The sequence below is a fragment of the Sminthopsis crassicaudata genome, chromosome 1 (assembly GCF_048593235.1).
Source record: "Sminthopsis crassicaudata isolate SCR6 chromosome 1, ASM4859323v1, whole genome shotgun sequence".
Taxonomy (NCBI): domain Eukaryota; kingdom Metazoa; phylum Chordata; class Mammalia; order Dasyuromorphia; family Dasyuridae; genus Sminthopsis; species Sminthopsis crassicaudata.
In genome coordinates this window covers 320,142,359-320,214,447 of record NC_133617.1, presented here as the reverse complement: position 1 = coordinate 320,214,447, position 72,089 = coordinate 320,142,359, and positions in this window count along the sequence as shown.

The following is a 72,089-nucleotide window of genomic DNA, read 5'->3' as shown; positions in this document are numbered from 1 at the left end:
ATTTTAATATTAAAATCTTATAATGTTATGTGATAGTTTCTGGGATAATACCAGGGATGAATTGTGTTTCTTAAAATAAGAGATCAGAGTGTTTGATTTAAAATAGCCACTTATTATTCATCTCAATTGTAAAAATGAACATTTTACACTACATTAAAAGTGATCAGATCTCTTTGAAATTTACTTTCTCCTTCAGTATTATTGACCAAAAATATAGGCATATATAAAGATATGAGATTATGAAAATGAGACTAAAGTAAATTGAGAATTTCTCTAATTCTTTATTTTTGTCTTTTGAGAAAAAAAATGAGAAATTAAATTGTACTGGCAATGAACAGGATAATACACTTTTAAGATAAATTATATGAAGTTAACATGTTTAATATATGAGTTAAAATGTTATCTTAAAGACCAGAGTAGAAGCAATTTTTACTGTTTTTTAGTCTCTATCCTTCTTGACATTTTCTAAATGATTTGGCATGAAATTATATGGATTTGATATTTTCCCTTCTAGTCTCATAAATTTTATTTTTATTTTTAATTTATATTTTATATTATTATTTATATTATTATTTAATTAATAAATAATTTTATTATTGTTTATATTTATATTATTATAAATTTTATTACTCATTTAAAGTCTATTTTGCTGAATTTTTAGGCATGTCTTACCACTAAATTTGGGTGTTCTATAAAGTTTTATATTGGAATCTTTTCTCTTTTTACACCTTTTGTTTTGAAATTCTCATGGAATCCCATTGCTTCAGCTCTTAACTCTTGAGGATCCTCACATTTTAAAGGAAAAGTGAAAGCCAAAGCTGAATCAGGTCTTTTGCTAGACAGTGATTTTTCTGGCTACATAACCACAGTTTGGTATAGAATGTTCAGGCATGCTCTATTATCTTTTTCAATATTTTTTTCTAATTTAATTTTTATGTTACTCTTTTTCCCCCTAAAACATATAATTAGTTCTTAGAAAGCACATTTCTAGAGAATTTTGTGAGAAGACATTTCATCAACAAAACAAACTGACAAGGTAGGGGTATTTGTCAGATTCCAATTACCTATCAAATTCATATTTCCTATGACGTATTTCTACGTGAGCAGCATTAACATGTTGAATGTACAGTGCTTTTATTCAAAGTGTCCAAATGAAGAAGTTAAGAAAAATGAAACAAATTATGGAGTTACTAATTGCAACTGATGTATTCTATCTACACTGTACATTATTCTTCAGGCAATTATAACAAAATATATGTTCTATGTTTCCCCCCCCCCCCACCTGAGGCTGGGGTTAAGTGATTTGCCCAGGGTCACACAGCTAGAAAGTGTTAAGTGTCTGAGACCAGATTTGAACTCAGGTACTCCTGAATTCAGGGCTGGTGCTCTATCCACTGTGCCACCTAGCTGCCCATCTGTTCTTCTCTACCACAATGATTTTCATTGTTTTAGTTTTATTTTGCTAGTAATATGTTTTATATATTTGCTTATTTTTTTATAGATAGTGAGTAAGAATTGATTATGTCTAACCTTTAGACCTCTCATTTCTTACTCTATTGCTGTCTGTGTTCCAATTACCTCCAATTCATACAAAAAATAATGAAAAAAAATGTCTTTCAAACTTTACACAAATCCTTTGGGATTAGCCCCAGAAGGAACATATTAAAAAGACATCTAGGATTTCATATCTATTGTGAAGCTCAGCAAACTTCTGCACACATCCACATGTGATCACACTACATTGCTTGTGTCATAGTCCTGAAGACCTGCATTAACTATGAGATTTGATAAGATCCCATGTGTGTTAAGAAAATCTGGGATAAAAATTTTAATTGATTTTTCCTAATGGTGTCTCTTTTGAAAATTGAAATGATTTCATTTCAATTAAAAGAACAACTTCAAACCTATCCACTCGAACCTTTCCTTCCTCAATACTGTAAAAGTATTTTGAGGTCAAAATGGTATTAAAAAACTGTTATTCTATTATATAAGTACTTTAAAATATATCCAAATATCAACTTAATTATTTAAATTACCTTTTTAAGGCCATAATTATAATAATCTTAAACAACATTCATCTCAATATCTTGTACATGCATTTTTTTCTACATTTAGAATTTCCCATTTTGTTCTATATTTATTTGTGTATGTCTTATCTATACCACACTAGAATTGAGGTTGACATTTTTTTTTAACATACTCAACATTCAAATAGATCTGCAACCATATTGGTTTGTCTTTTCCTTCTAACAGTATATGTTACCATCCTTCTTTACTTGCTTATTTTATATATTTCTTGTTTATGTGTTTTTTTTTCATAATTATGCTACAGATAATTCGACTCTGTGTCGAGAGTATTATCTTTTTTCATTTTATTTGGAGGATTGTAGTAGCATTCTCTGGTATTTTCCCCTATCATTCTGAGCTATTTTTACAACCCATTTAGTCTGGCCTATTTATTTTTTGGGCAATTTCAAGATGGATGATGCCAAATAACTTATATCTCATGAAATATTTTGTATTTCTCTCCTTGGTATACAGCTTGACAAAATACCTAGTTGGTAAAGGTGTGGGATTTGGAATAAGAGCAAGGAAAGAAACTTATTTCCTCAAAAAAATGACAATTCTCATTAAAAGTGTATTTTTCAAACATTTTTATTTGAGGATTTCTTAAAAATAACAACACCCCTCACCCAAGTGAATAGAAAATCAGTTTATTTTCTGTCCCCTTCCTTAATCAACTTGTACAGCTGATTGAACTAAATGAGAAGTGTGTATCCTTCTTATAATCACTGGAGAGGAAAAAAAATGAGTTACCTGAACAAAGAATCTAGGGTATGATTATTACTAGTGGATCTAGAAAAAACAAATCTTTATCTTTAATCACATAGAAATGTCCTTTTTGAGCAAAAAGATCAAAATATAAATAATTATAAAATGATATTTATAAAATAGTTTTACAAGTTTACTTGAATTTAATAAATAATAATTTTACAATTTTATTTTAACAACACTTTTTCTCTGTTAATAAAAATTGATACATAAACATTCCTATAGTTATCTCTAGGAAAATAAACTTGAACAACTTAATTACCTCTTTAGACTTCAATTTACCCATGTAGCAATTAGAATGGCTAAATTAAACTATTGTTAATATGTCTTCAATCTCTCAAAATTCACTCTTTTTTTTCCAAGATAAACTGTTAATATGACAAAAATATTTAATCCTTTTTTAGAAAGAGAAGAATTGAAATGAGGATAATATGGTAATTTAAGCTTCATTACAACTCTCCATAAAGATAAATAAGAATTTAATAGGGGTGTCTGAAAATCATAGTGGATTGACACCTAAGCCTTTTTTTGCTCTAAGTTATATTTCTGGCCTAGATTTAAAATCATAATAGGTATGTCTGTTCCAATAAGCAAAATCATAAAGAGTGGTTTTAATGCATCTACAATGTCAATTCCTTAGGAAAGAATTGACTTTTAAAAATCACTTTTAATGTTGTAAAAAGTAGCTATTGAAAATGTAGAAGAGTAGAAGAATGGGTAGTAACAAATTTTAGATGTAATATAATTTTTAAATATATTTAGATGACATAGTACATAATCTATATGTTCCTTTATACCTTTATAGGAAATAATTTCATATACTTTCTATATTATTATTGCTATATTACTTTTTTTTAAATTTTGATTTCCCATATTCTTAACTTTGCTCAGTTATCCATGGAGATTTTTGTACATTTAATGATTTGATGGCAAAGGAAAATTCTCTGTCTCTTTGTTTCTCTGTCTCTCTGTCTCTGTCTCTGTCTCTGTCTCTCTCTCTCTCTCTCTCTCTCTCTCTCTCTCTCTCTCTCTCTCTCTCTCTCTCGTTCTCTCTTTCTCTCTCTTCCTTTCCCTCAACCTTAGGCTTAGCATTTAGTCACAATTTCACTCATTGATATTCTTTTTATCACTTTCCATTGTCCATCTTGTTGTAAATCCAAATTATATTTGATGTACAGGTTGGGAATTTACCAACCTATTTATCACAAATTAGATTAGTACTTATTAGGTAAATATCTAGTACTAAGCCAAGTGCAATGAAGAAAAAAAGACAGTATGACTGCTTTGGTTTTTCATGGAATAGAGTATGTGATCTCAAGTAAAGGAGTCTAATTTTCCTGAAGTTAAATTTGGTATCAGATCTGTTTGTCTCAGTTTCTCATTTTCATCAGAAAAGCTGCTTTATGGAATTAACATAATAATGTTTAAGAATTATTGAATATTTTCTTTTATAAAAAGGAAATCTATGCACCCTCAGAAACTGGATTCATAATCTCATAGATATTTAGGTATTCCAGATATTCTTATTTGTGAGAATCATTGTACTGATTCTATTAATTCTTAGAAGTATTTTATAGCCTCCTAAAAGTGTACAAGAACAATGCAAAATATTTAATGCATAAAAATGTGCATATGCTTAAAATGATGGAGTATCTTAATTATTAAGATTTCAATATGCAAATTTGTAAATGGTTATGAAGCTAATTTATCAATTATTATATACTGAAGACATAATACAGCTGGACATGGATTGTGTACAAAATGGAATCTTCAGAAATGAATAGGTTGCACTGAATTTTGAAAATTTTGCTATACTTTCATTAGCTATAAGATATTCCCCAAATCATGGAATCAAAGATTTGAGAATTAAAAGAAAATTTAGCATGTGAGATCAATTAATATCCAAAATGGATCCCCACAATAACATACACATACGTTTTGGGGAATATGAATGTTTTTATAGTTCTTTGAACATATTCCAAATTGCTCTACAAAATTGCTATATATCAATTTAACTCAATTCTCTAGATGTTTCAAAAATGAAGTTTTTATCAGAGAAACTTGCTTCAAATTTTTTACACAATTACTCTTGTTAATGTATTCCCTCAATTAATCCTATTCTCTCTTTCTTTTTACTGTATTTCTCCTCAAATTTATTCTACTTCTGACTAACCCCTCTACCAATCAGCATTTTTTTCTATCAACCCTGCATCTTTTTTCCCTCTTACTTTCTTATAGAATATATTGAGTGTATATGTTATGCCCTCTTTGAACCAGTTCTAATTAGAGTAGGGTTCATTCATTCCTTTTACTTCCCCCCCCCACTTCCTTTCTATTGTAAAAGGTATTTCTTGCCTTTTTTTATGTGTGATAATTTATAGCATTCTACTTTTCCATTTCCCTTTTTCATTAGAACATTGCTCTCTCAGCCCTTAATTTTTTAAATAGCATTTTTTCACATTCAGCTGACACCTGTTCCATCCATCCATCTATCTATGTCTCTAGCTCTCATCTCTCTATCTATCAACTATCTTTGCCTTCTGGAATATCCCATTCCAAGGCCTCATTATCTTGAAGGTAGAAATGTAAATTTTGTATTATCAATATTCTTGCTCTGCAATACTTGTATTGCTTATTTACAACTCCTTGAAATATTTTGTCCTTGACCTGTGCCATTTTTGCTCCTAGTTCAATAGTTTCCAATGCCTGTTTCTAGTTTAGTCAACTTGGGATTGTACTGGTGCACCCTGTCCCTGTCTACACTTTGCTCTAATATTGGTGGGGGCAGGCCTTTCATACTAACTCCCCAAGCTGTCCTGATGGAGTCAGATTCATTCAATTTTCCACCTTTGTTCTGGCTGGAGACATTTGGAGGAAGAGAGGCTTAAACTGGCAGAGGCAAAGGACTAGAAGCAAGAGCTCTCGAAACCAAGGAGGGAGATAGGACTCTAAGAAAGCTAACTGGGATATTTTGATGGAGACAATGAAAGATTTGGACTTTAACTCTTGGGTGAATTTGAAGTGATTATTGTACTGAACTGAAACTATGGCTGCTCCCAGAAGCCCCCAAAGAAACCTGCTCCCAGAGAACTCTATACTTTAGAGAAGAACATTACATATATTGACTGCAAAAGCATGAAATAATGTGAAGATAGCAAGGATATCTGACAACTAAACTATAGGTATTGTTTTTTTGCTTTGTTGTTCTTTTTCTTCTTTTTTTTGGTTTTGTTTCATAAAGTCATATTGAAGAAATGAAAAGGATCAAAGAAGGCACAAGGACAAGGGGTTGCTTATCTCTTATCTGCCTTCTAATATTCTAAAGAGTTTTAGAGTCATTATTTTAAAATATTTGGAAGGGTTTGGGAGAAAGCATGAATGAGTCCCTTCATTTACTCAGCTATCTTGGCTATGCCTCTGTTTTTTTCTAAAAAATGAAAAAGTAAATTCCCAGATTTTGCAAAATATATTATTTTTTTTTCCTGAGGTTGTAGGTAGTTAAAAAAAAAATCAGTATCTGATAAAAAATTCACTGAGTCAGTATGCCTTTTAAATTTAGGTTCCATTGTATCATATATCAAAGAACATCATAAAAACCTACATAAACATGAAACCATGCCACCATTTCTCCTGTTTCTGTCCTCTAAGGCCATATGGGAGAAGTTTAATGTCTTTCCCAATATAGCATGCAAATATTTGAAGAAAACAAATAAATTTCCTTCAAGATTTTTGTTTATCAGGGGGAAAAAAAAGATTCCCAGTTACTTCAACTTACTTCATATGATGTTAACTGAAGGAGGACCTGGTTGCCCTTTTTTGGGATTCCGTGCAGCTTATCATTGCACTTAACCCATGGAATTGAGAATGAAATGGTCTTCTTCAGATGATGTCTTGGGAAGTTAAAATATAGCAAGACTATCACCTGACTATTCCTGTGAACTATTTTACTCTTATCCTATGCAAAATTACATTATCTGTTTTTGACATTCACATCACACTGTTGATTCATAAAGAACATGCAGTTTGCTAAAATACTAGTCACTTTTTGAACAACTCTTTATTTATAAAGATGACCTTCTGAAGTCATCTAGTATAAGTCATGTCTAAACAAGAAGACCCTCCTTCACAGAATTTGTATTTCCAACATTTTTACTTTCTTCCATGAATTCTCTAAAATTTCAGGTCAGATACTTTTTTATACTAAAGCTTTTTTTCAATATTTTTAATTCTAGTGCTTTCATACTGGTGATTGTCTTTGATTTATATCTGGCGCATACTTCATTGTTTGCATCTTATACCCTTTAGATAGATACCCTTTAGAAAGCAGAGACTGTCTTTTGCCTTCCTTTGCATCCCCTATGCTTAGCTCAGTGCATGGCAAATTGTAAGCCTTCACAAATCGTTCTTGACAGAGCACTTGAAATCAAGAATTGGCAATCTATATTTGTTATGATTCTTACAAGGTACTAAAACAATGGGATTGATAGAGACAATAATTATCTAATTTATCATGGTTCAGTATGATTGATCCAATCCTACAAGGAAATGTTATGGGCCAGAACTTGAAACAAGGTACTGAGTGGAATTGAGGAGACAATGGTTAAAATCTAATTTAACATTGATTTAATCCTACAACAAATAATGGTTTCCTAGTAATGCAATGATTAGAGTATACACAATGCACAGCATATAAGCAAGAAGCTCTCAGGGCCAGACACAGAAGCCCCCAAGCCCACTCTCAGAGACGGAGTCAGATTCGTTCCAATTTCTCACCTTTGTACTGGCTGGAGACATTCAGAGGAAGAGAGACTGAAGCTGGCAGAAGCAAAAGTCTAGAAGCAAGAGCTCTCAAAACCAAGGAGGGAGATAGGACTCTAAGAAAGCTAACTGGGATATTTTGAAGAAGACAATAAAGGATTTGGATTTAACTCTTGGCTGAATTTGAGGAGATTATTGAACTGAACTGAAACTAAGGCTGTTCCCAGAAGCCGCCCCCCCCCCCAAGAAACCTGCTCCCAGAGAACTTTACACTTTAGAGAAGAACATTTCATATATTGACTGCAAAAGCATGAAATAATGTGAAGATAGCAAGAATATCTGAAAATTAAACTATAGGTATTGTTTTTGTGCTTTGTTGTCCTTTTTCTTCTTTTTTTATTGTTTTGTTTTATAAAGTTATATTGAGGAAATGAGAAGGATCAAAGAAGGCAGAAGGCTGCTATTTATGGTGCCTCAAATTAAAACCTGAAAAGAGCTAATGAACTGTGTTTTTTATCATTTTCTTTGTCTTTGCTCTCTTTCATTTATTTTGATTCTTTCCTCTTCATACTATATTTTCTTTGTACAAAATTGTTTTTCATGTTCTTACCCCCATTATAATATGAGCTTCTTTTTCTTTTCTTTGTGTCTCTAGCTCTTACCATAGTGATTGACACAAAGCAGATTCTGTCTCATGGTATTAGTTTCCTGATTTTCTGCTTTTCCATTTTTATACCTTGCTATTTTTCATACACTATAATTTGAAATATAATATAATGTATATTACTTAAAGTTTTAATTCAGAATGAAAATGTAACTGGCTTATAAGACAAAACTTAAGTGTTTACAATTTCTATAAAATAAAACTATTTGATAAGTAATTGTTAAAATAAGTAATTAACATGGATTAAAATTATAGAGCAACTTTTTTTGTAGTCTATTACAAAGTGTTATAAACCATTGTTAATTTTAGACAAGTGCTCATTAATAATATTTAAATACTTTATATTTTTAATTTTGTTTTAATTTTTATTACAATATTACAATATCTAGGATATGATTTCATTTCTTCTTCATGGAAATAATTAATGTGACAATTTATTGAAAAGGTAAGTAGAAATTATCCAACTTTAGTATTCAGTAAATTATTTGCATTCAGAATTCAGTTTTACAATTAGTGATTTAGAAAAAGTAAGAATGGATGATATGATGGTATACTTAGAGAAGCCCAGAGATTGTAATAAATAGTTATTAGAAATAATTCATAACTTTAGCAAAGTTGCTGGATACAAAATAAATCCACATAAATTCTCAATATTTTTATACATCACCAACAAAATGCAACAGCAAGAGATACAAAGAGAAATTCCATTCAAAACAAATGTTGAGAGTATAAAATATTTGGGAATCCATCTACCAAAGAAAAGTCAGGAATTATATGAGCAAAATTACAAAACACTTGCCACGAAAATAAAGTCAGATTTAAATAATTGGAAAGACATTCAGTGCTGTTGGATAGGCCGAGCGAATATAATAAAGATGACAATACTCCCCAAACTAATCTTATTTATTTAGTGCTATATCAATCAGATTCCCAAGAAACTATTTTAATGACATAGAAAAAATAACAACAAAATTAATATGGAAGAATAAAAGGTCAAGAATTTCAAGAGAATTAATGAAAAAAAAAATTCAGATGAAGGTGGTCTAGCTTACCTGATCTAAAGCTATATTATAAAGCAGCAGTCACCAAAATCATTTGGTATTGGCTAAGCAATAGACTAGTCAATCAGTGGAACAGATGAGGTACACAGGACAAAACAGGGTACAACTAAAGCAATCTAGTGTTTGACAAACCCAAAGATCCCAAATTTTGGGATAAGAATTCATTATTTGAAAAAAATTGTTGGGAAAACTGGAAATTAGTATGGCAGAAATTAGATATGGACCCGCACTTAATACCTTATACCAAGATAAGATCAAAATGGGTCCATGATTTAGGCATAAAGAATGAGATTATAAATAGATTAGAGGAACAGAGGATAGTCTACCTCTCAGACCTGTGGAGAAGGAAGGAATTTATGACCAAAGGAGAACAAGAGATCACAAAATACAAGATTTTGATTACATCAAATCAAAAAGCTTTTGTACAAACAAAACTAAAGCTAACAAGATTAGAAGGGAAGTAACAAATTGGGAAAATATTTTTACAGTTAAATGTTCTGATAAAGGTCTCATTTCCAAAATATATAAAGAACTGACCCTAATTTAAAAGAAATCAAACCATTCTCCAATTGATAAATGGTCAAAGGATATGAAAAGACAATTTTCAGATGATGAAACTGAAACTATTTACACTTATATGAAAGAGAGTTCCAAATCACTATTGATCATAGAAAGGCAAATTAAGACAACTCTGAGATACCACTACACACCTGTTAGATTGGCCAAGATGACAGGAACAAATAATGATGAATGTTGGGGGGGATGTGGGAAAACTGGGACACTAATGCATTTTTGGTGGAGTTGTGAAAGAATCCAGCCATTCTGGAGAGCAATTTGGAACTACGCAGAAAAAGTTATCAAACTGTGCATACCCTTTGATCCAGCAGTGGGCTTATATCGCAAGGAAATACTAAAGATGAGAAAGGGGCCTGCATGTACCAAAATGTTTGTGTCAGCTCTTTTCATAGTGGCTAGAAACTGGAAAATGAATAGATGTCCATCAATTGGGTAATGGTTGGGTAAATTATGGTATATAGAGGTTATGGAATATTATTTTTCTGTAATAAAAAGACCAGCAGGATGAATTCAGAAAGATTTGGAGAGACTTACTTCAACTGATGCTGAGTGAAATGAGCAGAACCAGAAGATCACTATACACTATAAGAGCAATACTGTATGAAGATATATTTTGATGGAAGTGGGTATCTTCAACATAAAGAAGATCCAACTCACTTCCAGTTGATCAATGATGGACAGAAACAGCTATACCCAGAGAAGGAACACTGAGAATTGAATGTAAACTGTTAGTACTATTGTATTTCTACCCAGGTTACTTATATCTTGGAATCCAATTCTTAACGTGAAACAAGAAAATTGTATTTACACACATATAATGTATCTAAGTTATACTATAACATATTTAATATGTATAGGATTGCCGGTCATCTAGGAGAGGGAGTAGAGAGAGGGAGGGGAAAATTTGGAAAAATGAATACAAGGGATAATATTATAAAAATAATCACTCATGCATATGTACTGTCAAAAAATTTTATAAATATAATATTAATAAAAAAAGGAAAAAATAAGAATGGAAAAAGAGGTAAAATTATAATCAAAATGCAATACAGGTTTCATTTGTGTCCTCTCCTCCATCTTGCCACTGCTCCTCATGCTGGAAAAATAATAATAATAATAATAAAAAAAACACCAATATATCACAACATATTGTTTTCCAAATGGTGCTATACCGCTCTACCAATCAATTTTACAGAGTTTTGTTTTTTGTCATGTTTAAAAAAATAATAAATAGATCATATTTTAATATTTCATCTAGTGCTCAATAAACAAAGATTAAAATCAAGTCAAATGCAAAAATATAATGCAATTAAAGATTACTGAAAATATTAAAGATTAAAGATTACTAAAGCCTTTGGGATCTAGTTTCAGTTCATACTATGTAAATTTTCCATTTCAACCCTTGGGGCCACATTTTTGACATACATAAAATGAGGGTCCTCTAAGTTCCCTTTGATGTCTATGTTCTATCATCACTTCCATGCAATTTATTACAATTAATTTAGAGAAGGGATTATGTTATCTAGCTATTTAAAAATTAATTATATAACCATTCTCCAATTGATAAATGGTCAAAGGATATGAACAGACAATTTTCAGATGATGAAATTGAAACTATATCCACTCATATGAAAGAGTGTTCCAAACCACTACTGCTCAGAGAAATCCAAATTAAGACAACTCTGAGATACCACTACACACCTGTAAGATTGGCTAAGATGACAGGAACAAATAATGATGAATATTGGAGGGGATGTGGGAAAACTGGGACACTAATGCATTTTTTGTGGAGTTGAGAAAGAATCCAGCCATTCTGGAGAGCAATTTGGAACTATGCCCCAAAAGTTATCAAACTGTGCATACCCTTTGATCCAGCAGTGCTACTACTGTGCTTATATCTTAAAGAAATACTAAAGATGAGAAAGGGACCTGTATGTGCCAAAATGTTTGTGTCAGCTCTTTTTGTAGTGGCTAGAAACTGGAAAATGAATAGATGTCCATCAATTGGAGAATGGTTGGGTAAATTATGGCATATGAATGTTATGGAATATTATTGTTCTATAAGAAATGACCAGCAGGATGAATACAGAGAGGTTTGGAGAGACTTACATGAACTGATGCTGTGTGAAATGAGCAGAACCAGAAGATCACTATACACTATAAGAGCAATACTGTATGAAGATATATTCTGATGGAAGTGGATAGCTTCAACATAAAGAACATCCAACTCACTTCCAATTGAACAATGACGGAAAGAAACAGATACACCCAGAGAAGGAACACTGGGAATTGAATGTAAACTGTTTGTACTACTGTCTTTCCACCCAGGTTACTTAAACCTTCGGAATCCAACTTTTAACGAGCAACAAGAAAATTGGATTTACACATATATACTGTATCTAGGTTATACTAACTGTAACACATTTAGTATGTATGGGATTGCCTGTCACCTAGGGGAGGAAGTAGAGGGAGATAGGGGAAAATTTGGAAAAATGAATACAAGAGATAATGTTATAAAAAATTACTCATGTCAAAAAAATTTATAATTATAAAATTAATTTTAAAAAATTATATAAAGCAGTAAATAGGATACTTGTCATGGCGTTAAGAAGACCTTGATTCAAGTCCCTCTTCAGTTTCTTACTAAATTATCTGACTCTTGGCAAGTCACTTAACCTGCATCTTTCTCAGAGAAGTTGCTTCAACTATAAATGCAAAATGATAAAAGACTATACCTAACAGGATTGTTGTGATGAATTTCTCAGCATACTGAAGGTAATTAAAAAAGACTTGTTCCTCTTCCTCCAATATCCACTACTATACTTCTCAGGTTTGGGGTCTTAACAGATGATTACTTAAATTATATCAGTATTATAGCTTGTATTTTCATCTCAACATTAAATAGTTATATGATTTGGTCTTTAAAGAAATAAATTAATAATATAATATTTTAAAGTTTTTGAGGTAATAGGCATCTTAGGGCGTTACCTCTCACTTTAAAAATCAGGAAAATAAGGCATTTTAATAAATTATATGCTTTATCTAACATCATAATGGAATTTCAGAATTTTTTCTGTCCTGCCAGGCCTGTTTCTAGTGTATTGTTATGTGTAAATGGCTAGAACTGAGCAATGCACCTGGATAATGAAGCACATGAGACTAATTGCCAATTGGACAGTTCCCTATTAACTTGTTTGAAGGTTGACCCTCCCCAGCTGTTCTGTGCAGACTTGACTGGTGGGACAAAGAGGGGAAAGTGATGTGTGGGAGGAGTAGGAGGAGGAAGAAGAATTGAGGTGCTGAAGAAGTTGACTCAGTCTCTCCTGGAGTTTGAGGGAAGAAGGTGTGTGTGAGGTAGCTAGGCTAATCCCCTGACCTTGACTGTAAAAGATCAAGAATAAAAACGTTTAGTGATCCTTACTTCAGCTGATTTCTGGGAAGACAGAGTTCCAGCAGTTATGCATCTAAAGTTTTATAGAATCATATCACTTGGTGCTTTTTGCAAAATAATTATTTTTCTTTTAAAATGGATGCTGTACTCTGAGATACCACTACACACCTGTAAGATTGGCTAAAATGACAGGGAAAGATAACACAGAATGTTGGAGGGAATGTAGGAAAACAGGGACACTGTTACATTGTTGGTGGAACTGTGAATACATCCAGCCATTCTGGAGAGCAATTTGGAACTATGCTCAAAAAGGTATCAAACTGTGCATACCCTTTCATCCAGCAGTGCTACTACTGGGCTTATATCCGAAAGAGATCTTAAAGAAGGGAAAGGGACTTCTATGTGCAAGAATGTTTGTGATAGCCCTCTTTGTAGTGACCAGAAACTGGAAACTATGTGGATGCCTCTCAATTGGAGAATGGCTGAAAATATTGTGGTGCACGAATATTATGGAATATTTTTGTTCTGTAAGAAATAACCAACAAGATGACTTCAGAAAGGCCTGGAGAGACTTACATGAACTGATGCTGAATGAAATGAGTAGGACCAGGAGATCATTGTATACTTCAACAACAAAACTGTATGATGATCAATTCTGATGGATGTAGCCATTTTCAAATAATGAAATGAACCAAATCAGTTACAATAGAGTAGTAATGAACTGAACCAGAAACACCCAGCAAAAGAATTCTGGGAGATGACTATGAACCACTATATAGAATTCCCAATCCCTCTAATTTTGTCTGCCTGCATTTTGTATTTCCTTCACAGGTTAATTGTGCACAATTTCAAAATCTGATTCTTTTCGTATAGCAAAGCAACTATTTGGGCATGTATACATATACTGTATTTAATTTATACTTGAACATGTATTGATTTACCTGACATCTGGGGGAGGGTGGAAGGAGGGGAAAAAATAGAAGAAACTGTTAGGCAATTGTCAATGTTGTAAAATTACCCATGCATATATCTGGTAAATAAAAACTATTAAAAAAAATGGATGTTGTATGTGGTATGTTTTTTTAAAAATGCAATTTGAAAAGCCATAGTACCATGCTTATCAAGACAGCAATTGTCAGCAAAATAAGAAATATCTTTCATCTTAAAGAAAATGACAAACATGTGCTATTGTGACATTCTATGAACGCTTAAAGGATCTTTTTCATCCCTAAGAGAACTAGAAAGGCTTCATGACAACATTCAAGAAAATAATTTTTCTTATGTTTATTGAAAACTTTGGTAAATATGAGGAAATCTTGGGGAGAATTAGAACTAAACTGATCCCCTTTTAAATTGTTTTTGAACACAAGGAACTTGCCTTTTTCTCTGCTAAAATGTTATTTACACTGGACTGAGCCTGTATTTATTTTTTCTTCTCCTGTTAATTGATGTGGACTTTTAAAATGGAATTCAGTGCCAAAGTGGAAATTGTTTCTTTAAATCTCTAACACTTGTATTTCCAATGCCAAAATGGCAAGTCTTATAATTTTTCTATTTACAATATCTCTCATATTTTCCAACCCTTCTTTCCTTTGCCATGGATACCAATCTGTTATAGGCACTTATTACTTCACACCTGGACTATTGTTTCAACCAGTTGATTGATATCTGCACCTCATTTTCCATCATCCGAATACATCTGCCTCTCAGCCTCCACAGTGATTTTCAGAAAGTGCTGGCATGACCACATCATCTTCTTACCCAATACACTTTGGTGGCTTCCTATTATTTTCAAAATTAAATATAAAATCCTTTGATTGACTTTTAAAGTGCTTCAATTTATCCTTTAAAATACTTCTTACTTTTTACATTTGACATTTTACATGGTTTACTCCATGATTCAATAATACAGGAAACTTATTTTTCCTGTTACCTGACTTTCCATTTTTGAATGTTGTACTTTTTTTTTTCTTTTTTCTAATGGCTAGAAAGTTCTTTTTTGTCATGTCTCCTTCCTAGATTCCCTTAGCACTTTATCCAGTCTCAATTAATGCAATTAACTTTTGCAAAATTCCTCCCTACTTGCCCCCTTTAATATCTTCCCTCTGAGATTATCTCCCATTTCTTCTGTCTATATATTGTATGTACAGAATCATTTGTAACTTGTTTCTCCTGGTAAAAGACGAATTCTTCGAGAGCAGGGACATAACTTTTCCTTGTCTTTTTTCTCTGGTTATTATCATATAGCAATTATTTAATACATACTTGTTCACAGACTGGCATTGCAATAATCATCATTCCCATTTATTTCAAGTCTAAGCAGCTATTGTTGAAAATTCCTTGTGTTTGGTACCATGACTACAAAGACAAAAACTACAGAAATTTCTATCCTCAAGAAACTTTCCTTCTATTCATGTGTCATCATAGATAATATACAACCAGTTAGAGGGTAATATGTAAGCAATGACATATTTCATGAGAGAATAAGAATTGTTAAAATTCTTCAAATATGTTTGTTGACTGCCTCTGTCTCCAGTCATCTCTGTCTCCAACCATCTCTGAGTCTCTCTTACTATCTCTTTTATCTATCTTCATCAGTCTCTCTCTTCTCTTGTCTCTCTTCCACTTCTCTCCCATCCTACCTCAACTAAACATTTTTTCCATTGTTACTGACTTTCACTGAGACACAATCTCAAGGAAGACCACAAAACAATCCTGAAATATGGAATCAATTATTTCAATATATTGAGATTTTAAATTTTACTTATTTTTAATTATTCATATATTGTATGATTTTAATATAAATCAGATAAACAACATATATATCTCCCTATCTTGTCACTTACAATTAATCAGTTTCATATATATACATATATGTATGTATATTTATGTGTGCATATTATATGTGTGTATATCATACATATGTATATTTGTTTATATCAATATATTAAAACATGTATATACCTGTATACATATATGAAATAATTTGTGTGAGCTTAATTCTATATTTTATTGTAAAATCACAAAATGCCATAAATATATCTTTTATTTTTCAAGGAAAAAAAATATAGGAATTAAACTGTAGTGAAAACATCTATAATCCCATATTATGAGATCTTTGTGCTTTGTGATGATTTTCACTAGAATATCTAATGAAGCAACCTGTTACAATTACCTTTCAACATTATAATTATCTTTGGCCCACTTGATATACTACCTGCAACCTTTTAATAAGTGTAACTAAACCATTTTTAAATGCTCTTTATCTACCTTCTCACTCCTGTTGAGATAATATTTTGTTGTTGTAGACACTCTAAGACCAGTAAAAACAGATCCATAATTGAAAGTCAAAACAAATTCAATAAGTTGGTACTCCATTGGGAATATGCAAATGGATCACTTTTGACAGGGTTTGCATTATTTGAAATGCTTCTTGGTTCTACTATACCCAGAGGTATAGTTGAAAAACATGAAATTACAAAAGACTTAGGACATAAAGCATCCCTTAGCATGTCAGTGACATTGTGGACATACAGGATACAAAAGAAATTATAGTAAGATCACTGTGCTGAATAATTATACAACTTTTTTAATAGCTAAGGAAAATAGGAGTGATAATTTCTGAAAAACCCTGAAATACCTATGCAAAATTGTAAATCATTTTTCAAACCAGTACTATTTTATTTTATAAAAGCATAGAAAGGTAAGATAAAACAGAAAAATCTAATAGTTTATGTTCATCAACTATTAACTAGTTAATTAATTGAATGGATACAAAGTTAAAGGAAAAAAAATTTAAAATCCAGAAAGGCAAACAAACAAATGAATGAATAAACACAAAAAAGTTAATTAGATAGCTGGATGAATGAGTAAATGAATAAAATGCTAAATAAATAAATGGATGAGTTGTAAGGGGGAATAAACGAATAAATTCTGATGATAAAATTTATATAACATTTATGTTCTAGACATTGTCTTAAATCCTCTATAATATTTATTTAATTTTATCTCCACAACAATCACCTGGGAATTACCTGCTCTTATTAACCTTATTTTAAAAAATAAAGAAAACAATTGATAGCTTCTATACAGAAAGAGAGTATGTTTGCAAACCCGAGGAGACTAATAGCATACAGTGTCCAGATAATACCCTGAAGGGGAATATTATTTGCCACTCATCACATAACTCTCTCCTAGAAGAGACTATTAAAAACCTCAAAAGAGAGTTAGAAGAAAAATGGGGAAAGGAAAGAGGAGCTTTGCAAGAGAGTAAAAACGTCCTGAAATTTGAATTGGAAAAGATAAAGAATTCACAGGAAAAGCAGGGAAACAAGATTTGTGAATTGTAAAAGTTTAAAAAAAAATCCCTGGGAAGTAGGATTTGTGAATTAGAAAAGATAAAGAATTCCCAAGAAAATAGGATTTGTGAATTGGAAAAAGAAAATAACCCACTAAAAAAAAAAAAAAAAAAAAATAGTGAAATGGAAAAAAATTCCATAGAACAGAATAGCTCATTTAAAAACTCAATTGGACATATACAAAAAGAAGTAAAAAATGAAATGAAGAAAATAATTCAATAAAAATCAGGACTGAAAAAATAGAAATAAATGATTCATTGAGACAAAAATCAGTCAAATAAAACCAAAAAAAAAAAAAAAAAGGAAAAATAAAAACTGGAGAAAACATCAAATATTTACTTGGAAAATCGACAGTCCTGGAAAGTAGATCTAGGAGAGATAATCTGAGGATTATTGGACTTCCCAAAAACTATGCTGAAAAAAAAAAAAAAAAAAAAAAGACCCTAGATACTATTTTACAGGAAATAGTCAAAGAGAACTGCCCAGAGGTGATAGAACCAGAAGGTAAAATAAGCATTGAAAGAATTCATCAAACATCTTCTGAAAAAGACCCTAAAAAAAAAAAAACAAAAAACAAAATCCACTGTATATTGTGGCCAAACTTCAGAACTATCAGACTAAGGACAAAATATTGCAAGCAGCCAGTAAAAAGCAATTCAAATATCGAGGTGCCACAATAAGGGTCACTCAAGACCTGGTTCCATCCAAATTAAAGGATCGAAGGGACTGGAATATAATATTCCAAAAGGCAAAAGAACTTGGAATGCAGCCAAGAATAAACTACCCAGCTAAGTTGAGCATTTTCTTCCATGGAAAAAGATGGACATTTAACGAAACAGATGAATTCCATTTGTTTCTAAGAAAAAAAAAAAACAAACAAACAAAAACAAAACAAAACAAACAAACAAAAAAAAAAAACATGTCTAAACAAAAAAATTTGATCTCCAAACACAGGACTCAAGAGAAGCAGGAAAAGTTAAAAAGAACACTTGAGAACTGTATTTCTCTTGTAGATATAAAGTCCACATGTATAATTTGATTTTTACTGATATAACATAAAAAGGGAAGCAGAAATGGGAAGGGGATAGAGTCAGAAAATGGAAAAAGGGGAAATAAAAAGAGGAAAACTACATCCCAAGGAAGAGGCAAAGAAAACATCATATCTGAGGGAATTTACTCAGGGGGAGGAACATTGTGTGAATCATACTCTCATCAGAATAGGTCAAAGAGAAAATAATTAACATATTTGTTTTACAAAGAAATCTCTCTCACCTCAGCAAAAGAGGGGAGAGGAAAAGGGAAAAGGAAAAGAGTATTAAGGGAAGGGTACAAGAAAGGGGAAGGGATTTAAAAGGAGAGGGAAGGGATACTAAAAAGGGAGAGCTGTGTGACTCAAGTGAGGCTCATAAGTTTAATACTGGGGAAGGGGTTCAGGGGTGGCAAGGAAAGAAAGCATAATTTGGGGATGAAATGATGGCAGGAAATACAAAATTAGTAATTTTAACTGTAAATGTGAATGGGATGAACTCTCCCATAAGCAGAGGCAGATAGACTGGGTCAAAAGTCAGAATCCCACAATATGTTTTTTTACAGAAAACACATTTAAAACAGGGAGATACATACAAAGTGAAGGTAAAAGGCTGGAGCAGAATCTGTTATGCTTCAAGTGAAGTAAAAAAAGCAGGGGTAGCCATCCTTCAGATCAAGCAAAAGCAAAAATTGATCTAATTAAAAGAGATAAAGGAGGGAAACTATGTCTTGCTAATGGTTGCATAGATAATAAAGCAATTTCAATACTAAATATATATGCACCACGTGGTATAGCATCTAACTTCCTAAAGGAAAAGTTAAGAGAGTTGCAAGAAGAAATAGATAGCAAAAGTATAATAGTGGGAGATCTCAACCTTGCACTCTCAGAATTAGATAAATCCAACCACAAAACACATAAGAAAGAAATTAAAGAGGTAGATAGAATATTTGAAAAAAATAAGTATAATAGAACTTTGGAGAAAACTGAATGGTGATAGAAAGGAGTATACTTTCTTGTCAACAGTTTATGGAACCTATATAAAAATTGACCATATATTAGGACAAAAAGATCTCAAAATTAAATGCAAGAGGGCAGAAATAGTAAATGCTTTCTTCTTAGATCATTCTGCAATAAAAGCAACATTTAACAAGAAGTTAGGATTAAATAGACCAGAAAGTAATTGGAAACTAAATAATCTCATCTTAAAGAATGATTGGGTGAAACAGCAAATTATAGACACAATTAATAATTTCACTCAAGATAATGACAATGATTTGACATCATACCAAAATTTGTGTGATGCAGCAAAAGTGGTAATAAGGGGAAATTGTATATCTTTACAGGCTTAGTTGAATAAAATAGAGAAAGAGAAGATCAATGAATGAGGCATGAAACTTAAAGAGCTAGAAAAAGACCAAATTAAAAACCCTAATCAAATACTAAACTTGAAATTCTAAAATTAAAAGCAGAAATTAATAATATTGAAAGTAAAAACAAAAACAAAAAAAATTGAATTAATAAATAAAACTAAGAGTTTGATTTATGAAAAAATCAATAAAATAGATAAACCTTTGGTAAATCTGATCAGAAAAAGGAAAGAGGAAAGTCAAATTGTTATTATTATTAATTTTTTAATCTTAAAAGCCTTTATTATAACTACTTACATAATGCCCTGACTTGTTAACTCCTTAGTGAACATCTGGTCTGAAGATCCACGTGTTCACTACCAAAATCCTTACCTCTCTCAGCTATCCATCAGCTTGGCTTGGCTACTCAAGCTAGGGAGCCAGGTTAAAGAAAGCAACTTGCTACCTGCAGTGGGTTTATAAAGGACCTATGAGCTCACACATACAGCCAACCAGCAAGAGAACCATCATCCATTACTAGCTATCTAAATATGGCAATGATCCCATCCACAGGGCAGTGCTATATCCACAGAGATTACTTCTGGGCCACTCAAACTCTTGTTGCACTGTGGCTGCCCATTTAAAGGATCCTTCTTTTGTTTTGTGGGTACCGCTCATCTCATCAAGCTAAACTTTTAGCACCAGCTATAGTTCACTTGATCCATGAGATGACAGAGTGTTATGCCCAAGGAGGTACAAAGCAGCAGATCAGTAAACAGAAGTATGACAATGAGGACTAAGCTCAACAGTGGCCAAGTGTTCAACCCATTCATTAAAGTCATACTCAAGAGATAATAAGCCAAAGAAGCTGGATGCCAAAGAGGTAGGATGTCAACACTGAGGTGGGAAGTCAACAAGATAAAACATCACAATTCTAGTTAACAATTAAATATCAGTGAGGTAGGTTGTCACAATTCTAGTATACTTACACACATGACACTTTTCACAATTCTATTGCACTTATCTCAATTCTAGACAAATTCTAGTTTCTCACAATTCTCTATTGCACTTTTCACAATTCTAGATCAATTCTAGTTTCACGAATAAAGCTGCACATAAGCAAAGTCATGTCCAGTAACATTGTCTCAATAACAATGTCAGGTGGGTGTGTTGGTTTTTCACCCACTAATTTAAAAGCATAGTCCTTAAATAGAAAGCATAGGGCAAAACCTCTCCCCAGGCCACCATATGGCAAGTAGCCATGAGAGAAGCAAGCAGGCCCATTGTCTATTTACAGTCTTTATATTGCATTATCACCCAAGACAGTCCATTTCAACTGCTGCACTGGAGCTGTGTCTGTTGTCTCTGGTGTCACGGTCAGGAGGGATATTGCTGCCATCAGCGTCTGGAGGGCTGCTGACATCTGGCTGGTCCCTCTGGGTTGTTGTCTGGTGCTTCTCTTGGATCCCCAGGTCACAAATGTCTCTGGTGGAGATCCACTCCTCTGCTGTTGAATCTGCACCTAGAATAAAAGAAATGTACCTGGGGCCCCAAACCCTGGCCCCACTTGGGCCTTTCCAAATGCCATCTAGACCTTTCCACATCACTGTGAAAAGGAAAGTTCTTTTCAAAAAGACAAACAAGTCAGACAAAAGTCAATCTGTCACTTACCTGTGTTTTCTTTGTGTGCCAGAAGTGCATTGCTAAAGTAAATGCAAAGAACTTAAAAATGTAAAACTGGAAATTTAAAAATGTAAAACCAAAATACTTTAAAAATGTAAAATCAAAAGTGTTTAAAAATGTAAACCCAAAAGAGTTTAAAAATGTAAACTCAAAAGAGTTTAAAAATGTAAAATCAAAATTTAAAAATTGCAATCAATCACATATATGCATTGCCACATCTTGTGAATATCCCAAAATTCCCTTCTCTTGTTTAAAAGAGAACATCTTTGGGATATAGTCTGTCCAGTAATGACTTTGCTGGTAGGATAAGAAATGCCAATGGAATGGGCAAAATCAGACTCAATGCAAAAACATCTAAAAGCAAAATATTTATAAGCCAATCCATAACCTGTCTTAAATGCATGTGAGATTTCTATAATGGAAAAATGGTTGACCACATGCCTAGCCACTTTTCCAGATTGGAATGAATCCATAATGTCCATTGGTCTTAAAATATTAAATTTCAAACCATAAGGGATTTGTCCTATAAGAACATAGGAGAGTAAAGAGAAAGATAAGATATGTAGCCTTTTGCCATGCTCCTAGCTTCCTCTTTAGTTATCACAATTTGCAAATCTAAGACTCTATCAGCTTGATTGTAAAAGATATGATTTGAAGGTCCACTCTGAAAATGGCTATGTATGGTATAGTATTTATCTGAGCGCTTTCTCACTCGCTCTCGAAGTTCTTTAAAGATCTGATAATATATTTTTAAAACTACAAATTGTATTTGAGCTGTGGCAATTCTTTGTACCACATCTATTGAATAAGCCAAATCAAAATTTATTCTTACATACCCACGTTCAAGGCTTAGAGCTGTAGTCAATATATTTTTACAGTCTGGGATGGTTTCACAACACACATCAATTTGATATGAGAGATATTTATTTTACCAAGTCTTGTCCCAGTTAATTTTACTACTTTCTCAATGGCTTTTATTAAAAATTTTACAACAAGCACTGGGTAAAATTTAAATTTTTTTTATATGATTGTGCTGAGAAGTTCAGCCACTTCATACTGTCTCCTTGATGAAGGATTGCTATGGGTGCCTTTTTTGTAACCAAATTTGATATTTCCAATACTTTTTTAGTCATTTTTTCAGCCATATTAAATAAAGCTAATTCAATCTCTCTTAGAGCCTCTAGAGCTTCTTTTTAAAGATGGTATTGTGAATCTAAAATATTGTTTCCTTTTAAAAGTAGTTCCACCTTAACTCTTGGAGATACTTTTCTCATAGGACTAAAGTAATCTGTAACAGGCCTTTGATTCAAAGTATCGCTGTTCTTTTAGCCATGTGGCAAGGCCGGCCATTCAAATCCTCTATAAGGCTCAGCTGAATTAATGCTGAGCACTGAAAATATAAATTCCTTCATATACTTATCTAGAGAAATAAAATTCTTAATCCTAAAAGACCATTCCTCAAGCAATTGAGGAGATGGAAGCCCAAGCTGAAGAACTTCTATTGTCTCCACATGTCCACTTACTTTTCTCTGATCAATAAACATTCTCCATTCCACAAACTTAACAAATTTAGGGAAATCGCAAGGACTTAGAGAAGCTTGTAAATGTCCTTGGTTAAGTCTTTTCTGTCCTGTGCCTAATAAAATGTGATTTTTTTTCATTTTTTAAGAAGTCTCTTCCCCATTGGTCAATGGGGTACCTTTCCATTGTAAAATAAATAAGTTTTACTGTCTTAAATTGAAATTTCCATTTCCAAGAGGTAGCACTAATTTTATGGATTTTTTTATATGTGACACACAGGTATTTGCTGTGATTTTTAACCAAATACCAGTCCAGCTGGCACATCTAATAGCTATATTACTTCCATCAGTGTCTACCAACCTTTTCAATACAGTTTATAAGAAAAGGACACTTGTCTATGAAACTTCAGTCCATGATATCCCTGAATTCTTTTGCCTAAAATCAAAGCATGAATTTCTGATACCTAATTGTACTTCAGGAGTGTGAATCAATACATCTGATGTTACTTTTCCTTCTGGGTCAAAGATCACACACTGTCTACATATTCTAATGATTAAAAGAGCAGCTTTCCTAATAACTAGAAAAAATAAAAACAGAATTCATATGGAACAACAAAAGGTCGAGAATTTCAAGGGAAGTAATGAAAAAAAAATTAAGTGAAGGTAGTCTAGCTGTACCGGATCTAGAACTGTATTATAAAGCAACAGTCACCAAAACCATTTGGTACTGGCTAAGAAATAGACTAGTTGATCAGTGGCATAGGTTAGGTTCACAGGGCAAGTCAGTGAATAAAAATAGCAATCTAGTGTTTGACAAACCCAAAGATCCCAAATTTTGGGATAAGAATTCATTATTTGACAAAAACTGCTGGGAAAACTGGAAATTAGTATGGCAGAAACTAGGCATTGACCCACATTTAACACCACATACTAAGATTAGATCAAAATGGGTCCAAGATTTAGGCATAAAGAACGAAATCATAAATAAATTGGAGGAACATGGGATGGTTTACCTCTCAGACTTGTGGAGGAGGAAGGAGTTTGTGTCCAAGGGAAAACTAGAGACCATTATTGATCACAAAATAGAACATTTTGATTACACCAAATTAAAAAGGTTCTGCACAAACAAATCTAATGCAAACAAGATTAGAAGGGAAGTAACAAATTGGGAAAACATTTTTACAGTTAAAGGTTCTGATAAAGGCCTCATCTCCAAAATATACAGAAAATTGACTTTAATTTATAAGAAATCAAGCCATTCTCCAATTGATAAATGGCCAAAGATATTCACAGACAATTTTCAGATGATGAAATTAAAACTATTTCCACTCATATCAAAGAGTGTTCCAAATCACTATTGATCAGAGAAATGCAAATTAAGACAACTCTGAGATATCATTACACACCTGTCAGATTGGCTAAGATGACAGAAACAAATAATGATGAATGTTGGAGGGCCTGTGGGAAAACTGGGACACTGATGCATTGTTGGTGGAGTTGTGAAAGAATCCAACCATTCTGGAGAGCAATCTGGAATTATGCCCAAAAAGTTATCAAAATGTGCATACCCTTTGACCTAGCAGTGCTACTACTGGGTTTATATCCCAAGGAAATACTAAAGAAGGGAAAGGGACCTGTATGTGCCAAAATGTTTGTGGCAGCCCTTTTCATAGTGGCTAGAAGCTGGAAGATGAATGGATGTCCATCAATTGGAGAATTGTTGGGTAAATTATGGTATATGAAGGTTATGTCATATTATTTTTCTGTAATAAATGACCAACAAGAGGAATACAGAGAGGCTTGGAGAGACTTACATCAACTGATGCTAAGTGAAATGAGCAGAACCAGAAGATCATTATACACTTCAACAATGATACTGTATGAGGATGTATTCTGATGGAAGTGGATATCTTCAACATAGAGAAGAGCTAATCCAATTCCAATTGATCAATGATAGACAGAATCAGCTACATCCAGAAAAGGAACACTGGGAAATTAGTGTAAACTGTAAATTTTACCTTCTGAATCCAATTTTTCTTGTGCAACAAGAGAAATGTACGGATCTGCACACATATATTGTATCTAGGAAATACTTTAGCATGTTTAACATGTATATAACTACCTGCCATCTAGGGGAGGGGATAAAGGGAGGGATGGGAAAAGTTGTAACAGAAGTGAGTGCAAGGAACAATGGTGTAAAAATTACCCATGATTTTGTTCTGTCAATAAAAAGCTATAATTAAAAACAAAACAAAACAAAACAAAACAAAAAAACAAACAAACAAACAAAAAAAAACCAGCAGCTTTCCAAACCATTCTAAAAATATTCATAGGGAGTTGGGAAATCAAGCCCACATGTGGAAGTAGAAAATCCACAAGGTAAGAAAAGAGGAGTTCCAACTCTCCAAAGACTATCCTAGAGATTTTATAAGTATAAAACTCGACTCTCTCTAACTGCAAGGTCTTATACTTGTAAGGTTTCTTAGAAATTAACCAAACTGTATTTTTAAAATTTTTCTGAATATTATAGTCAATACACCACAATTCCTTTTTGCCTTGGGCCTTAAAACCTACTCCTATCTTTTGAAATGAAGACACAGGAGTTTTGAATGGATTAATGGGCAGTGCTGATGATATTATCTCCCTTCCTTTTAGTCCTCCTCCTTATCCCTTGACCCATGAAGGTGGGGCTGAGGGAAAAGGGTCAGGAATTGGAAAATTCTCCAAAGGCCCATTTAAAATACAAACTGAGCTTTGCACATAAGAACTAAAACTCTTCTCAGTGGAAGAGTAATCAATAAATTCCTTAAGATAATAATGTGCAAGGTAAACCAACAAAACACTAAGAAGAATTTCTCCAACTTCAGTCTATGTGATTTGTTTATTTCCCTCATTAACTCCAGCCACTAGTTTGAACTCTTCCTGTTCTAACTGTAGTAACCTAGCTTTTTCTTCTTTCTCTATCTCAACCGTAATTTAGCCTGCAATTCTAGTAACACTTTTTTTAATTGTTTGTCATTCTATTTTTAACTCAACTTCTAGTTGCTGCCTTTTATATTCTATATTGTCATACATACATATTAGCTCTAGCTTGCTCCCTCTCTGAGCTATATTTAATGGGTATGGGGATAGCCTTCTCTGAGCTTGATTACAAGTTTCCTGCTGTTCTTCAGCTGTGATCTTTGTTAAAAGATCTTCCATCTGGCTCTTTAACCTGTTTATATAAGCATTATGTTCAGTTGTATCCTTGAGCCTGATCCTGGAGTTACCTGGGTCCATATTGCTTGCCTTCCTTCCTAAGCAGCATTGCTACCAGATCTTTCAGAATCTTAATTCTGAATATTAAATATTAATTTTCAAAACCTGATAATTTATGATGTGTCCAGATTCAGGCACCATCTGTAACATGCCCTCCTAGCAGTTACAATTACAAGTCTGTCTTAGGCCCAAAAGAGTACCTTTGACCACTGACCTTTGCAGTGTCAACTCTACCCAGCTTGCCTCCTCTGAGGCCTTCAAAGGTCTCTGGCCATGATTTCTTGAACAGTAGTTTAATAACCGATAGCACACTCAAGAACAGCCCCATGTCATCTTAAAAGCCTTTTTTATAACTACTCACATAATTCCCTGACTTAATTCCCTGACTTGTTAACTCTTTAGTGAACACCTGGTCTGAAGATCCACGTGTTCACTATCAAACTCCTTACCTCTCTCAGCTATCCATCAGCTTGGCTCAGCTACCCCAAGCTAGGGAGCAAGGATAAAGAGAAACTGTTATTCTTAAAAATGAAAAGGGGGAACTTTCCACAAATGAAGAGCAAATTAGAGCAATAATAAGGTGTTACTTTGCCCAACTTTATGCCAATAAATTAGATAACCTAAGTGAAATGGATGACTACCTCCAAAAAATATAGGCTTCCCAGATTAACAGAGGAGGAAGTAAATTGCTGAAATAGTCCCATTTCAGAAAAAGAAATAGAACAAGCTATTAACCAACTTCCTAAGAAAAAGTCCTTATGATAAGATGGATTTACATGTGAATTCTACCAAACATTTAAAGAACAATTAGTCCCAATGTTATATAAACTATTTGAAAAAATAGGGAATGAAGGAATCCTACCAAATTCCTTTTATGACATAGACATGGTACTAATACCTAAAGCAGTTAGGTTGAAAACTGAGAAAGGAAACTATTGACCAATCTCCTTAATGAATATTGATGCTAAAATCTTAAATAAGATATTAGCAAAAAGACTACAAAAAGTCATCCCTAGGATAATACACCATGATTAAGTAGGATTTATACCAGGAATGGAGAGCTGGTTTAACATTAGGAAAGCTATTAGTATAATTGACCATATTAATAATCATTTAACATCTAAATAGATACAGAAAAAGCATTTGATAAAGCTAAAATCCATTCCTACTAAAAACACTTGATAGTATAAGAATAAATGGACTATTCCTTAAAATAGTCAGGAGCATATATTTAAGACTGTCAGTAAGCATAACATGTAATGGATATAAACTGGAACCCTTTCCAGTAAGATTAGGAGTGAAACAAGGTTGCACACTATCACCATTAATATTCCATATTGTATTAGAAATATTAGCCTCATCAATAAGAGCCAAGAAAGATATTAAAGGAATTAGAGTAGGAAATGAGGAACTCAAACTATCACTCTTTGCAGGTGATATGATGGTATACTTAGAGAATCCCAGAGATTTTAATAAAAAGTTATTAGAAATAATTCACAACTTTATCAAAGTTGCTGGATACAAAATAAATCCACATAAGTCCTCAGCATTTTTATATAATACCAACAAAATCCAACAGCAAGAGACACAAAGAGAAATTCCATTCAAACAGCTGTTGAGAGTATAAAATATTTGGGAATCTATCTACCAAAGAAACATCAGGAATTATATGAGCAAAATTGCCACAAAAAAGAAAGTCAGATTTAAATAATTGGAAAGACATTAATTGCTTCTGGATAGGCCGAGAAAATATAATAAAGATGACAATACTCCCCAAACTAATCTATTTATTTAGTGCTATACCAATCAGACTCCCAAGAAACTATTTTAATGACCTAGGAAAAAATAATAACAAAATTCATATGGAAGAACAAAAGGTCGAGAATTTCAAGGGAAGTAATGAAAAAAAAAAAATCAAATGAAGGTGGCCTAGCGGCACCTGAACTACAACTATATCATAAAGCAGCAGTCACCAAAACCATTTGGTATTAGCTAAGAAATAGATTAGGTTATCAGTGTAATAGTTTAGGTTTACAGGACAAAAGAGTGAACAAGTATAGCAATGTAGTGTTTGAAAACCCAAAGATCCCAACTTTTGGGATAAGAATTCATTATTTGACAAAAACTGCTGGAAAAACTGGAAAGTGGTATGGCAGAAACTAGGCATGGACCCACATTTAACACCACATACTAAGATTAGATCAAAATGGGTCCAAGATTTAGGCATAAAGAAAGAGATCAAAATAAATTACAAGAACATCAGATAGTTTACCTCTCAGACTTTTGGAGGAGGAAGGAATTTGTGACCAAAGGAGAAGTAGAGATCATTATTGATCATAAAATAGAAAATTTTGATTTCATCAAATTAAAAAGCTTTTGTATAAACAAAATTAATGCAAACAAGTTTAGAAGGGAAGTAACAAACCGGGAAAGCATTTTTACAGTTAAAGGTTCTGATAAAGGCTTCATCTAGAAAATATACAGACAATCAACTCTAATTTATAAGAAATCAAGCCATTCTCCAATTGATAAATAATCAAAGGATATGAACATACAATTTTCAGATGATGAAATTGAAACTATTTCCACTCATATGAAAGTGTTCCAAAATCACTATTGATCAGAGAAATGCAACTGAAGACAACTCTGAGATACCACTACACACCTGTCTGATTGGTTAAGATGACAGGAACAAATAATGATGAATGTTGGAGAGGATGTGGGAAAACTGGGACATACATTGTTGGTGGAGTTGTGAAATAATCCAACCATTCTGGAGAGCAATCTGGAATTATGCTCAAAAAGGTATCAAACTTTGCATACCCTTTGATGTAGTAGTGCTACTACTAGGTTTATATCCCAAAGAAAAGCTAAAGAAGGGAAAGGGACCTGTATGTGCCAAAATGTTTGTGGCAGCCCTTTCTGTAGTGGCTAGAAATTGGAAAATGAATGGATGCCCATCAACTGGAGAATGGTTGGACAAATTGTGGCATATGGATGTTATGGGATATTATTGCTCTGTAAGAAATGACCAGCAGGATGAATACAGAGAGGCTTGTAGAGACTTACATGAACTAATGCTGAGTGAAATGAGCAGAACCAGGAGATCATTATACACTTCAACAATGATACTGTATGAAGATGTATTCTGATGGAAGTGGCTATCTTTAACATAGACAAGATCTAATTCAGTTCAATTGATCAGTGATGGACAGAATAAGCTACACTCAGAGAAGAAACACTTGGAAATGAGAGTAAACTGTTTGCACTGTTGTCTTTCTTCCCAAGTTACTTTTACCTTCTGAATCCTATTCTTCCTTTGCAACAAGAAATTCCATTCTGTACATATATTTTATATCTAGGATATACTGCAACACATTTAACATGTATTGGATTGCCTGTCATCTAGGGGAGGGAGTAGAGGGAACGAGGTGAAAAATTGGAAAAGTGAATACAAGGGATAATGTTGCAAAAAAATTACCCATGCATATGTACTGTCAAAAAATTATAATTATAAAATTAATAAAAAAAATTTAAAAAAAGAATAAAAAAATTTAAAAATAAAGTTTTCAGGACAACAATTAAGAATTGGTTTTTTCAGTGTTGCAAATGTGTTTAGCATTAGTTGGGCAAGGCAAATAAAGCCTCTAGGTGAATTTCTTAACCTGTTGACAAAGGGGTTTATGCTAATTTCTTTGAAAATTTGTTGGGTAAAGGTTTTGAAGAACTAAGTGATAAAAAAATGCATCCTTTTGGGGAAGTTTTAAAATGGTGGTGTGATTCTGAAGTTGTGTGCAATAATTTTATTATTGCCTGCATATGCTAAATATGTTTATTCTGAGTATACTATCTTAGAGATTGTTTGAATATTGAAAACTTTTTACTAACAAGGAAAAATAAAAAGAAAACTTGGCTATTTTAAAGCTGGCAGAAACTTAGCCTCCTACTTAGAGAAGAGAGAAAATTCCATAAAATTCAAGACTGACCTTGGCTAGGCAATAAAACCTGTAGAGATAAAAGACATGCCAATCGCTGTGAGAAAAACACTAAAGTAGAAGAAAGAAAAAGAAAAAAAAAAAAAAAAAAAAAAAATATATATATATATATATATATATATATATATTAAAAAAACTGCATCTGGTTTCGTTCAGTTTATGTTCCCTTCTGAAACAAATTGACTAATTTGTTAACATTGTAAATTATGCTTTAAAATTTTGTCAGCTCTTTTGAACATGTGCATAAGCTTTACAGTTATTTATCTATTCACTGTATTGTGAATCTTAAAACCATTTGAAGGGAAAGGACAGGAGAATGAAGGTGATTTAAGAGGAAAGGGGAGAGAAAGTGTTTAGAATGTATTTGAGAGGAGAGAAAAGTTAAATTGGGAGAGGGAAAACAAGAGAGAATCTTTTGTCTAGTGGTACAGTTTAGCTTGCCCCTCCCCAACTGCCTTTTGCTACTCTATTGAGGGAGCATCTAATTAGAAGGATTATTGTTTTAAGAAGTTTATTTAAGGTACATCAAAGAAGGTTGGGAACTTGAGAATAAACTTGCCATTGGGAGAAAGTAAATAAATCCTGAGAAGGATTTCTGTGTGGGAAAAAATGAGCAGGAAATGGGAGGGATCTCTCCCCTTTCCCTTTCCCTCCCTCATTGCAGCTGCCTCTTTGGAGGTGTAATAGGGGGGAGGGTGGCCACATGGACTCTGATGTATCCCCTTTTTTTTTTTGCCTCATCTCTTGGCTGGAAAGAGCTAATCATTTAAATTGACAGGCCTACTTTTAAGTTAATTGAATATTTGTTTTTTTAGATATGTAATGATTTTTTTTTGTTTTATTTAAGGAATATGGTCATAAATGTGATCTATAATTTGGTAGTTATTTCTAAAAAAATTGATATTTTTAAGAATCAGATTCTCTTATGTGGTAATTGGACATTTTGTATAAGTTTAATTGATTGTATTGGGTTATCCTGAGGTCATTTAAAGAGCTTCTGAAAATAATAGTTTTTTTTTTTTGTTTTGTTTTGTTTTGTTTTTTTGTCCTATGTCTTTTTGAAATTATTTTTGACAATATGCAATTTGTCATTTTACTATCTATTGGTTATTGTAAAGTAAAATGATTTGTATAATGTTAAACTTATCTACTTGGATATGTATGAAAAGTTGTGAACTTATTGGGAAAAATTTCTTACTGTTAGAAATGTAAGGTTATGGCAAATACCTGTTTGGGATTTTTCTGAAACTTTGGTTAATGGAATTTTTTATTGGAGGTAAAATTTCTTGGGCTTGTAGTTAATACTATTTGAACATTTTAAAGCTCCACCTTCTAACAGTTAGTAGCACAATTAACTGGAATAAAACTAAGTTAAGGCTATTTTGTCCTGTATGTGCTGAAGGATCAGTTTTTATATTGTTATAGTCATATCCCTCCATTTTTTCCTCCTGTGACTTATCAGAGCCAATAGTCAATAGAAACTATTAATGCAATTCAATTATGTCATACCTTGCTATTTCCAATCTGATTGTCTTTAATCTTTATATCCCAAATTCTTAGACGAATGGGTATTTAGCCTTGTCATTTATATGTTACTGGATATTTGTGTCTGTGGATATTCAGGTTTTAAAGTTTTCTAACTAATGAGAGGACAAGTAGCACAGTGGTCTGTGAAACCTAATTGTTATTTATTGGGCCCTACAGTCATTTGCCTGTCATGTGAAGCAAACCTGTGTGTCCTTCACATTGGAGGTGCTGGCTATTTTATACTGACCTCTTCATATTTGAAGCCAACTGTTGTAACCTTTATGTGTTAGGTTTGTTTTTGTTGTAGATTTTGGTCAAATTACAGTATTACTTAAATGGTTAATCATTGTCAGCACATCACATCCATTCTCCTGCTTGGACTGAGAGCCAGTTCTCTCCCCATTGTCAGCCTGAAGCAGCTTGGATAGAGACCATTCCCTTTGCTCTTAATGTACTTTGGATTAATATGGAGGAATTTGGGGATGGTTGATGAATGCCTGTTAAACTATAAATGGGTAATATATTACTATATGTGTAAGATTTGGGATGGAAATTATCACAATTGTGTAATTATTGTTGTTACATTTGAGGGATTTTTAGATAATGCTACTGTACTAGTCTGTTTTAATTCACTCTCAGAATTTATATATGGGATCGTTGTTTGATCATTTGTCTGTTTTGCTTTGGATGATTCCAGTTGCCTAAACAAAAAAAAAAAAAAAAAAAAAAAAAAAAAAGGATGGAAATGATAGGAAATTGGGGAAACTGGTGTATTTCCCCCCAAAAAAATACCTGAAAAAGTGGGAACCCCTAGTTCCTATTCACTTTGTCTTAGGCACTTCTGCCCCACACCTTATCTCACTAGTTCAGATTTATTTGTAAGTTCTTTAAGAAGTATTTTTCATATTTATTCCTTGCTTAAACACTGGACTGTTATTGCTAGTTATGCTTTAACTTTGAAACATTTTGTTCTGTTAGAATTGCCTTGGCAGACTCAGTTTTTGGAGCTATTTTTAGGAAAACTGCAAGATATAGATATCTGTCTGGGGACTGGCAGTCTCTCTGATCTTTTTATCCAGTCCTTAATTGGTATTTTAGCATTCTCAAATGACATTGCAGTTTGGATATCAGGCCTCTAAAAGTCTGAGATTTGCCTGCCTTGATGGTCCCATTTTTGACTTTTGGAGTCTATCAGATAGAGATGTGCTTTGCCATACCTTCCCATTAAAGTAGTGCTATGTCTGGCAGACACCACTGCCCTTAGCACTGCAGCCCTCTTGACCAGCAGTTCTGGGTATGTTAAGTGCACAAATGACTAAAAATATAACTCAGATGCAGAGGACCTGACATGCTTGCAACAGGGAGTCTTTGTACTTCTTTTAATTCTGGAGTTGACAGGGAGAGATTTATCCTTGACATAAATACTTGCATTTTTCTAGTTTTATTTTGGCTTATTCTCCTCAAATAGGGTTGGTCGAAATTATGGTGCTAAAACTTTCCAGGTTTCTATAGGAAGGTAATTCAATGATTTGAATATATAGACGAAAGAGTGTGGAATATTGCGCCACAATTCCCTAATTGTCCTGCCTCACTTTCTCTAAAATTATCTGCCTCAGTTCTTTGAATTGTTCTGCCTCAATCCCCATGATTGCAACCTCCCTTTTCTGCTTATTAGAACTGAGATAATTAGTGCTGTGTAGATATGACATTCCAAAAGATAAGACTCCATGTCCTATCTCAGATACCTAATTGACATTGTCTATATCTCTAAGTTTCAGACTTCCTGGCTCTAGTTGGACACTCCCCAAATCCTCCCAGTTTTTAAGTATTTATGGTCCTATCCCCAGCCTGTCAGAACTAGATTGATGGTCCCTGCCTGGAGATTTCTGCTCCACTCCCTTACATTTTTCTATCTATCTGAGCTCAGAGCCATGTATGTGTCATGGGAAACTCACATTTGCTGCTGAATGCTTTGAGACATCAGCCCTGGGGGCAACATGCCCCCAGCATAATTTCTCCTTCTGAAATAAAAAATTAAAAACTCTCATCTCTATCTTGCCTCAGTTTCTCTGGCATTACATTATGCATAAAATTGACATGATACTGTGGAAAGAAGGTCTACTTTAAGTCAAGAAGATGGGGATTCAAATATATTATCTGAAGGCATATTTTTGCTTTGTCTTGTGTTATACTCATCATTTCTACCATATTTATTGCCATTGACCTTTGGGAGATATTCAACCTGCTTGTCCTCAAATTAAAAACAAAACAAAACAATGGACAACTTTCATCTTATATCCAATATAGCTCTCAATTGTACAATTAAAAATAATAAATGTTTTTGAAAATAACCTGTATAGCTGTTTCCTTCAAGTAATTTTATTAAGGAGAAATATGATGTGCATAAACCATTCTTATAAAGATTTGGCCTCATTTTTACATACGAAAATACATTGCTTTGATTTTACAAGCTGACTTTTCATTTCACAAATTTTATTGTTTCAGTTAACCCAAAACTGAGATCTTTGATTTTTCTTTTGACCTGAATATAGATCAAAGCCCCATTATATTTTTCTTAGATTTCTTCTCAAAGTTTAACGTGTTCTATTCTTTAAATTTTCTTACATTATTCACTTCAGCTGGCTATGTATGTGATCAATCCACTTTAAAATTCTGCTTATTAAATAAAAATGCTACTTCACCTAATATCATGAACAGTTGAAAATTATATAAACATCTTTCTATTACTACTCATTCATCACTACATAAAGAGCATGTCTAAGTTTTATAAAGTTTTATTCATGTTCTTTTTTTTACTGATATAACTGGAAATATATTTTTATGTTCACTAAACTTTAACTGAAATTTTAAAATCATTTAGTTAAATAATTAATAGATAAAATCAAAATAAACTAATACATAAATACATTTTATATATAACTAAATACAAAAAAGGGAAAAATAGAAAACAAAAAAGAAGGAAAGAAAAGAAATATTTTTTAAAAAAAGCAAACACCATCCCCACAAGTATCTTTTATGTGCCCAGTGGAACTCAGAGTGGATTCAAAATATATTACAATGTTTCCATTTCAAGACAGCATTTATAGTACTAGAAGGGACTATGTTCATGACTATAAATCTTTGCTTCCTTGTAGGTTATTTTGTTTTCTGATGTGCACTTTTTACTCTATTCTTTGTCACCTCTTTCTTTCTCCCTTAATCTTTCCTCAAGGAGGCTATAGCTAAGTGTGGGTATATTTACTATATACATATATACATACATATATATATATATATATATATATATATATATATATATATATATATATATATATATATATATATATATATTTAGATGTATCTTAAATGTGAATAGGGGTGGCATATAATATAGATTTATCTCTGATCGAAATTTTAAGTTTGACTTTGAGATTAATGATTACTAGCTTACTTTTTTAAATATTCTACTTATGTTCCTTATTATAATGTTTGTGTATACTTATTTCTTATTTCTGCTAACTCTTCTCCTTTAATTCTACTCCTTAACTGACATTTTTATTCCTTAATCTTTCTCCACCTGTAGATCTCTCCCTTATTTTCTTAACCCACTATTTTCCCTTCCCTTTCTTCTTTATCCCTTTTCCATTAATCTATACTCCTTACACTGGGAATTGAATGTAAAATATTAACACTACTGTCTATCTACTCAGGTTACTTATAACTTCGGAATCCAATACTTAACGTGCAACAAGAAAATTGGATTTACACACATATATTATATCTAGGTTATACTGTAACACATGTAAAATGTATGAGATTGCCTGTCATCTAGGGGAGGGAGTAGAGGTAGGGAGGGGAAAATCTGGAAAAATGAATACAAGGGATAATATTATAAAAAAATTACTCATGCATATATACTGTCAAAAATGTATAATCATAAAATTAATAAAAAAATAATCTATACTCCTTGTCTTATTTTATAAATCACCCTTCTATACCCCACCTTATCCTAATAACTCTTCCCTTATTTTTTTTATGAATGTTGAAGTGCATTATATCTTCATGATATACACATAAACACACACACACACACAAACACAAATGTGTTTGTGTGCAATGTATTGTTCTCTATTTGACCCGTTCCTCATATTAGTAGGTTTTGGAACTACCAGCCCTCCTCCCCCTCTAGTGCTTCGGTATTCTTCCTCTGCACTTCATTCATAATTGTTATTTTTACCTTTTCTTAGTCAGTTTTATTTTTCAAAGTCAGATCATACTCATTTTGCCCCCAATCTTCTTTTGAGCTGTCAAATTACTGATACCAGTCTTAAACATATGGTTTACATTTCAATGTTACATACACACACACACACACACACACACACACACACACACACACACACATACATATACACATTTTTTCCTGCTGAATCCCTTGAAATTAATCTTTGATGTTGATTCTTATATGTTAAATTTTGTGTTGAGTTTAGGCTTAGTCAACACAAAATCCTGGAAATCTCCAAATTCATTGAATAGACATTATTTTCCATTGAATATTAATTTTTTTTTAAATTTTGCTGGATATGATATTTTTAGTTACAGGTCTAGTTATTTTGATTGTAAATATATATTATTCCAGGACCTGAAGTCTTTTGCTGTAGCTGCTGTAAAGTCCTGTACAATTCTAATTGTATCTCCAACATATTTGAATTTTTCTTTTGTTCTGTTTTTCTTTTGTGTTTCTTGTGAAATTTTCTATTAGATCTGTGGTTTTCAAAATTTAGCAATATGTTTCTTTGTGTCTTCTTTATAAGTTGACTTTTTTTTCTATTCCTACTTTCCCCTCATGTTCTATCATTCAAGGCTAATTTTCTTTTATTTGTTCTTGTTTTATTGTCTCAGCTTTTTTTGTGTGTGTGTTGTTGTTTTTTGTTTGTTTTTGTTTGTGTTTAAATTTTCAAGTTGTCAAAAGTGTGTTGGTTCTTTCTCATCCAAAGCCAGTTCTCTAAAGCACAGCAGAACCTGGGACTCCTAATCATTAGAGATTTTGTTCAGTCTTTGTAGGCTCAGACTTCTCCCTTCTTACCCTAATTTCCTGGAGTAGAAAGTTCCTGTTGTTAAAGTTGAGGCTTCCTCCAAATTCAACTTGCCTCAGAGTTCTCTGCATCTTGTGAGTTAGCATAGACTAGTTTACACTTCATTTTTCATATACATTAATCCTGATATCTTCCTTAGGTTTTTCTTAAGTTGTCCCAGAAGAACAATTCTTTCTGTTCCAAGTTTTATTTGTTTTTAACTGGTCTATATTTATCCGGAGGTACAAGTTAGTTTTGCTTGTAAGGGAAATCTGGAGAGCTTGGAATTTTCTGGCCTACTCTTATCATCTTCCAAGAAATCTCCTTTAACAAAATTTTTATTAGAAAAAAAAAAGATCTTTGGCACATATTGTTGAGTTTTTGACAAAACTTTTCAGGGAATAGACTTTAAACTCTTTTCAAATGCAGATAAATGTATAGAGATACAACTTATTTAGAGGAATTCTAATTACTTAATATCACTTTTTTTACATTGAAAATTTTTGAATACCAATCAAATCAAAAGTGAGTACACATCACTAAAGTTCCTTTAGTCTTTGATGGGATACCTATCAAACATTAAGAGGGAATAATTATAGCCTAAGGTCTAAGATATAAGACCTTTATCCTAACATTAAGAGGGAATGGTTATAACCTGAGGCAGAGTAACTGAATAGGACAATTAGGGAAAACTGGGTAAGGACATTAAAAGGAAACTGTGGCACAAAATTAGTATTTTTATAAAATATATAATTTAATGAATCAAGATAACTTATAATATATAAACTATCTTTATATAAATATATAAATAAATGTAATAACAATTATATAATACTTGAAAATCTACAGTATTTTAAGAATATTATCTCATTTTATATTCACAACCATCTTGAGAAGAGGTCTTTCATTATCTGCACTTTACAAAGGAAGCCAGTGAAGCACATAGTTAAAATGGCTTTTCCAGGCTTATACATCTGGGAAGATTTGGAGATGTATATTTGAACACACATCTTCTAATTCCCAGTTTCTACTCTATCCATTGTGATAAATCATTCATTGTCATTCTTGGTACTCTTTCCAATGTTTTAAATAGGTAAAAGTATGATACAAGAAAAATAACACTAATTCAGGGAACTTGGGCTTATCCTTTACCTCTGATACTCCTTTTAGATCTTTCAGTAAAACATTCAACTTCCTTGAGCCTTAGTTTCTTCACCTACAACAGATAGTTGAAAAATGAAGAAAGTAGGTGCTCAGTTGTTTTCAGTTGTCTGACTCTTTGTGTCCACTTTTCCTTTTCTTTTTGGCAAAGTTTTTAGTGTAGCTTGCCATTTCCTTTTCCAGCTAATTTTACAGATGAGGAAACTTAAGACAAACTGGATTGAATGATTTGCCTATGGTCATACAAATAAGAAGTGACTGAGGTATTTAAAGGCAGGAAGATAAATATCCTAAAACTTGTAATCTATTCACTAAGTAATCTAGCTGCCTTAGAAGTAGAGCACCTTATGTAAAGTCTGGAATATTAGAGTACAAATTGTGCTTCAGGCAATTATTGGCTTTTTGATCCAAATTAATCACCTTATATCTCTCAGCTTCAGATTTACATTTGTAAAATGTGAACAATAACAGCATCTTTCTTATTTTCTTTACATATTTATTGGGGGGTATTGTTTTGATATTTTTATTTGTTTTTGGTGGGAATCAAATGCAGGAGCATATACAAATGCTTTAGAAAATTTCAAGTGCTTCTTAAATTTTAGCTATTATAATTAATTGTAAGAACATTTTACTAAATGACCTCAAATCTTTTCTAATTCACAAGGTGTGATGAAATATTGCAGCCTTTCTATTCTTCTTCCTCTTTTCTTCTATATAAACAAACAGTTCACCTCTCCAATAGGCTTTGGCTTTTATGACCATATCTTCATATCTGGTGGAAAACATAACATTTGAGTGATCTAGTGAACTCATTATATAATATTCTAAAATTTCCTGCTATGTATTTATGATTTTATTTTTTTTCGGTGGTCTTTACATATGTTTTTTTTTTCAATACAATGAGGTCAATTTAAATTTTTTTACAGTTTTTTATTTTATTAATTTTTATTTTTTATTTTTTATTAATTTTTTATAATTATAACATTTTCTTGGACAGTACATTTGTATAGGTAGTTTTTTTTTTTTTTTAACATTATCCCTTGTACTCCCTTCTGTTCTGAGTTTTTCCACTTCCTTCCCTCTACCCCCTCACCTAGATGGCAGGCATTCCCATACATATTAAATATCTTATAGTATATCTTAGGTACAATATATATGTGCAGAATCAAATTTTGTTGTTGTTGTTGCAAAGGAAGGATTGTATTCGCAAGCTAAAAATAATCTGGGAAGAGAAACAAAACAAAACAAAACAAAACAAAACAAAAAACAATGCTCTCAGTTTACACTCATTTCCCAGTGTCCCATATCTGGGTGTAGCAGATTCTGTCCATCATTGGTCAATTGGAATTGGATTAGTTGTTCTCTATGTTGAAGATATCCACTTCCATCAGAATACATCCTCATACAGTATCATTGTTGAAGTGTATAATGATCCCCTAGTTCCACTCGTTTCACTCAGCATCAGTTGATATAAGTCTCTCCAAGCCTCTCTGTATTCCTCTTATTGGTCATTTCTTACTGAACAATAATATTCCATAACATTCATATACCATAATTTACCCAACCATTCTCCAATTGATGGGCATCCATTAATTTTCCAGTTTCTAGCCACTACAAAAAGAATATTTTGGCACATACAAGTCCCTTTCCCTTCTTTAGTATTTCCTTGGGGTATAAGCCCAGTAGTAGCACTGCTGGGTCAAAGGGTATGCACATTTTGATAACTTTTTGGGCATAATTCCAGACTGCTCTCCAGAATGGTTTGATTCTTTCACAACTCCACCAAAAATGAATCAGTGTCCCAGTTTTCCCACAGGCCCTCCAACATTCATCGTTATTAGTTCCTGTCATCTTAGCCAATCTAACAGGTGTGTAATGATATCTCAGAGTTGTCTTAATTTGCATTTCTCTGATCAATAGTGATTTGGAACACTCTTTCATATGAGTGGAAATAGTTTTAATTTCATCATCTGAAAATTGTCTGTTCATATCCTTTGACCATTTATCAATTGGAGAATGGATTGATTTCTTATAAATTAAAGTCAATTCTCTGTATATTTTGGAGATGAGGCCTTTATCAGAACCTTTAACTGTAAAAATGTTTTCCCAATTTGTTACTTCCCTTCTAATTTTGTTTGCATTAGTTTTGTTTGTGCAGAAACTTTTTAATTTGACATAATCAAAATTTTCTATTTTGTGATCAATAATGGTCTCTAGTTCTCCCTTGGACACAAACTCTTTCCTCCTCCACAAGTCTGAGAGGCATCCCATGTTCCTCCAATTTATTTATGATTTCGTTCCTTATGCCTAAATCTTGGACCCATTTTGATCTAATCTTAGTATGTGGTGTTAAATGTGGGTCCATGCATAGTTTCTGCCATATTAATTTCCAGCTTTCCCAGCAGTTTTTGTCAAATAATGAATATGTATCCCAAGATTTGGGATCTTTGGGTTTAACTAGCTTGCTATTTTTATTCACTATCTTGCCCTGTGAACCTAACCTATGCTACTGATCAACTAGTCTATTTCTTAGCCAATACCAAATGGTTTTGGTGACTGTTGCTTTATAATACAGCTCTAGATCAGGTACAGCTAGACCACCTTCACTTAATTTTTTTTTTTCATTACTTCCCTTGAAATTCTCGACTTTTGTTCTTCCATATGAATTCTGTTGTTATTTTTTCTAGGTCATTAAAATAGTTTCTTGGGAGTCTGATTGGTATAGCACTAAATAGATAGATTAGTTTAGGGAGTATTATCATCTTAATTATATTTGCTCGGCCTATCCAAGAGCACTGAATGTCTTTCCAATTATTTAAATCTGACTTCATTTTTGTGGCAAGTGTTTTGTAATTTTGCTCATATAATTCCTGACTCTCCTTTGGTAGATATATTCCCAAATATATTAGACTAACCACCATTATATTGAATGGAATTTCTCTTTGTATCTCTTGCTGTTGGATTGTGTTGGTAATGTATAAAAATGCTGAGGATTTATGCCGATTTATCTTGTATCCTGTAACTTTGCTAAAATTCTGAATTATTTCTAATAGCCTTTTGGCAGAGTCTTTGGGGTTCTCTAAGTATACCATCATGTCATCTGTAAAGAGTGATAATTTGATTTCCTCTTTTCCTATTCTAATTCCTTGAATCTCTTTCTCGGCTCTTATTGCCGAGGCTAGAGTTTCCAGTACTATATTGAACAGTAATGATGATAGTGGGCAACCTTGTTTCACTCCTGATCTTACAGGGAAAGGTTCTAGTTTATCGCCATTACATATGATGTTTAGTGAAGGTTTTAAATATATGCTCGTTATTATTTTAAGGAATAGTCCATTTATTCCTATACTCTAAAACTTTTTTAGTAGGAATGGATGTTGGATTTTATTAAATGCTTTTTCTGCATCTATTGAGATGATCATATGGTTTTAATTAATTTGATTATCAATGTGGTCAATTATACTAATAGTTTTCCTAATATTAAAGAAGCCCTGCAATCCTGGTATAAATCCCACTTGGTCATAGTGTATTATCTTGGGGATGATTTTCTGAAGTCTATTTGCTAATATCTTATTTAAGATTTTAGCATCAATATTCATTAAGGAAATTGGTCTATAGTTTTCTTTCTCAGTTTTCGATCTACCTGGTTTAGGTATCAGTACCATGTCTGTGTCATAGAAGGATTTTGGTAGGAATCCTTCAATCCCTATTTTTTCAAATAGTTTATATAGCATTGGAGTTAGTTGTTCTTTAAATGTTTGGTAGAATTCACATGTAAATCTATCTAGTCCTGGGGAGTTTTTCTTTTTTTTTTCTTTTTTTTTTTACTTTTTTTTTTTTTTTTTTTATTTTATAATTATAACATTTTTTGACAGTACATATGCATGGGTAATTTTTTACAACATTATCCCTTGCACTTACTTCTATTCAGATTTTTTCCCTTCCTCCCCCAACCCCCTCCCCCAGATGGCAAGCAGTCTTATATATGTTAAATATATTACAGTATAATTTAGATACAATATATGTGTGTAGAACCGAATTTTTCGTTGCACAGGAAGAATTGGATTCAGAAGGTAAAAATAATAGTTTACATTCATTTCCCAGTGTTCCTTTTCTGGATGTAGCTGGTTCTGTCCATCATTAATCAATTGGAATTGGATTAGCTCTTCTCTATGTTGAAGAAATCCACTTCCATCAGCATATATCCTCGTACAGTATCATTGTTGAAGTGTATAATGATCTTCTGGTTCTGCTCGTTTCACTCAGCATCAGTTGATGTAAGTCTCTCCAAGCCTCTCTGTATTTCTCCTGTTGGTCATTTCTTATAGAACAATAATATTCCATAACATTCATATACCATAGTTTACCCAACCATTCTCCAATTGATGGACATCCATTCATCTTCCAGCTTCTAGCCACTATGAAAAGGGCTGCCACAAACATTTTGGCACATACAGGACCCTTTCCCTTCTCTAGTAGTTCCTTGGGGTATAAGCCCAGTAGTAGTATGGCTGGGTCAAAGGGTATGCACATTTTGATAACTTTTGGGGCATAATTCCAGATTGCTCTCCAGAATGGTTGGATTCTTTCACAACTCTACCAACAATGCATCAGTGTTCCAGTTTTCCCACAGCCCCTCCAACATTCATCGTTATTTGTTCCTGTCATCTTAGCCAATCTGACAGGTGTGTAATGATATCTCAGAGTTGTCTTAATTTGCATTTCTCTGATCAATAGTGATTTGGAACACTCTTTCATATGAGTGGAAATAGTTTTAATTTCATCATCTGAAAATTGTCTGTTCATATCCTTTGACCATTTATCAATTGGAGAATGGCTTAATTTCTTATAAATTAAAGTCAATTCTCTGTATATTTTGGAGATGAGGCCTTTATCAGAACCTTTAACTGTAAAAATGTTTTCCCAATTTGTTACTTCCCTTCTAATCTTGTTTGCATTAGTTTTGTTTGTGCAGAAACTTTTTAATTTGGTGTAATCAAAATCTTCTATTTTGTGATCAATAATGGTCTCTAGTTCTCCCTTGGACACAAATTCCTTCCTCCTCCACAAGTCCGAGAGGTAAACCATCCCATGTTCCTCCAATTTATTTATGATTTCGTTCTTTATGCCTAAATCTTGGACCCATTTTGATCTAATCTTAGTATGTGGTGTTAAATGTGGGTCCATGCCTAGTTTCTGCCATACTAATTTCCAGTTTTCCCAGCAGTTTTTGTCAAATAATGAATTCTTATCCCAAAATTTGGGATCTTTGGGTTTGTCAAACACTAGATTGCTATTTTTATTCACTATCTTGTCCTGTGAACCTAACCTATGCCACTGATCAACTAGTCTATTTCTTAGCCAATACCAAATGGTTTTGGTGACTGTTGCTTTATAATATAGCTTTAAATCAGGTACACTTAGACCACCTTCCTCTGACTTTTTTTTCATTAGTTCCCTTGCAATTCTCGACCTTTTATTCTTCCATATGAATTTTGTTGTTATTTTTTCTAGGTCATTAAAATAGTTTCTTGGGAGTCTGATTGATATAGCACTAAATAAATAGATTAGTTTGGGGAGTATTGTCACCTTTATTATATTCGCTCGGCCTATCCAAGAACATTGAATGTCTTTCCAATTATTTAAATCTGACTTTATTTTTGTGGCAAGTGTTTTGTAATTTTGCTCATATAATTCCTGACTCTCCTTTGGTAGATATATTCCCAAATATTTGATACTATCGACTGTTATTTTGAATGGAATTTCTCTTTGTATCTCTTGCTGTTGGATTGTGTTGGTAATGTATAAAAATCCTGAGGATTTATGTGGATTTATTTTGTATCCTGCGACTTTGCTAAAATTCTGAATTATTTCTAATAGCTTTTTAGCAGAGTCTTTGGGGTTCTCTAAGTATACCATCATGTCATCCCTGGGGACTTTTTCTTAGGAAGTTGGTTAATAGCTTGTTCTATTTCTTTTTCTGAGATGGGACTATTTAGGCTACTTACTTCTTCCACTGTTAATCTGGGCAAGCTATATTTTTGAAGGTATTCTTTCATTTCATTTAAGTTATCAAATTTATTGGCATAAAGTTGAGCAAATTAGGTCCTAACTATTGTTCTAATTTCCTCTTCATTAGTGGTGAGTTCACCCTTTTCATTTTCAAGACTAACAATTTGCTTTTTCTCTTTCCTTTTTTTAATCAGGTTTACTAAGGGTTTGTCTTTTGAAGGTTTTTTCATAGAACCAAATCTTAGATTTATTAATTAATTCAATAGTTTTTTTTTTTTTTTTTTTTTTTTTTACTTTCAATTTTATTAATCTCACCTTTTATTTTTTGAATTTCAAGTTTTCGGTTTGTCTGGGGGTTTTTAATTTGTTCCTTTTCTAGCAATTTTAGTTGTAAGCCCAATTCATTGGCCCTCTCTTTCTCTATTTTATGCAAGTAGGCCTGTAGAGCTATAAAACTTCCCCTTATTACTGCTTTGGCTGTATCCCACACATTTTGGTTTGATGTCTCATTATTGTCATTTTCTTGGGTGAAGTTATTAATTATGTCTATGATTTGCTGTTTTGCCCAATCATTCTTTAGTATAAGATTATTTAGTTTCCAATTGTTTTTTGGTCTATTTTCCCCTGGCTTTTTGTTAAATGTAATTTTGATTGCATTGTGGCCTGAAAAGGATGCATTTACTATTTCTGCCTTACTGCATTTGATTTTGAGATTTTTAAGCCCTAGTATATGATCAAATTTTGTATAGTTTCCATGAACTGCTGAGAAGAAAGTTTACTCCTTTCTGTCTCCATTTAGCTTTCGCCAAAGATCTATCATATCAAACTTTTCTAGTATTCTATTTACCTCTTTGACTTCTTTCTTATTTATTTTGTGGTTTGATTTATCTAATTCTGAGAGTGCGAGGTTGAGGTCTCCCACTATTATAGTTTTGCTGTCTATTTCTTATTACAGATCTCTTAATTTCTCTTTTAAGAATTTAGATGCTGCACCACTTGGTGCATACAAGTTTAATCCTGATACTGCTTCATTATTGATACTACCCTTTAGCAGTATATAATGCCCTTCCTTATGTCTTTTACTTAGATCAATTTTTTTTTTTTTTTTTTTTTGCTTGATCTGAGATGAGGATGGCTATCCCTGCTTTTTTGGCTTTGCCTGAAGCATAGTAGATTCTGCTCCACCCTTTTACTTTTAGTTTGAATGTATCACCCTGTTTCAGTTGTTTTTCCTGTAAACAATATATAGTAGGATTCTGACTTTTAATCCAGTGTGCAAAAGGCTTCCTCTTTATGAGGCAGTTTACCACATTCACATTTATAGTTAAAATGACTAATTCTATATTGCTTGCAATCCTATTAACCCCTGCTTATGCTTTTCCCCTTTCCTTCCCTCTTACCCCCCTACCCAGTATTAAACTTGTGAACACCACTTGCTTTTCTCATCCTTCCCTTTTTAGAATCCCTCCCCCAACTTTAAGTTCCTCCCCTCATTTTACCCCTTTTCCTCACAATTTCTGTATTCCCTTCCCCTTTGATTACTCCTTCCCTCTCACTTTTCTTTTTTTTTTTTTTTTTTATTCATTTTTCCAAATTATCCCCTCCCTCCCTCCACTCCCTCCCCCCGATGGCAGGTAATCCCATACATTTTACATGTGTTACAATATAACCTAGATACAATATATGTGTGTAAATACCATTTTCTTGTTGCACATTAATTATTAGCTTCCCAAGGTATAAGTAACCTGGGTAGATAGACAGTAGTGCTAACAATTTACATTCGCTTCCCAGTATTCCTTCTCTAGGTGTAGTTATTTCTGTCCATCATTGATCAACAGGAAGTGAGTTGGATCTTCTTTATGTTGAAGATTTCCACTTCCATCAGAATACATCCTCATACAGTATTATTGTTGAAGTGTATAGTGATCTTCTGGTTCTGCTCATTTCACTCAGCAACAGTTGATTTAATTCTCTCCAAGCCTCTCTGTATTTCTCCTGCTGGTCATTTCTTACAGAGCAATAATATTCCATAACCTTCATATACCACAATTTACCCAACCATTCTCCAATTGATGGACATCCATTCAACTTCCAGTTTCTAGCTACAACAAAAAGAGCTGCCACAAACATTTTGGCACATACAGGTCCCTTTCCACTCTTTAGTATTTATTTGGGATATAGTCCCAATAACAGCAATGCTGGGTCAAAGGGTATGCACAGTTTGACAACTTTTTGGGCATAGTTCCAAATTGCTCTCCAGAATGGCTGGATTCTTTCACAACTCCACCAACAATGTATCAGTGTCCCAGTTTTCCCACATCCCCTCCAACATTCATCATTATTTGTTCCTGTCATTTTAGCCAATCTGTCAGGTGTGTAGTGGTATCTCAGAGTTGTCTTAATTTGCATTTCTCTGATTAGTAGTGATTTGGAACACTCTTTCATATGAGTGGAAATAGTTTCAATTTCATCATCTGAGATTTGTCCCTCTCACTTTTCAATGAAGTGGAAGAAGTTTCACCATAAATCAAATATGTCTATTGATACACACTAAGTTCATCCCCCTCCTTTCTTTCTCTCACAAATAATAAGTTACCTTTGCCTCTTCATGAGATGTAGTACCACCACTTTACACTTTTTTATGATATAATTTCCTTTCTACCTGTAGTTTCTAGGACAAATTATGCATATGTTCTTTACATATTTTTATGGCAGAAGTATGGTTCTCAAGATTTCTTTTTACTTTTTTAGAAATCTCTTGAGTTCTGTATTTGAAGATCAAACATTTTATGTAGGTCTGGTTTTTTCATCAAGAATAGATGGAATTCATTTATTTTGTTAAATGTCCATCTTCTTCCCTGTTAAATGATGCTCATTTTTGCTGGGTAAGTAATTCTTGGCTGCATACCAAGTTCCTTAACCTTTCAGAATATCATGTTCCAGGCCTTTCGTTCTTTTAATGTGGACACTGCTAGATCCTGGGTTATCCTTATTGTGGATCCTCCATATCTGAATTGATTTTTTTCTAGCAGCTTCCAACATCTTTTCCTTTGTCTGATGGTTCTTGAACTTGGCCACTTTATTTCTTGGCATTTTGATTTTAGGATCCCTTTCAGTAGGTGGTCAATGAATTTTTTCAATATCTATTTTACCCTAAGTTTCCAAAATGTCTGGGCAGTTCTCTTTGATAATTTCCTTGAAAATAGTGTCCAAGCTCTTTTTTTCCCCTCACATTTTTCAGGGAGTCAGATTATTCTCAAATTGTCTCTCCTGGATCTGTTTTCCAGGTCTGTTGTCTTTCTAATAAGGTACTTGACATTCTTTTCAATTGTTTCATTTCTCTGATTTTGCTTGACTACCTCTTGGTTTCTCCTTGAGTCATTCATTTCTACTTGTTCGAGTCTAATTTTTAATGATGTATTTTCTTCACTCACTTTTTTCATATCTTTTTGTAATTGTCCAATTGTCCAATTATCTTCTATGGAATTTTTTTCCATTTTATCCATTTTATTTTTTAGAGAGCTGATTTCTTCATCCAGCTCACTAATCCTGTTTTCCTTGGAGTTGTTTGCCTTTTCTAATTGACTAATTTTGTTTCTCAATGCTTTGATCTCTTTATCCACTCTGGATGACTTCTCCAGGCTCTCTTTCCATGCTTACCTTTCCTTTTCCCATTTCTCTTCTAGCTCTCTTCTGAGAGCCTTTTTGATTTCCTCTATGAGGTTCTTTTGTATTGAGGAGCAGCTCATATCCCCCTTAGGGGATTCCTCTGGGGACAGTCTGTTTTTAGTCTCCTCAGTATTTGAAGTCTGCTCTCTCTGCATACAGAAGACATCAATGGTTAGAGCCCTTTTGACTTTTTTGTTCATTTTGTCAAGAGCAGAATGGAAGAAAACAAATTGACAAGAGAAACAATAGGTCTGTTTTTGGGGGGGATGGGGCTGGATGGTGTTAATGGGCTTCCTCTACAGACTGGGGGTAGGGCAGCAGTGAACCACTAACAGGAAAGTGATGGCTGTGCCGAGTCTGCACTCTCAGGCTCTGAGAATGAGCTGAGTCACTCCAGGTGGGGTTTGGGGGTGGCAGGTTCTGAGAGATGCTAGCTTTTTGGGGTTTTAATCTTCACCTCTGGTGTTTACACCCTCTCTGCTGCTCCTGGCTTGCTGCCAAGAGGAAATATCCACACTGGGGTAAAAGTCTTTTAGCAGAAATGGCAGATATCATACCACTCCCCCTCTGGTCTGAGATGTGTGAGCTATCTGTCTCACTCTGGCTGCCTGCCCTCAGTCTGTGCCCAGTCTGTTCGACTCTCCCCCAAGCAAACCCAGACCTTTTCTAGTGAATTTCAAGGATGTCTTCTCTTGGTGATTATTTGTGGGTTTCTTTTCTGGTCAAGCATTAGCTCTGAGGCTTGTCATGAAGTAAGTCCTGAGAGAAAACATTATGCTTAACTTTTCTGGGAATGATATTTTTGGCCTCTACCCCCGTTTTGTTTTTGTTTTTGTTTTTTGCATATACAGTATTACAAAACCTGTGGTCTTTTAATGCAGCTCTTGCCTGGTCTCATCTTATTCTAATTATGGCTTCACTATACGTATATACATACATATATATATTTTCTTCTTTATTATATTTTCTCCTTGGGCTGAAGTGCCTTGGAATTTGACAATGATATTCTGGTAAGCTTACTTTGCAAAGTCTCTTTCAGGACATGAATGGTGGATTTTATTTTGCACTTGGCTTTCTTTTCATGATCTTATATTTCTTGGATTTTTCTCCAGAATTTCCCTCAATCTCACTCTTTAAATTTTACATTTCTGTATTATCCCTGGGTTTCTATTTTGTCTTGTTTTTGAGGGAGATCTAAAACTTTTTTTTTTTTTTTTTTTAACCTAGACCACTATCTTGGCAGAATTGTCTCTTCAGATTGGCTCTTTAAAAGAAAAAAAAAATTCTTCCAAAAGGACAACAAGAAATATATAAATTCATTACCAAAACTGGGCTATATAGTTTGCCTTTCTCTTTGCGCTATTCCAATCTCAGTGAAAGTGGAATAGAAAGCATTAGGTTCATAGTATAGCTAAATTTCTACAGAGAACAACCTTAGTTCTAAGTCTAAAAACAACTTGATTTCCAAATACCTTGACTTCTCTAAGTTTTCATGCCAGCTTCACCACTTAAAATGTGACTTCATGATCATCATGGTCCAAAACCCTGAATTTTCAGAGCTGTGTTTTAACAGAAAGAGTGATGAGGTAGTTTCCTATGCTGTGGGTGAACTGGGAACATCATCCTTGGAGTGCCTGGATCAGGGGAGAAAATCTAGTACTTGATATATCAACTAGGTGATATTTTACAAAGGGCTGATAATTAAAACCATTAGAGCTGAAATAGTCACCAACAAGAGTATAAAAAGAAGAAAATGGTAGGAATCCAGATAAGTAGAAGAGACAATTTGGATATATACAAAGAGGGTATAGTTGTGATTTTACTTCATTGCTCTATGTTGCAGTAGTATTTAAATTTTCAGGATAACATTTGGAACTTTTTTAGGCAAAGGTACTAGAATGATTTGTCATAATCTTGTCAAGTTCATTTTACAATTGGATTACTAGGACAAACAAGGCTGTGTGATTTGCTCAAGTTACACAGCCAAATAAATATCTTAACCCAGATTTGAACTTGGAAGTTGAATCTTCCTGATTTCAAGGCCAATGCTCTATCCTCTAAACACCAATGGAGAAACTCAGTCATATAGAAGGAAAACCAAGAAGAATACAGTCATGCTAATGAAGGGAGGATAGATTAAGAATTGTTATGGACAAATAAGACAAATAGGATAATAGCATGAATGTAATTACCCCTTGGTGGAAAGCTTGCTGCTTGTTTTTTGGCCATGGGCAATGGCAGAAGAATGTTTTATTAGAGTGCCAGTTCTGAAGTCAGAATAATTCATCTTGATTTCAAATCTGACTTCATACTTACTAGCTATATGACCCCAGACAAGTAATTTAATTCAAACACACTCAGTTTCCTCATCTGTTAAATGACCTGGTGAAGGAAATGGAAAACTATTTGAGTAATTTTTGCACAGAAAACCTTAAATAAGTTAAAAAGAAAGTCAGACATATTTGAAATAACTGAATAACAAGTGGTAAAAGAAAGATATTCTGAGAAGATGAATTAACAAAAGAAACTTCTAGGTTGGAGCAATACTTCAAAGCTTCCCCTTTTTCTCACATCTTCTTAAGGGCAAAGGTCTATAGATTTCATTTCTTTTATATGTGGTTCATCTCTCCTCTCCCAGATTAATAGTACAAACCTTCGAACATGGTAACTGCACTTAACAAATAATATAAATTTAAATGTTAGCATAACTAGCCTTTTCTTTGCTACTGTCAGATTTTACAACTACAAAAGAAGTCATTTTTAGTCATTAAAAATGTCATGTAATATTTATAAAAGAGAAAGTGTTAGCACCAATGTCTTAAAAAATTAACAACATGGATAATTATATTCTGCTTATCTAAATTCCCATGCAGTTCAAGTAGGAAGAAAATAATAGTATTTTGTATTTGCATAATGCTTTCTTTCAAGAAGTTCAAAGTGCTTCATAAATACTTTTTGGTTACCCTTCCCTGTGGGGCCAATAAAAAGGAAAAAAAAAAAAAGTAAAGATTAGGCAGCCTCAATTTTTTTTTTTCCCTTCTGGCTCTGTGTGAATAAAAATGATGACCTCAGATTTAAAGAAATGTATAATCCTATCTTCAATTCTATGTTGAAAGATAGAAACATTATTTTTCTTTTTCTTTTAACTAACACATGAAAAACCTGAAGATTTTTATTTTCTGAAATAGGGGCAAAAGGAAGAGAGAGACAGAGAAAGAGATGAAGACAAAGACAGACAGAGGCACAGATAGAGGCAAACTACCCACTATTATCTCATTTGTGTGTGGTATTAGCAGGAATTGATAGATTTAACAAATGTCAAGGGCAGATTTATTGGCATCATTTTGACAATAATCAGCAATGAATTAGGGAGGTTCAAAGGAAAGGCACAGATAGAATTATTGTGTAATGCCTGTAGGAAACAGCAGAGGCTACCTAGCTTATTCCAAGAGAAGAGAGCACTCAAATAGGGAGGGAGTCTTCAGGGGGCTTTTAATTCCCTATCAAAAGCTTTATTTGTGGAGTTAAGTCCTATCATGAATAAAGGCTAGGGTGTAGAATCTTAATTGCTGATTCCTGAGCCATTTGGTCTAGAAATCAGCTTGAAATCAGAGATCCCCTTTGGGCTCATTTGGGCTCATTTTCCAATCTTCTCCAGAAAGATGAAATCTCAAAGTTTTTCCATTATCAGAGTCTGAAATTGAAAATGGAATCAGCCTCCAGATAGTGGAAGATGCAAACTTTAGGCATCCTTTTTCTTCTCTTCAGGTAGTAAAATCTTCTCATTGATTTCTGTTATCTCTTATAAAAGATTCCAGAAGTTTTGTGAATTAGAAGGGTCCAGCACAAAATAATGCCTTTGGCTTCAAAAGATTCAAACCATCCTAATCATTCCTAATGGCTAAGATTCAATCCCTCATCCTCAGTGAAATGGAAGAGTTATCTTTTCTCAGAAGAATTGCACTGAAGCTATCTTTACCCTACACAGAGAAATCAAGTTTCCTAATACATTATTAAATTGATAAGGAACTTTTTCTATAATTTCTACAATGATAATTTGGTATGTAGTGTCTTCTGGGATAGGAGTGGTGCCATTGAAGTTGAAGTTAAAAGACTTGTATTTGAAAGTTATATGTCTCTGCCACTTTCAAATAATATAGGCTAATGTGCCAAATATTGATAGGCTAATGTGCCAAATATTGACAGAAGTCCATTTTCCTCAGGTACATAATTGGGAAAATAATTGTATCATCAATCACACATGTTTCTTACAAGTATTAAATGGAACAACAATATGGGATTCATATGAAATATAATGAAAATATTTTTTTCATACTCCAAATCAATAATATAATCTGTTAATGTATAAATACATAAAGGAATTTCTGGTAGTATTTGAGAAGTTTCATTTAGAGTGCAGGAACAAAGAAGACCTTTTAAACCAAACACTGAGTTTCAAGAACTGGATTTGTTTAGAACAAATGCCAATCTTTGTAACTGCCACATATCATAGGCACAAATTTGATAACCTGAAAGAAAACAAACACAAAAGACAAAATGTATTTATAGTCGTATTTGTTCAGTAACCAGAGAAACTAACTTTCATTTGCAATTCTTATATTGCATTTGAGAATAGTTCTACACTAAAACTTTTTTTCATATACTTCAAGAAAAATATTTGAGGATATGACTTCATTAACACAAACAGATTGATATAAGATCAATTTTGAAGTACCAGGCAATATGACTTTCTTTACCTTGAATACATTTTTTCAAGATCTTATTCCTTGGATCACTGAATAAGGATAATTAAGATGATCATATTATTGTCGGTTGGGGTGAAATACAATGCATTCTTATTGCTACTAGAGTAAAAAGAAACATAAGGAAATTGAACTGTATATTATTATAAAAAATAATTCTATATATCTGAATTAATTTATTTAAAATATTATAGTTTCATAAGTGAAACAAAACACAAATGAAACATTTTTACAAAAAAAGTATTGGAGAAATAGATGACATCTAGAGGAGGTAGGTGTTATTTTTACCCCAATTTTATAATTAAGGAAATTGAGTCAGATGATCAAGTGACCTGATTATAGTTACATAATCAATAACTTCTTTGTGCACTATTTGAACTCAGAAATTACTTATTTCAGGCTTCACACTATCCACAGAACACACTCAAATATAAACACACACACACACACACACAAACACACACACACACACACACCACATATATATATATATATATATATATACTTACTAAATACATATACACATATAAAATATATGTGCAATTTATACTGATATATATATATATATATATATATATATATATATATATATATACACATATATATATGTGTGTGTGTGTGTGTGTGTGTGTGTGTGTGTGTGTGAATGCTTCAGGTCTTTAATATATTTAAATACATTTAGTTATGTATTCTTGAGGGCCATGGATAATGGGAAGAGTACAGAACAAAGAAGAACAAAGATATAAAATCCTTCTGTTCTGCTAGAAACTATGCTAATGCTAATTATGTCTGAGTTGAATCCCCAACCAAACTGCTGGCAGTTTCCTAAAAAGTCAAGGGATATGACAGCCTTTGCTATCTCCTGGATTTGTAAGTGCCAATAGTGCTTTGGGACAGTGAAAGTGTTTTTCTTTAGTGTTAGATAATCCCTGCCTATTTCCTAAAGTCAGGATAGGCTTATACAATGAGAGGATAAGCTTGAATATTGTCACCAAGATATCTGATCATCTGTAGTTACAAGATGTCCTTGGAACCATAAATATGACAAAACCTTGTTAAAGAGTATCTGATATAAATGAGAGACATAAGCTATAGATCACCATGTGTTGTATCCCTAGAATAAAAAAAAAATCCTAAAAGTTAATTCATGTTCTGTGAATACCTATGCTTATGAAGCCCTATGGTAAATAAGTGCTTGAAGTTGATCAAAAAGCAGATTCTTGCCTTCTTCCTTCCTCCTGAGTCTCACTTCTTCAATCCTCACCTAAGACAGGGCTCTGGCTGGTTTTGGTTCCCTCGTGGCAACAGAGAAACTCTACAATGTATGTATTCTCTTTAAGGAATACATTTATATAATTGAAGTAAGCATGCTAATACATATGTGCATTCTCATATGTGTATACGCTCATGCCATACACAGCCACATACTGTAAAAAATCTCTATAAAGAAGAAATGTATATCTTTTCAAATATAGAGAAACTTAAAAGCTTTATTTATGCTAATCCCTGTCCATTATGTCCTTGGAATAATCAGAATTGTATAAAACAAAAAGGCCAACAGAACTGTGCAAGGTAAAATTAAGAAAAATGAAATATATTACCCTATATCTATCTTTCTACACACATATGTATATGTACAGTTAATATAATGTGTAAATCTGGGTGACTAGGAAGATGGAGTTACTCTAATCATCAATAAGGGAATTAGAAAAAGGGCAAAAAAAATAATGAGATGATAATTCCTTTCAGGAAACATTCTTATAAGATGATTAATTGGTAGTAGATAGCAAAGTGGAGATTTGGGAAAAGGCCATGGCTAGGTTATTGTTTTTTTTTTTTTTTTTTTTTTTTAATTGTTTTTTTTTAATTTTTTATTATATATATATTTTATAATATTATCCCTTGTATTCATTTTTCCAAATTATCCCCCCCTCCCTCTATTCCCTCCCCCCAATAACAGGCAATCCCATACATTTTACATGTGTTACAATATAGTCTAGATACAATACATGTGTGTGAATATCATTTTCTTGTTGCACAATAAACATTAGATTCCGAAGGTACATGCAACCTGGGCAGACAGATATTAGTGCTAACAATTTACATTCACTTCCCAGTGTTTCTTCTCTGGGTGTTGCTACCTCTGTCCATCATTGATCAACTGGAAGTGAGTTGGTTTTTCTTTATGTTGAAGATTTCTACTTCCATCAGAATACATCCTCATACAGTATTGTTGTTGAAGTATACAGTGATCTTCTGGTTCTTCTCATTTCACTCAGCATCAGTTGATTTAAGTCTCTCCAGGCCTCTCTGTATTCCTCCTGCTGGTCATTTCTTACAGAGCAATAATATTCCATAACCTTCATATACCATAATTTACCCAACCATTCTCCAATTGATGGACATCCATTCATCTTCCAGTTTCTAGCTACTACAAAAAGAGCTGCCACAAACATTTTGGTACATACAGGTCCCTTTCCCTTCTTTAGTATTGACTTGGGATATAAGCCCAGTAGTAGCGCTGCTAGGACAAAGGGTATGCACAGTTTGATAACTTTTTGGGCATAATTCCAGATTGCTCTCCAGAATGGCTGGATTCTTTCGCAACTCGACCAGCAATGTATTAGTGTCCCAGTTTCCCCACATCCCCTTCAACATTCATCATTATTTGGTCCTGTCATCTTAGCCAATCTGACAGGTGTGTAGTGGTATCTCAGAGTTGTCTTAATTTGCATTTCTCTGATCAATAGTGATTTGGAACACTCTTTCATGTGAGTGGATATAGTTTCAATTTCTTCCTCTGAGAATTGTCTGTTCATATCCTTTGACCATTTATCAATTGGAGAATGGTTCGGTTTCTTATAAATTAGGGTCAGTTCTCAATATATTTTGGAAATGAGACCTTTGTCAGAACCTTTGTTTTTAAAAATATTTTCCCAATTTGTTACTTCCCTTCTAATCTTGTTTGCATTAGTATTATTTGTACAGAAACTTTTTAGTTTGATGTAATCAAAATCTTCTATTTTGTGATCAATAATGATCTCTAGTTCTCCTCTGGTCATAAATTCCTTCCTCCTCCATAAGTCTGAGAGGTAGATTATCCTCTGTTCCTCTAATCTATTTATTATCTCCCTCTTTATGCCTAAATCATGGACCCATTTTGATCTTATCTTGGTATATGGTGTTAAGTGTGGATCCATATCTAATTTCTGCCATACTAATTTCCAGTTTTCCCAACAGTTTTTTCCGAATAATGAATTTTTATCCCTAATGTTGATATCTTTGGGTTTGTCAAAGATTAGGTTGCTATATATGTACCCTTTTTTGTCCTTTGTATCTAATCTGTTCCACTGATCTACCGGTCTATTTCTTAGCCAATACCAAATGGTTTTGGTGACTGCTGCTATATAATATAGCTTTAGATCAGGTACACTTAGACCACCTTCCTCTGAGTTTTTTTCATTAGTTCCCTTGCAATTCTCGACCTTTTATTCTTCCATATGAATTTTGTTGTTATTTTTTCTAGGTCATTGAAATAGTTTCTTGGGAGTCTGATTGGTATAGCACTAAATAAATAGATTAGTTTGGGGAGTATTGTCATCTTTATTATATTCGCTCGGCCTATCCAAGAGCACTGAATGTCTTTCCAATTATTTAAATCTGATTTTATTTTTGTGGCAAGTGTTTTGTAATTTTTCTCATATAATTCCTGACTTTTCTTTGGTAGATGGATTCCCAAATACTTTATACTCTCAACATTTGTTTGGAATGGAATTTCTCTTTGTATTTCTTGCTGTTGCATTTTGTTAGTGATATATAAAAATGCCGAGGATTTATGTGGATTTATTTTGTATCCTGCCACTTTGCTGAAATTTTGAATTATTTCTAGTAGCTTTTTAGCAGAGTCTTTGGGGTTCTCTAAGTATACCATCATGTCATCTGCAAAAAGTGATAGTTTAATTTCCTCATTTCCTACTCTAATTCCTTGAATCTCTTTCTCATCTCTTATTGCCGAGGCTAGCGTTTCTAGTACTATATTGAGTAGTAATGGTGATAGTGGGCAACCTTGTTTCACTCCTCATCTTACTGGGAAAGGTTGCAGTTTATTTCTATTGCATATTATGCTTACTGAAGGTCTTAAATATATGCTCCTGATTATTCTAAGGAATAGTCCATTTATTCCTATACTCTCAAGAGTTTTTAGTAGGAATGGATGTTGGATTTTGTCAAATGCTTTTTCTGCATCTATTGAGATGATCATATGGTTCTTGTTAATTTGATTATTAATATGGTCAATTATATTAGTAGTTTTCCTAATCTTAAACCAGCCCTGCATTCCTGGAATAAATCCTACTTGATCATAGTGTATTATCCTGGAGATGATTTTCTGAAGTCTTTTTGCTAATATCTTATTTAAGATTTTAGCATCAATATTCATTAAGGAGATTGGTCTATAATTTTCTTTCTCAGTTTTCGATCTACCTGGTTTAGGTATCAGTACCATGTCTGTGTCATAAAAGGAGTTTGGTAGGACTCCTTCATCCCCTATTTTTTCAAATAATTTATATAACATTGGGGCTAATTGTTCTTTAAATGTTTGGTAGAATTCACATGTGAATCCATCTGGTCCTGGGGATTTTTTCCAGGGGAGCTGATTAATAGCTTGTTCTATTTCTTTTTCTGAAATGGGACTATTTAAGCAATTTATCTCCTCCTCTGTTAATCTAGGGAGCCTATATTTTTGGAGGAAGTCATCCATTTCACTTAAGTTATCAAATTTATTGGCATAAGGTTGGGCAAAGTAACTCCTTATTATTTCTCTAATTTCCTCTTCATTGGTGGAAAGATCCCCTTTTTCATTTGTAAGACTATCAATTTGATTTTCCTCTTTCTTTTTTTTGATCAAATTTACCAAAGGTTAATCTATTTTATTGGCTTTTTCATAAAACCAACTCTTGGTTTTATTTATTAATTCAATAGTTTTTTTACTTTCAATATTATTGATTTCTCCTTTTAATTTTTGTATTTCAAGTTTAATTTTTGGTTGGGGGTTTATAATTTAGTCCAATTCGTTAAACTTCTCTTTCTCTATTTTCTTCAAATAAGCCTCTAAAGATATAAAATTTCCCCTTATTACTGCTTTAGCTGCATCCCAAAGATTTTGGTATGATGTCTCATCATTGTCATTATCTTGGGTGAAATTATTAATTGTTTCTATAATTTGCTCTTTCACCGAGTCAATCTTTAAGATGAGATTATTCAGTTTCCAATTACTTTTTGGTCTATTTACCCCTAACTTTTTACTGAATGTAGCTTTTATTGCATTGTGATCTGAGAAGAAGGCATTTATTATTTCTGCCTTCCTACATTTAATTTTGAGATCTTTATGTCCTAATATATGGTCTATTTTTGTATAGGATCCATGAACTGCTGAGAAGAAAGTATATTCCTTTCTATTGCCATTCAGTTTTCTCCAAAGGTCTATCATACCTAGTTTTTCTAATGTTCTATTTACTTTTTTAATTTCTTTCTTGTTTGTTTTGTGGTTTGATTTGTCTAAATCTGAGAGTGCAAGGTTGAGATCTCCCACTATTATAGTTTTACTGTCTATTTCTTCTTGCAATTCTCTTAACTTTTCCTTTAGAAAGTTAGATGCTATACCACTTGGTGCATATATGTTTAGTATTGATATGGCTTCATTATTTATGCTACCTTTCAGCAGGATATAGTTTCCTTCCTTATCTTTTTTAACTAGTTCAACTTCTGCTTTTGCTTGATCTGAGATAAGGATAGCTACCCCTGCTTTTTTGGCTTTACCTGAAGCATAATAGGCTCTGTTCCAACCTTTTACCTTTATTCTGTATGTATCTCCCTGCTTTAAGTGTGTTTCCTGTAGACAACATATTGTAGGGTTCTGCTTTTTGATCCAATCTGCTATCTGTCTCCGTTTGATGGGATCGTTCATCCCATTTACATTTACAGTTAAAATTACTAATTCTGTATTTCCTGCCATCGTATTATCCCCAGATTATGCTTTTTTCTCTTGACCCCCCTGATCCCCCTCCCCGATATTTAATTTACAGACCCCCCTTGTGACGCGCAACACTCCCTCTTTTTTTTTTTTTTTAGTATCCCTCCCCCCTCCCTCCAAGTCCCTTCACTTATTCTCCTTTTCCTTTTCCCTTTTCCTCTCCCCCCTTTTAATGAGGTGAGAGAAAATTCTCTGAAAAACAAATATGTTAATTATTTACTCTTTGAGCCTCTCCTGATGAGAGTAAGATTCACACAATGATTCTCCCCCTCACTAAGTTCCCTCAGATATGGTGTATTTTCTATGCCTCTTCCTGGGATGTAGTTTCCCTCTTTTTATCATTCCTTCCCCTTTTTCTGAACCGACCTCCTTCCCTTTACTACACCCCCCTTTTTTTCTTTTATATCAGTAAAATCAAATTATCATTGAGTACTTTTTATATACCCACAACAGAGTTACAGTTCTCAAGGGTTCTGTGTACCTTTTTCTGTGTCTCTTCAGTCTTGTGGATGTAGATCAAATTTTTTGTTTAAGTCTGTTTTTTTTCTTAGAAACATATAGAATTCCTCTTTTTCATTGAATGACCATCTTCTTCCATGGAAAAAGATGCTAAACTTAGCTGGGTAGTTCATTCTTGGTTGCAGTCCTTGATCTTTTGCCTTATGGAATATCAGGTTCCAGGCCCTTCTATCTTTTAATGTGGAGGCAGCCAGATCTTGGGTGACCCTTATTGTGGCACCTTGGTATTTAAATTGTTTTTTTCTAGCTGCTTGCAGGATTTTCTCCTTTGTGTGGTAATTCTGCAGCTTAGCCACAATATTCCGTGGTGTTCTTTTTTTAGGGTCTATTTCAGAAGGAGTTCAATGAATTCTTTCCACATCTACTTTCCCTTCTGTTTCTATTATCTCTGGACAGTTCTCTTTGATAATTTCCTGTAAAATAGAATCTAGGCTCTTTTTTTGGTCATAGTTTTCTGGAAGTCCAATGATCCGCAGATTATCTCTCCTAGATCTATTTTCCAGGTCTATAGATTTTCCCAGTAAGTATTTGACATTGTTCTCCAACTTCTCAGTTTTTTTGTTTTGTTTGACTGATTCTTGGGTTCTCTGTGAATCATTCATTTCTATTTGTTCCATCCTGACTTTTAAGGAGTTATTTTCTTCTTTCACAGTTTTTAGTTCTTTTTGTAAATGCCCAATTTCGTTTTTAAATGAATTATTTTGCTCTATTGAATTTTTTCCATTTCCGTAATATTTTTTTGAGAATTATTTTCTTTTTCCAATTCAGAAATTCTATTTTCTTGAGACTTTTTTATCTTTTCCAATTCAGAAATCCTACTTTCCTGTCTTTTTTTGACGTTTTCTAATTCATAAATTTTGTTTTCCTGCATCTCCTGTGAATTCTTTATTTTTTCCAACTCCAATTTCAGGACGTTGTTATTCTCTATCATAGCTTCCCTTTCCTATCCCCATTTTACTTCAAACTCCCTTAATTTTTTAAGAGTCTCTTCTAGGAGAGAGTTATGTGATGGGGGGCAGGAATCGTTCCCCTTTAGGTTGTTATCTGCTGTCTCTCTGCTGTTAACTTCCTCGGGGTTGGATACCCGCTCTTTCTCTGTGTAGTAGGAATCTATGGTTTTTTTGGCTTTTTTGCTCATATTTAAAAAATCTTTTGGGCTCTGTCCCTGGGGTAGGAAATTATTTATTTACTTCTTTACCAGCTTCCTCCCATACCGGGTGGATGCAGCGGCTCCTGTGTCTGAGCTAAGATAGAGCTCTGGGAGAGAGTTCCCCACCCCTTCCCTGGAAGTGCCTCAGAGGTGATTAGCGTTGCTGTGCCCCGAGGGCACTGTGTTTTAGCGGCTTCCCTGAGGTTAAGACTGACCAGTAAAGGCAGCACAAAACCCAGCCTATACCTCCCAGTGGGGCGTGGATGTTTGCAGCAGGTGACGTGAAAAGCCCCTGTGCTCAAACTGGAAGTGTCTGCCAGAAAAGGCGGTCCCTAGTTCAAACTTTCCCCTTCTCTGGGACTTCCTGGAGCTGACTTCCACTCCCTCCAGCTAAACTAGGCAGTGTGTGTTGCCTTGGGCCATATCCACCCACTTGTCAATCTCTTAACTATTCTCAGGTGGTAGCTGAGGCCACACCCCCTGCTGCCGAGATCTGCTGAGTCACCTCCAGGATCCGGGGAAAATCTAATCTAAGTTTTTAAAGTATTTTAGCTTTCTCTTCTGAACTGCTAAATAATTAGCAGAGAAGAGCTAACAGCCTGTGCCAGATTCCTTTATCTCAGTGGCTTCTCTGATCCCAGAGCCCTTCCCAGCGCAATTGGCAGAGTATGCTAGCACCCAGCCGTCTGTGCTGGCCTCTCTTCTTCCTCCCCTGGGGACTGACCTTTTCTGTTGAAACTCCAGATTCTCTTCAGCTGGCAAGTCGTGCTTCCAGTCCTTGTGGTATCTATCAGTCCTGGGCTTATTTTGAGGCTTAATTTAACTAATTGGTTGTGAGGGAGTGAGGACGTTCACAGAGTCGTGTGTTTCTTCTCCGCCATCTTGGCTCCGCCCCCCATGGCTAGGTTATTGTGAAAATCATAGTAGAGATGATAAATGTATTCACCAAGTTAAAGAAAAAAAAAAGAAGGAAAAAAAAAAGAAGGGAGAAGGAAAATGACCTATTACAGAGTCTTAGGGATACCTCTGTCTACTTGATGTGATTAAGACAAACAACCAGCAAAGAAATTGAGAAGAAATGGTCAGATATCTAGAAGACACAGAAAGAACAATATTAAAACAACAACAACAAAATGAAAAAAAAAAAACCTAAAATGTTGGATGTCAATGAGAAGAAATTCATTGATAGAGTCAAAGATTGAATAGAGTTCATTAAGGATATTATTCAAATAAAGCTGAGCAATTAAAAGAACATTCTAACTTTGAAGTTAGGAAAAAAACACACACAAAAAGAAAAACCTTTGATTTTTATGATGTTATGCTTTTATCTGGACATGCTCTCTCATTCTTACTAGAAGTCTTACCTTAGATTGCTTCTGGAATTCTTCTTTATGCTTAATTTTTTCCTCCATATTGTAAACCTTCAAACCTCATATAAATTTAATAATTGGAGCGTCTGAACCTAGAACAACAAGAGTGATAAATCAATGTGACACCTACTAGAAACCCATTTTTTATAACATAAATTCCCTGCTCCTCTTCTGCATCAGGGAAGATTCTTGGCATTTTAATGGGCTTGCACTGAACTTGGAATTGAGGAATAGCCAACAAAAATTGGTAACCGAAAAAGGAAGATTATCTTTTCTTGAAACATCATTTCCCCAGGTTTTGCTTTAAATTTTTTCACTGTTAAAAAAAAATAACAAAGTAAATAAAGGTTTACTGTCTTTTTGTAAAACCAACTCAGTTTTATTTATCAGTTCAGTAGTTTTCTTAGTGTCAATATTATTTATCTCTCTGAGTTTCAGAATTTCTAATTTAGTAAATGGGGAGTTTTTAAATTGCATGCTTAATTCATTGATCTCCTCTTTCTCTGTATATTTTTTTTTCCCTGTAGCTATTTAGAGAGATAAAAATTTCCCCTAAGAACTGTTTTGCCTGCATTCCATAGGTTTTGATATGTTGTCTTATTATTGTTTTTTTCTTGGATGAAATTATGAATTATTTCTATGGTTTGTACTTTGACCTACTCATTCTTTAGAATTAGATTATTTAATTTTCACTTAGTGTTTAGTCTATCTTTTACTGACCCTAACTTGAATATATTTTTGTTGCATTGTATTCTGAAAAAGGAAGCATTTACTATTTCTGAATTTTTGCATTTGATTGTGAGATTTCTATTCCCTAATGCATGGTCAATGCTTGTGGAGATGTGTACTGCCAAGGAAAAATGTATATTATTTTCTGTCCCTATTCAATTTTCTCTTGAGGGCTATCATTTCTAGGTTTCCTAGGATCTTATTAACATTGGAAGTTTCTTTTTTGTTTATTTTGTGGTTAAATTTCTCTGATTCTGAGAGGGGAAAATTGAAATCTTGCTATCTATTTCTTCCTGTAACTGGCTTAAAAACATCTCTAGGAATTAGGCTGTAGTACCACTTGGTGTATAAACATAAAGTTACTAATTATTGTTTATGATATCCTTTATCAAAAGGTACTTTCCTTCCTTATCACTTTTAATAAGATCAAATTTTACTTTTGTTTTATCTGAGATTAGAATTGTTATCCCTATTTTATTTATTCCAGTTTTTTTTTTTTAATTTTACTCTGTGTCTCTCTGTGTCAAATGTGTTCCTTGTAAACAAATATTGTAGGAGTCTGTTTTTTAATCCATTCTGCTATTTGCTTCAATTTTATAGAATTCATTACATTCACATTCACAGTTATGATGATCAGTTCTGTATTTTTCTCCATTTTATTTTCTCCTCTTTATATACTGTTGTTCTCGCTTTCCACCTTCTGCTTAGTTATGATTTTTTAATGCATCCCATCCACTACTTTATCTCCAATCAGCCATTCTCCCTACTCTTACCTTTTCCTCTAGAGTTTCTGCTCTTCTTTTAAACCTCTCTCACTTTTTTCTTTCCTCTTTCTCTTTCCACTTCTTTGTAGGGTTAGATAAATTTCTATATTCAACTGATTGATTAAATTATTCCTTTCTTTGTTCAATTTGTATAAATTATATTTGATTTTTTTAATTTTAATTTTTAATGATAGGTTTTTATTTAAAAGATATATGCATAGGTAATTTTCCAGCATTGACAACAGCAAAACCTTTTGTTGCAACTTTTCCCCCTCTTCCCTCCACCCTTTCCACCAGATGGCAGGTTTACCAATACATGTTAAATTTGTTAAAGTATAAGTAAGATAAAATATATGTATACATGTCCAAACTTATTTTGCTATTTAAAGAGCATTTAATATTTTTCCAATTGGTCAGATAAAGTATGCCTTCTTAAAGACAAAATTGATCAGATGAAGCTTCAGACATTGTTTATCCCCGTTCTTCTTTCCCTTGATCATCAGGAATCTTTTGTACCTCTTCATGAGAATTAATTATCACATTATACCTCTTCATTCATCTTTTTTCCAGTTCAAGCATTTTTCTACCTCTTAATCTTTTGTTGTTGTTGTTGTTGATTTTGTCAAATCAATTCATGCACAATCAGACACTAAATCTATGTGATACTTCTATTTTTTGCCTTAGTGACAGATACAGTTTTAAAGAGTTATAGATACAATTTTCTCACCTAGGGATGTAAAATGTTCAACCTTTAAATAATATATATCCCCTGTTTACCTTTCCTTCCTTCACTTAAGTCCTGTGTTTATGTATTAAATTTTCTGTTTATTCTGATTTTTTTTTCAATAGAAATGCTTGAAAGTCTCTTACATCATTGAAGCTATATCATCTCTCATGAAAGATGATGCTGTTGTTGTTGTTGTTTTTTTTTTTTTTTCCCCTGGGTAGTTAAATCTTGGTTGCAACCCAGGTCCTTTGCCTCATGTAATACAGCATTCTAGGCCCTCTGATACTTTATTGTAGAAGTTGCAAAATCCTAGGTAATCCTAATTATCACTCCTTGATATTTGAATTGTTTTGTCTGGAAGTTTGCAATATTTTTTTCCCTGAGGTTGTAGTTCTGTAATTCTGTAACAACGTTCCTTGTGTGTTTGGGAGGGGGCAGAGCCAAAATAGCTGAGAAGCCACATGAGACTTTTTAAGCTCTCTCATTCCCTCACTACCAACTATTTAATTCAGCCTCAAAAATAGAAATGGGAGTGGGGCAGCCTCTATGGTTGGAAGGTTTACATAGAGCTATCTGCTATAGCCTGACTGCTTTGCTTTGGTGGTAGAGTAGTGGACCAGCAGAGAAATTGGAGCCTAGGATAGAGGGTACACTGAGGGATGCCAGAGCCTGAGAGGATCTCACTGTGCCCACCCAGGACCAGAAGTGACTCAGCAAACACCATAACACAGCTCTTCATAGCATTCTGAATCTAGGGGCTTTTGTAATGGTGCAGTCACACACAGCAGGGGCACAACCTGGAGCAGCCTCTCATCTGCACAGTGAGGAGCTCAACCCAGCTCAACTACACTGCTCAGGCAGAGACACTTCCAGTATTTTGAGGGATAGGGAGACTGCTAATACTCAAAGCAGGTATTTGTGGGGGGCCAGTGATAATTTTGCTGCTTAACCTCTAGCCCCAAGGTAGTCACTAATCTTCATATTGGGGCTCCTGGCAGGGCACTTATACAGCCCTTCCCTTGATACCCAGGCCTATTCACTTCCATGTGGAGCTCTTCCCAGAACCTTCCTGCAACTCGGCCTTTCCTTGCAGCCCATTGAGAGGACATATACCCACCCTTGTTCTGTAGAGGAAGCTGGTAACTTGTTGCCCTGAAGGCAGACCCTGAAAGCATTAAAAAAAATGAGTAAAAAAATGAACAAAAGGATTGATAGCTTCTATACGGAAAGAGAGCAGGTTTCTAACCCCAAGGAGACTAATAGCAGACAGTCTCCAAATAACTACCCCAAATAACACTCTCCTAGAAGAGACTATTAAAAATCTCAAAAGAGAGTTAGAAGAAAAATGGGGAAAGGAAAGAGAAGTTATGCAAAAGAGTAACAACCTCCTGAAATGTGAATTGGAAAAGGTAAAGAATTCACAGGAAGTGCAGGGAAACAGAATTAGGGAATTGGAAAAGGGAAAGAAATCACAGGAAAGTAGGATCTGTGAATTGGAAAAAGAAAATAACTCACTAAAAAACAAATTTAGTGAAATGGAAAAAAATCCCATAGAGCAAAACAACTTTAAACAATATAAAAACTCAATTGGACATATACAAAAAGAAGTAAAAAAAGGTAATGAAGAAAACAACTCATTAAAAATCAGAACTGAACAAAAAGAAATGAATGATTCATTGAGATACCAAGAATCAGTCAAACACCAAAAAAAAAAAAAAAAATGAAAATCTGGAGAAAAACATCAAGTATCTACTTGGCAAAATGACAGATCTGGAAAACAGATCTAAGACAGATAATCTGAGGATTATTGGACTTCTCGAAAATTATGATGAAAAAAAGAGCCTAGATACTATTTTACAAGAAATTATCAAAGAGAACTGCCCAGAGGTTACATAGAGGTAAAATAGGCATTGAAAGAATTCATGAAACACCTTCTGAAAAGGCCCCTTAAAAAAAAGCAACTCCATGGAACATTGTGGCCAAATTTCAGAACTATCAGACCAAAGAAAAAGTATTACAAGCAGCAAGGAAAAAAAATCAAATAGCGAGGTGGCACAATAAAGGTCATTCAAGATCTGGCTGCCCCTACATTAAAGGGTCAAAGGGCCTGTAATCTGATATTCCAAAAGTCAAAAGAACTTGGAATGCAGCCAAGAATAAATTACTCTGCTAAGTTAAGCATTTTCTTCCATGGAAGAAGATGGACATTTAATGAAACAGATGAATTATATATGTTTCTAAGGGAAAAAAAAAAAAAAAAAAAACAGATCTAAAAAAAAAAAAAAAAAATTGATCTCCAATCATAGGAATCAAGAAAAGTAGAAAAAGTTAAAAGAACTCTTGAGAACTGTATTTCTGTTGTGGATATACACTTACAGTACATGTATAATTTCATTTTACTGATCTAACAAAAAAGAGTGAAGTAGAAATGGAAAGGGGATAGTGTCAGAAAAAGGGGAAAGGGGAGATAAAAAAGGGAAACTACATCCCACAAAGAGGCAAAGAAAACCTCTCATATCTGAGGGAAGTTAGAGAGGGGGATAAACATTGTGTGAAGCTTACTCCCATCATAATTGCCTCAAAGAGAAAATGATTGACACATTGGTTTTACAGAAAATTCTCTCACACTCCATTAAAAAGGGGGAGAAGAAAAGGGAAAAGGAAAAGAGTAATAAGATAAGGGGACAAGAAAGGGAAAGGGATTTAGAGGGAGGAGGGAGGGATACTAAAGAGGGAGGGCTGTGGGACTCAAATGGGGCTCATAAGTTTAATACTGGGGAAGGGGTTCAGGGGGGCAAGGGAAAAAGGCAAAATCTGGGGATAATATGATGTCAGGAAATACAGAATTACTAATTTTAACTGTAAATAAGAATGGGATAAACTCTCCCATTAAGTGGAGGCAGATAGTAGAAAGGATCAAAAGTTAGAACCCTACAATATGTTGTTTACAGGAAAACATTTAAAGCAGGGAGATACATACAAAGTAAAGGTAAAAGGCTGGAGCAAAATCTATTATGCTTCAAGTGAAGTGAAAAAAAAAGCAGAGGTAGCCATCTTATCTCAGATCAAGCAAAAGCAAAAATTGATCTAATTGAAAGAGATAAGGAAGGAAAATATATCTTGCTAAAGGGTAGCATAGACAATGAAGCAATATCAATACTAAATATATATGCACCAAGTTGTATAGCATGTTATTTCCTAAAGAAGTTAAGAGAGTTGAAGAAGAAATAGACAACAAATTTATAATGGTGGGAGATATCAACCTTGTACTCTTAGAATTAGATAAATTCAACCACAAAACAAATAAGAAAGAAATTAAAGAAATAAATAGAATATGAGAAAAATTAGGTATGATAGATTTTTAGAGAAAACTGAATGGTGACAGAAGGGAGTGTACTTTCTTCTCAGCAGTTCATGAAACCTATACAAAAATTGACAATATATTAGGACATAAAGATCTCAAAGTTAAATGCAGGAAGGCATAAAGAGTAAAGGCTTTCTTTTCAGATCACTATGTAATAAAAGGGTAAATACATCAAAAAGTAATTGGAAACTAAATAATATCATCTTAAAAATGATTGGGTGAAACAGCAAATTATAGACACAATTAATAATTTCACTCAAGATAATGATGATGAGACATCATACCAAAATTTGTGGGATGCAACTAAAGTGGTAATAAGGGGAAATTTTATATCTTTAGAGGATTACTTGAAAAAAAATGGAGAAAGAGAAAATCAATGAATTGGGCTTGCAACTTAAAAAGCTAGAAAAAGACCTAATTAAAACTCCCCAATCAAATAGTAAACTTGAAATTCAAAAATTAAAAGGAGAATTTAATAATATTGAAAGTAAAAATATTATTGAACTAATAAATAAAACTAAGAGTTGGTTTTATGAAAAAAACAATAAAATAGATAAATCTTTATAAAGTCTGATTAGAAAAAAAGAGAGAGGAAAATCAAAATTGTTAGTGTTAAAAATGAAATGGGGCAGCTTTCCACCAATGAGGAGGAAATTAGAGAAATAATAAGGAGTTACTTTGCCCATCTTTATGCCAATAAATTAGATAACCAAAGTGAAATGGGAGACTACCTCCAAAAATATTGGGTTCCCAGATTAACAGAGGAGAAAGTAAATTGCTTAAATATTCCCATTTCAGAAAAGGAAATAGAGCAACTATTAATCAACTCCCTAAGAAAAAATCTCCTGGACCATATGGATTTACATGTGAATTCTACCAAACATTCAAAAAGCAATTAGCTCCAATGTTATATAAACTATTTGAAAAAAATAGGGAATGAAGGAGTCCTTCCAAATTCCTTTTATGACACATACATGGTACTGATACCCAAACCAGGTAGGTTGAAAACAGAAAAAGACAATTATAAACCAATCTCCCTTATGAATATTTATGCTAAAATCTTAAATAAGATATTAGCAAAAAGACTACATAAAACCATCCACAGGATAATACAGCATGATCAAGTAGGATTTATACCAGTAATGCAGGGCTGATTCAATAATAGATAAACTATTAGTATAATTGGCCATATTAATAAACAAATTAACAAAAATCATCTCAATAGATGTAGAAAAAGCATTTGATAAAATCCAACATCCATTTCTATTAAAAACACTTGAGAGTATAGGAATAAATTGACTTTTTCCTTAAAATAAATAGTAGCATCTATTTAAAACCATGAATAAAAATCATGGGGAAAGACTGCAACCATTCCCATTAAGATCAACAAGGTTGTCCACTATTACCATTACTATTCAGTATTGTATTAGAAATGCTAGCTTTGGCAATAAGAGTGGAGAAAAACATTAAAGGAATTAGAGTAAGTAATGAGGAAACCATATTATCACTCTTTGCTGATGATATGAAGGTATACTTAAAGAACCCCAAAGATTCTACTCAAAAGCTATTAGAAATAATCCACAACTTTAGCCAAATTGCAGGATACAAAATAAATCTACATTAAGTCATAAGCATTCTTATATGTCACTAAAAAAATCCAGCAATTAGAGTTATAAAGAAAAATTCCATTTAAAGTAACTACTGAAAGTATAAACTATTTAGGAATCTATCTGCCAAGGGAAAATCAGAAACTATATGAACAAAACTACAAAACACTTTTTATACAAATTAAGTCTGATGCAACCAATTTGAAAAAATACTAAATGCTCTTAGACAGGGTGAGCAAATATAATAAAGATGACAATACTACCTAAACTAATCTATTTATTTAGCTCTCTAACAATCAGACTCCTAAAAAAACTATTTTAATGACCTAGAAAAAATAACAAAAAAAGTTCATATGGAAAAACAAAAGGTAAAAAATTTCAAGGTAATTAATGAAAAAAAAAAAAATCAAATGAAGGTAGCCTAGGTCTCCCAGATCTAAAATTATATTACAAAGCAGCAGTTACCAAAACCATTTGGTATTGGCTAAGAAATATACTAGTTGATCAGTGGAATAGGTTATGTCCAATGGACAAAATAATCAATAACCCTAATAATCTAGTTTTTGACAAACCCAAGGACCCCAAACTTTGTGATAAGAACTCAATGTTTCACAAATTTGCTGGGAAAATTGGAAATTAATATGGCACAATCTAGGCATTGACCCACACTTAATACCTTATACCAAGGTCAGGTCAAAATGGCTTCATGACAGAAACATAAAGAATGAGATTACAAATAGATTAAAGGAACATAGGATAGTTTACCTCTCAGACTTGTTGAAGAGGAATCAATTTGTGCCCAATGAAGAACTAGAGAGCATTACTGATCACAAAGTTGAAAACTTTGATTATATTAAATTGAAAAGTTTTTGTACAAACAAAACTAATGCAAATAAGATTAGAAGGGAAACAATATACTGGGAAAACATTTTTACAGTCAAAGTTTCTGATAAAGGCCTCCCTCATTTCCAAAATGTATAGACAATTGACTCTAATTTATATTAAATCAAGCCAATCTCCAATTGATAAATGGTCAAAGGATATGAACAGACCACTGTCAGATGAAGAAATTTAAACTGTTTCTAGTCATATGAAAACATGTTCTGTTGGAGCCAAGATGGTGGAGAAGCTAAACGGAACTTTCTAAGCTCTCTAATTCCTTTTCTACCAAGTATTTAATTCAGCCTCAAAAACAGCGCTTGACTGGAAAAACCCACAAAGATTGGAAATACAAAAACTGACCAGCAGAAGAGAATCTTGAATATTGCCAGAAAAGGTTTGATCTGAGGTGGCAGGAGCAGACCAGTGCAGAGCAGGGAGAGAAATGGGAGTGGGATAGCATCTGTGGCTGGAAGGTTTACACATACCTCTCTACTGTAGCCTGACTGCTTTGCTTTGGTGGCAGAGTAGGGGACCAGCAGAGAAGTTGGAGCCTGGAGTAGTGGGTATACTGAGGGACGCCAAAGCCTGAGAGGCTCTGGTTGTGCCCACCCAGGACCGGAAGTGACCTGGTGCAGACCATAACACAGCTCCTCCCGGCATTTGGCAGAGAAAGGTTTGTGATGGGGGGCAGTCACACAAAGCAGGGGCACAACCCAAGGCAACCTCTCATCTGTATAGTGAGGGGCTTGCTGGGGATAGTGGAATTTTCCCAGCCAGACTGCACTCCCCCAGGCAGGCACACTTCCAGTATGGTGAGGAACTGGAGGATACCAACTACTCAAAGCAGGCATTTGTGGGGAGGCAGTGATACCTTTACTCCCTAACCACTAGCCCCAAGGTAGTCACAAATCCTCACAGTGGGGCTCTTGGAAGGGCAGTTACACAGCCTGGCCCATGATACCCAGGCCTAGTCACTTCACCGTAGAGCTCTACCCAGAGCTCGGCCTTTCCTTGCAGCCCATTGAGAGGGCAAATACTGTCCATAAACCCATCCTTGCTCTGCAGAGGAAGCTGGTAATCTCCTTGCCTGAGGGCAGACCCTGAAGGCTTTAAAAAATAGCTAGCAAAAAAAAATGAAGAAAAGGATTGAAAGCATCTATGCAGAAAAAGGGCTAGTTTCCAAATCTGAGGAGGCTAATAGCAGACAGCCTCCAGACAATTCCCCAAATAACACTCTCCTAGAAGAAACTATTAAAAATCTGAAGAGAGAATTAGAAGAAAAATGGGGAAAGGAAAGAGAAGCTATGCTAGAGAATAACAATGTCCTGAAATGTGAATTAGAAAAGGTAAACAACTTCCTGAAATGTGAATTGAAAAAGATAAAGAATTACCAAGAAAGTAGGATTTGTGAATTGGAAAAAGAAAATAACTCATTAAAAAACAAATTTAGTGAAATGGAAAAAAATTCCATGGAGCAAAACAATTCATTTAAAAACTCAATTGGACACATACAAAAAGAAGTTTAAAAAGCTAATGAAGAAAATAACTCATTAAAAATCAGAACTGAACAAATAGAAATGAATGATTCACTGAGACATCAAGAATCAGTCAAGCAAAGCCAAAAAAATCAAAATCTGCAGAAAAATGTCAGCTATCTACTTGCCAAAATGACAGACTTGGAAAATAAATATTGGAGAGACAATATGAGTATTATTGGACTTCCCAAAAATTATGATTAAAAAAAGAACGTAGATACTATTTTAAAGGAAATCATCAAAGAGAATGCCCAGAGATAATAGAACCAGAAGGTAAAGTAGACATTGAAAGAATTCATTGAACTCCTTCTGAAAAAGACAATTAAAAAACAAACAAACAAACAAACAAAAAAAAACTCCACCGAACATTGTGGCCAAATTTCAGAACTATCAGACTAAGGAAAAAAAAATATTATAAGCAGCCAGGAATAAACAATCCAAATACCAAGGTGCCACAATAAGGGTCACTCAAGATCTGGCTGCCTCTACATTAAAGAATCAAAGGGCCTGTAATCTGATATTCCAAAAGGCAAAAGAAAGTGGAATGTAGCCAAGAATAAACTACCCAGCTAAGTTGATAATTTCCTTCCATGGAAGAAGATGGACATTTAATGAAACAGATGAATTCCACATATTTATAAGTAAAAAACCAGATCTAAAGAAAAAAAAATAATCTCCAATCATAGGACTCAAGAAGCAGAAAAAGGTAAAAGGGACACTTGAGTACTGCAT